At 35.1% G+C, this 72089-nt stretch overlaps 1 protein-coding gene across 1 annotated transcript; it reads right to left on the bottom strand.

Annotated features, from left to right (window-relative positions):
• Positions 1-39924: 39924 nt before the first annotated feature.
• Positions 39925-67730, bottom strand: LOC138711547 (uncharacterized). The gene is made up of 3 exons (XM_069842727.1): positions 67379-67730; positions 62607-62817; positions 39925-40246 (listed from the first exon to the last, which is right to left on the bottom strand). Exons 1-3 carry the CDS (start codon positions 67693-67695, stop codon positions 40067-40069), a joined length of 708 nt encoding a protein of 235 aa, XP_069698828.1. The 5' UTR covers positions 67696-67730; the 3' UTR covers positions 39925-40066.
• Positions 67731-72089: the final 4359 nt, after the last annotated feature.

Raw genomic sequence — 72089 nt, 5'->3', positions numbered from 1 at the left:
AATAAGTTGAATACACCATGTAGGCCTAAATCAACGAGTTCCACTTCTATTACGCACACGTCCAATATAACATCAATTGAACCACCAACCACATTCAAATTTGAAAATTGTACATTCAATAATTATTCCTTTTAAAATTATTCATTCGGAAATCCTGAATAAGTTGAATACACTATGTAGGCCTAAATCAACGAGTTCCACTTCTATTACGCACACGTCCAATATAACATCAACCACATTCAAATTTGAAAATTGTACCTTCAATAATTATTCCATTTAAAATTATTCATGTATATTTTTTATGTCATCGTCGTTAATTAAAACTTTTCTAACACTTGTGTATATTAGTTAGGTTATGTTCTAGCTTCTGCTGTATGATATTATGGATAGTCACGTATCAGAGATTGTTTAATATTAAGATTTATTAAAAATCATCTGTCAAGTGACGTTGATTACTGGGATTCGGATAATTGAAGTGGAATGTAACTTTTTTTAATAATAAAAATGAAACTGAATCAACAAAGCCTTCTTGACTAGTAACATTGCCATCGTCTATAGATCGAGGACTTCTCGACGAGAAGGCATTGCTCACTATTGCCATCTAGCATGCATCTAGCGTAATATTTGTAATGTTGATATGGTACAATAATACATTTGAAGACAGTTGTATTTTCGTAAGTCAATTAATATTTTATTGTATTGGAGTACTTCGTTACTTCTACTTTTTATATACTTTCTTCTAATCGTGTAATAGTCATTTAAATCCCACTCGAGTTTTGATTTTCTCTAGATAAATGAAAACGTCTAGTGTGATTACTGTTGATAAAATAACTGCATGTAGCTGAAACATTGCTCTATTTAACAGTGTTATTATGGGCTGTGTATCTGTGGTAGTTTCCATGAAAATAAATAGGAGGCGTTATTTTCGGAACTACCCTTGTACAATTGTGTGCGAAGTGCTATAACGCATTACATATAATGTTATATATTATGTTATTTCTAGATTTCACATTTCTTTATGTGTCTGCAACATAACTTCAGATTTTATAGATCTTTTATAATTACATTCGTAAAATTACAATTTGAGCAATTTATTGATAAATCTCCTTCTTTTATTTGGTTCTGTTTTTTATCATCTATGCCTGATTTAAAATTCAGAACAGTTTCAATCAACTGCTCTTTCTTTAATCAATTTTAATATTTTCTCCACATACTCTCTTCTTCATGACTATCTTTCTGTATTATCATCATTTTGAGTAGTGTGTGTTAACATTATGAAGGAACTGTATAAATACCTAACAGTGTAGACGTATGGATTACCAAATCGATATAAAATCAATTTTATCTGATATTTAGCGCTGTTGTAACTCTTATTTCTGCGATCTTATAGAAGTACTAAACTAAGTTCACATTTCTAACAAGGGAAGGGTTTCGGCTCGAACAGGAATTTCGTATCCAAAATTTGTATACAGGCCCAACTTTACATCTCTGTAAAGCTCCCAAAATCATTCGTTTGTGTAATGTGTGGTTTGTCTGTTAGAGCACTGCACAAGTTAAGGGGATGGGACAACTTACCCGTAAGCCTAGCCTAGCCTAGCCTAGAAGCTAGTGCGAGTGGTAAAATGTCTAAAGCCCATTTAAGAACATCTTTCTCCAACGTTCTCTCTGAAAATAATGCAGGTAATCAAAAGTATATACTGTTATTTGGGTCATTGAATGCGCACAAGGACGCAACCTTAATAAATGAATCATTCCAAGGCTAGGACGTGCAATGTATGATCATTCCACCTAAAAAAACTAAATATATCCAGCCTCTGAATATATATTTCCTTAGACAATACAAAATATATGCTCGGAGGATAACAGATTACATAAGGACTCTTGCTGGGAATTCATAACTTAACTTGGGAAATCGAGTGTTTATAATGAAAATGCACTCTGTTATTCATAACCAGTTGTCTGCTCCAGTATTCCGCCCTATGCTTCAGTATTCCTGGCAGTCAGCTGGCTACGTGAATCCTGAACGTCTTTGACTTCAAAAATGTAATTCAGGTAGCATTTGATTTTTCAGCACTGGAGTGTGGTTCAGAAGATTGTTTAGGTGTTGCTTCTGCGTGTTGTGCTTATGGCTCTGCTCCATGCTGTTTCATGCATTTTATAGAGAATCCTCATGTACATTTTTAAAGAAGTGTATTGACCAACACCAACCAAACGGAGAGTTACACAAATGAATGCTTTTATGGTCTTCATCACCATTGTGAGGTAAGCGTCTGTACAAATTTTTAACTAAAACTTCCTGTTCGAGCCGAAACCCTTCCCTTGTAAGAACAATGTTATATTATACAGGTGATTCACGAGGATTTACCGTCCCTTATGGAGCTTATTTCCGAAGACATTTTCGAGCAAAAAATGTCATATAACCATGCGTCATAATCTCAATATTTTCAGAGATACACTAACTTGAAGTAGTTACTAAAATACCTTTTCTTTATTTTTAAGTGTAAAAAATATGAAAAAAAAAACAGAGAATCAGCTATTAAAAAGTGTCATTTCTTTAATTAGCTAGTCTTCTAAGGTAAAATTCGTTGTTAATTCCTTTGTTCAGATTTTGTTTTTTCAATGTTTAACTAAAAATTACATCATTATTACGCACTTGTCATAAAATTGTTACAAATCATACGACTTTAGGAACTTGAATCAATACAGTTTAATTATGCATTCTAATGTACTGTCTTAAAAAACTTACAAGAGTAGCGAGATTTGTAACAATTGTTGTGATAATTGTGAAAGGAAATGTAATTTTGTAGTTGAAAATAAAAAAAAAAAAATGTGCACGAAGCAACTATGGACTTCACAACACATTTCTAACTTCAGAATATTAGTTAATTAAAGAAATAATACTCCTGAATAGTTCATTCTTTATCTGTAATATTCTTTTCGGAATATGTATTATATGACTTTCTTGAGTTAAATTGTATCGTAGGCTACCTGGTTTACATGTTTCGACCTATTATGGGTCATCCTCAGCTGACAGTTCTGAGGATGACCCATAATAGGTCGAAACTTGTAAACCAGGTACGATACAATTTAACACAAGAGAGTCATATAATACATATTCCGAAGTGATACAGTGTTAAAAGTTGTGTAAGGTAAACCCGGGCAAAGCGGGTAAGCTAAGAATAAACAATGCCACAGCATGGATAAATATATAATAGGATGCGAACCTTAACGAGTTTCCTGTAACACATACTAGAGGCGCTGTTGTAGAATTGATCTTGCTGCCATCTATTTCTGGGAGAGGCGTTATTACAAATAGCAGCGCACCAAGTAGCGAAAAAAGTAATTACACCATGCATTTAGCAGCGCACCTGGTGACGAAAATGTTAAACTATGCAGAAAGTATTCCCTCCCACCCTCATCGATATTCAAAACTAACCCAATTTAAAATAAAACATTTACAATTTTATTCTTCACAGCATATTCCACTGAAAATTCTTACCGGAGCCAGCAGGAAGATAAAAGAGACCATGTGCTTTACACTACCCGATTAAAATATAATCAGACAGACACAGAAAATAAAGCAAAAGGTTAGATAATTGGGATTGTATTCTTTGGGTATTTATCGTACAGCACAATGGAAAAGTCTGCAAGAACTACGTAGATAGTTCAATTTATTATATTACTATTACTTTACAATACATTCAACACTATTTTTACAACGTCCATAAACATCACTGTTCAACATACACTGCTTATACACACATGTATCACTTTATGTTCACTTATTATAGTAAGTTTCAGTCCGCCATCTTCTCTCCTCGACTCTCCCATACAATATCTCGAACGGATAAATAGAGAACTCTCAGTAATGTACCCAACATGTAGTTCTAATGTTCACTACCTACGACGTCGGGCGCTGATCACCTTATTTCAGAGCACCACATCTAGATGGTGCTGACCGCAGTTTCGCATCCTATTATATATTTATCCATGGCCACAGGCTATATTTTGTTGCTCCCGAAATAAAAACTACATGACTTTGGTTGTGACACATGTTGTCCAAATATCTACAAAACAGCAATTCGTTTCTCGTACCTACGGAGAGTGATATGATTTGAGAAAGATAATACAGTTAATTATTCGATTTGCAAAGCGAATAATTAACCCGGGAAAAGTGAATATCCCTATAACATTTTCACCTTTCTATTTAATTTCTATTCACTAATAACAAAAATAAATCATCACATAAACACGATGTTAATGAGTGTAATTGATGTACTGAATATTTCGTCAATCTCTGAAGATCCGACAACACAGATGTGGTTGATTCTCAGTGAGCATTAACTGTTTCTTCAGCCGCTGAAGAAGCTGGCACCGCAGAATTTGTTAAATCTGAGCCAGCTGTCGTTTCGCTGATTTCTGTGGGCGATCTGTAATTTGATCTGGAGCAAAATCTTCATCAACAAACACATTATGGTTGTATGGCCAGATAGCAGAACCACTGAGTGGAAGATTTTATTTCTTAAAGTGCTTTCTTCATGGCTTCTTCAGACCATTTGGCTTGCTCTGTCTTCCTCTTGAAAAATTAAAACATCTGAAAACACATTACGACCTTTTTAAGTAAAAATTAAGACCAGTGGTGCTGATTTATAATTTAATTAGTGTGACTTAATGCCTCCACTATGTAAAAGAATCTAACACGCATTATTACAATAGGCAAATATATACAAAAATACAGCTAACACTTATACAGTGGATAAGTTATCCACTTTGCCCTATTCACTTTGCTCGCAAACGCCACTTCGCTTTTCATTTAAGGTTATACAAACATAAACGTCAATAACCTTCTTCGTAAGTACGGCATTTTAGAACTAATTCTATCGGCTATATATTACTATCACATAACAAAGAGTTTCTGCAGTACTGTATGTTGTACATATGTTTCTCTTACCTTGAAATATTTTAAGAAAGCAGTTAATTTTCTTCGAACACACGCTGACTTCTTCTCTCACTAGCTAGAATGACGACAAGTCAGTTCCAGCAGCAAAATCTGGTAAGGATTCTTCCCCAACATAGCAGAAAGCGCTACCTATTGGCGTTTCTAAGAAATAGGCATTATTCTCTTTGCCCGGGTTATTCGTTTTGCCCGGGTCTCCCCTAATATTCTTTTACCCTAAAAACTCAAGAATAGTGGTATTTTACAAACAACTTCAAATTAGTGTAATTCTGAAAATACTGAGATTAGGAGAAATGTTTATATGACTTTTTTGCTCAAGATGTCTTCGGAAATAAGGTCCGTAAAGGACGGTAAATCCTAGTGAATCTCCCTTATAAACAGATATAGAATTCAGTTCATTTTTTTAAATCTTCGATTAAAATTGAACTCTTGGCTCTGTGTATGCAACCGGGCCTAAGAGCTTTAAAAATATAGACACGCTTCTCTTAAGGGGTTAGGTATAGCTTACAGCAGTAAAATACTGGAAATATTCAACATTTTTTTCTCCATTACTGTATCTTGTACAATAATGAAATTGGTATGTGTAAAACACTGTCCTGCTATATGAAAAAAATATTTTTACAATTTAAAAAATTATTATATATATTTTTTCAAAATTCAAAATGATGGCAGTTTACTGTGCAGTGATGAAGCGTTTCCCTCATAACTCATAAACTTGTTAACTTTATCATGTTCTCTCTCTTTTATTTTATTGCTGAAACTTATGTTTAAAATATGATACTCTTTCAACTACATTCCTTAATAAATATTCTGATATATGACTTCATGTTTTGAAGAATTTATCAGACAATCTAACAAAGATAAAGAAATCATCTTGCATCATATTGTAGATATGGCATTCATAAATACACATAAAAAATTTCATCACAGAATGTTGGATAGTTTTTGAGTTATATGAAAAGCTCCATCACTGCGCAGTGAATTGATTTTTGAAAAATAAAATGTAAATAATTTGTTTTTTTAAATCGTAAAAATATTTTTTTATGTAAGAGAAGACGAGTATTTTAAGATACTAATATTCATTATTGTACAGGATACAGTAATGGAGACAAAAAATTTTGAATATTTCCAAATTTTAGTGCTGTAAGCTGTACATAACACCTGAAAGCTTTCAGTTGATGTTCGGATATCGTATCGGCTATAGAATCGATGTGACACACAAATTACTTGTGAACATTTGTCACCAATAAGTACTGAAGGCCGTTCGTGTATTTCATATTGATTGACAAAATTACTTGTCAGACAGCTACTTAGTCTGAGTGGACAACATTATCTACGGGCAAGATACAGAAATCCGCAGTGTTATGTGTTATAGACTCTGATATGAAGCTCAGAGAATTTTTATTCCTCTTTTGATCGAACCATTCCAGGTCTGCTCTCTACTTCACTTTGCCATCTCTTTTCCCCTCGTTCTTCTTTCCTCTTTCTCCTCCGTCCTGAGGAGGAAATAGGGAATGCAAGGGCAAGGAGGCGTTGCGCTCGTTAAAGAAATGACCACGCCTGGCTGGCAGACGCCGGCTATGGGCCATAAAGTGAGACAGGAAGTCTCTCTCCAGATGACCTTCCTCGAATATCTGGCAGAGGTATGCCGACCTCTCTTGTGTTTAAGTAATATTTTATTTTGCGATTGTGTATTAGTTCCAGTCTAAGTTTATGTATTATTACTATTATTATTATTTGTGTTCGACTAGGTAATTCTCTCTCGGTTACATTTAATAGTTTATGTGGAGTTCCTCAAGGATCTACATTGGGACCTCTCTTATTTTTATTAATTATAAATTATATAAGTAAAACAATAAGTTCTAGCAGCCTTTTATTTGCGGATGATCTCAAAATATTTCGTAAAATTAATATTTTGGCTCATTGTCAAGTTCTTCAAAATGATATTAATTCAATTATTGCATTATCTTCTGTTGAAAATGGAACGAAAATTAATCAATCTAAAACTTTCGTCATTTTCTTCTCACGGAAAACTACTTCCCTAAAATTTAATTATTTTCTTAATAATGTTATAATTACTAGGAAAGATTTTATTAGAGATCTTGGTGTCTTACTTGATTCTAAATTATATTTCCATGATCATGTGCAATATATCGCCGTTGTTCCTGCAATAATTCCTATTTGCAAAATATAACATTTTTCAGTAGGAAGAAAAAACACATTTATTCTTCTATGGCAGTAGTGCATAGGAGACTGTGAATTCTTACATTTTCGAAAGAAAGAAATATAAATACATATAGGAGATTTTATTATTTGCTGTATCACGATTTAAGTTATTTAACAGAGCAAAAATCTGAAAATCGATGAATATTGGAATTATTGCCGGAACAACGACGATATTTATATCCATTCATTAAGAATGTTTGGTTGAATTAGATCTATAACTTATTCTTTTTCCACTCCTATGTGTCTAATAATTTTATACTATACGTTGGTTAGATCCAAGCTTGAATATGTATCTGTTGTATAGAACTCCATTACTTCCACTGAGTCGGCTAAATTGGAGAATATTCAAAGAAAATTTATTTCCTTGTTTTCTTTTAGATTTTTACCGAATTCCGATGTTTTTAAATATGAGATTAACTGAAAATATTTTAATTGCTGTAGTTTATTTGCCAGACGTCAAGATCTTGATTACTTATTTTTTTGTGAAGTCATTAAGGGTGATATTGATTGTGAATCCTAGTTAAGCAAAATCAGTCTCTGTATTCCTGCTAAGGGTTTAAGATTTCATCAGATATTTTATAATAGAAATTCTAAATCTCTCTCTACAGTCTGTAGATGTATAAAATATGAAAATTTGCATGGATCGGACTTGGATCCATTTAATGTGTAGTATACAGTTCTTGGAGATTTATGTCAGTTATTAATTTGTGTCTTTTGTGGAGATATGTATTGTAATATTATTCTCGTCATTTTGTATATTAGTTGTATTATATTCATTTATATGACTCCATCCTTTCATTTTCAATTACCTTTATTTTTAATTGTCATTATTTTAATAATTATTCCAATATATTTTTATTAATGTTCTGGTTATGAAATTGTCATGTGCTGAAATGTTATTGGCCCCTGACTGTTGTACAGCATATTAAATATTAGTAGGCCTAAATAAATAAAATAATAAAATAATAATAATAATAATAATTATTATTATTATTATTATTATTATTATTATTATTATTATTATTATTATTATTATTATTTAGTTTATAGGCCATAATATTTCAAAAAAAATTATTTGATGATGGAGTACCATAGCAGATGATCACAACTTGATCTCAGTTAAAGAAAGAATTAAGTGCTTGGGAATACACTAAGCGTCTAAGCGTGTATTTATACTCTGTCAGATCTGTTTGTGTTGTTTTCCACAAATAACAACATATAAAATCAAGATCAAGAGAACATAATACAGAGTGATTTATATAGAACTGACACATTTCTTTCATTAATTGTTTCAAAACGAATTGTGCTAGCGACAACTTATTATACCTAAAATGTAGAGGAATTTTGAGAGATTATTTACCTCTATAGCAAATGTTGAAAATGTCCTCCATCCTGCATAAGGCACAACTCAACACGTCGTTCCATGTTACTGGCCACTCGTTGGAGGACTCTGTTGTCAATAGCTTGAATCTCCTGTGTGATGTTGTGCTTCAGATCGTCCAATGTCTGGGGACATGTGGCGTAAACCCTGTCTTTTAAGTAACCCCATAGAAAGAAGTCCGGCGTTGTCAAATCCGGAGATCTCGGTGGCCACAGGTTCTTGGAAATTATTCGGTCGTCAAAGAAACTTTTCGCAGCTCTCTGACACATTGAGTAGGTGTACCCTGTCTCCTGCGACAAACGTCTTAATGATTTTTTTTGGGTGACTGCTCCAGTCGTGCTCTTACGTCAACAACAACCGTGGGAAGCCTAGATGAACGATGCTTGCCCTTTTCACTCACCAGAGATCCAGTTGTTTCCAATTTGTTTACCAATCCCAGTATTGTGTTTCTTTTGGGAGGATTGCGAACACCAAATTCTCTCTGGTATGCCCTTTGAGTAGCTGTAATTGAATTCGTAATCCAGTATTGCTTCACAAGGAAGAGTCGTTGATTTAATGTGTACTGCATTTTCACGTTGACACAAAATGTCGAAAACAGCTCCCAACAATAGGAATAAAACATAAACATCTGCTCATCTAGTGCTGCCAACAATAGGAATAAAACATAAACATCTGCGCATCTAGTGACAAGGAATCGAAAGTCCAGAACATTCTGCTTAATTTGGTGCTAAAATTGGGCCAGTGCTGCTAACAATAGGAATAAAACATAAACATCTGTGCAACTAGTGACAAGGAATCGAAACTCCAGAACATTCTGCTTCATTTGGTGCTAAAATTGGGTCAGTGCTGCCAACAATAGGAATAAAACATAAACATCTGCGCATCTAGTGACAAGGAATCGAAACTCCAGAACATTCTGCTAAATTTGGTGCTAAAATTGGGTCACTGAATGAATTTCCAACGGAATAATTAAAGAAAGAAATGTGTCAGTTCTATATAAATCACTCTGTAGTACACGTGTGCAGTTATTAAGTTGCTATTTTGAAGATTTTTAAGCAAAAAAATTTTAGGTTAGCACATGCTTATGTTTGCTTTGTCATGTCTGTTACCTGTCAGACCTGTTACTCCATATCATGTCTGTTACATCATTCAAAACAGTGCCTTAATTTTTTTCTAATTATCTATCATTAAAGAAACTATGGCTCAAATATCTTCGCCTTAAGGGCAGTCTACTAAGATAATTGTTACTAAAATAATGGTTTTCTGTTAGTTATTGAAGAAGTTACTATCTTAATATTAGGTAACAGATCTGATATTAAGATATTTAAAATATTTGTTCATTTTTGATCTGAAGTTAGTTCTGTCACTATTCTAGGACCTATGCACTGTTTAAAGAATACCTGATATAAAAAATAAAGGAATTCTATTTCTATAAAAGATCAACTGTCTTGTCCTATAACACACCTGATATTTAGCCGTGCCATTAAAGATTCATTGATACTTGTAGAGAATGCTGTAAAGCAGCGGTGACGAAAATGTAATCGTGCGCCGAGCCACTGTATAACCTGCAACGTGAATAGCAGCTATGGAGGGAGGCGGACACTCGAAGGGGAAGTGAAGCAACTGACTTATTAACGGATTTTCATTTTCCTTACGTCAAGTACTTAAATATAATTTTATACAGTACAAGGCTACAAACTAATGTTTAGTATGTGTAACGAAAAAAGAAATGAACAATAAATGAACAATATCACAACCTAAAATTAACTGTCTTCAGAATGTCTCTGCGACAAAGTTTCAAAATCAGGAATTATGTCACTTACTCCCAGTCGTAGTTGATCACGAAGGTATTTGTCTGTCAGTCGTGATCTAAATTTGGTTTTTACTATTTTAATTGTTGAAAATAATTTTTCACAAACATAAATTGTAGCGAACATGGTTTCAACAGAGCAAGCGAAAGAACGAAGCTTCGGATATTTATTTTTTGGCAAAGATTTGAAAGTTCAACATTTGTCAAGTCCTTATATCTAGCTTTCATTTGACATCACATAGTAAATCAGTGAGTTTGAATTGAAGAGCTAACCGCATTATTCGTACATCTGCTGAAAAAGGGTGGAGGTACAGAGATGATGATGATGATGATAATGATGATGATGATGATGATGATGATGATGATAACAATAAAACCTTTTAATGTTTCATCAGTAACATGTAGTATAATGCAGTTTTATGTTATACAACCGTTTTCCTCTTAATACTTGTGAACAAATCATACATTTAATATTCTCATCAAATTGACAGCATAAAAATGCGTCCTCCCATCCTACTTGGAACTTTCGTACATGACTTCGAGAGAGACATATGCCACTCGCAGGTCAGAGACATATACAAATGGAACGGAGTTTGACTCCAGTGAGTGAGAGGGTGGGGGTTGGAAGAGGTTAGAAGCAAGCGAAATGCACAGCTGTCACTGCGAGCCACAATGTCTCGCGAGTCACGTTCTCGCCACGGCTGCTGTAAAGCAAGGTGATTGTAGAGTGGCTGATTACTGTGGCAGAGACATGGCACTATATTAATACATGCAGAATATGCATTAAATAGTACTTTAATTTTGACGTTCTCAATTGTACATTTGTTATACAAATTTTACAAATGAATTACAAGGTTTGGAGGACATAGTACGTTTTTATCTTGAAGGACGTGTACAGAAACATGACAAGTAAACTTGTTTGTACATCTGAGCATCCCACATTATTGAGTTAGTGTATTACAAAGGGTGAGCGGTCTTCTGAGGCATAATTACTTAAGATATTTTAATTTGTCTTGTCACAGTAACACTTCATTATTCCAGTGAGAATCGAGATAAAAGCTCGTGAGACAGATTTAACAGACAAAATGAACACATGTGGGGTTAGAAGCACGTTATGTTCACTAGAGCAAAGGGTCCTCTAATACGACACAAGTGAAACTGGATGACTTTCGGAGTGCGATGCGTCCACTTGGATACACGTTCTACACGCAGTCACGGACTCTCAGGAATGAGGCCGTTATGCGTCGGTCGATATGAAACCGTATCAAAGTGGGCGACGCCGTCCAGAAGACGCTAATACTGATTTACACTATGTGTACACTCACGTTCAGATAGGGGACAGTCCACCTCTATGAAATACAGTCCCTTTCACAAACCAATGTAACTTCTGCAAGAGTAAGAAGTCGAAATTACTGTTAATAACTTACAACGAATAACAGAAAACTTAAAAAATATTAAACACGAAAACTAAAATGGTGAATTTTTATGTAAAATATTCATTTAAAACCAAAATACAGAGAAGAAAAATTTGTTTTTCACCTGTAACGTCTAGGGGAGAGTTGGGTAGTATCGGACATTGGGTAATATCGGACAGTGAGTTTCTTTCATCTACCACCAGATGATAGTCCTGAATGACATGGTTACGTTTCTGTGATGTCGTATGCAGAAACGTGACCATGTCATTCAGTTACTAATGTTAATGTTATGTTTTATTTAACGACGCTCGCAACTGCAGAGGTTATATCAGCGTCGCCGGATGTGCCTGAATTTTGTCCCGCAGGAGTTCTTTTACATGCCAGTAAATCTACTGACATGAGCCTGTCGCATTTAAGCACACTTAAATGCCATCGACCTGGCCCGGGATCGAACCCGCAACCTTGGGCATAGAAGGCCAGCGCTATACCAACTCGCCAACCAGGTCGACTTTCAGTTACTATTATCCGGTGGTAGATGAAAGAAACGCACTGTCCGATATTACCCGATGTCCGATAATACCCAACTCTCCCCTATTTTGTAGGTCAGCCATTTCAGTTGTCACGGATTTTACATTTTTGCTATTTTAAAATACTGTACAAGTATATTGAATTTTCTTTAAATTATTTAACTAGCTAGTGAGTACAAAGAAAATTATGAAACAAAAATGTTTGTAGCCACTACCGTAAGAGCCAGGCTCGTGTACGGTGTGGTCTTAGCCAATAATATAACATAATATTTACAAAGGCAGTTTACTAAATACAGTAATTAACTTAATTTAAACCAATAAATAACACACAAGAGCAAAAAGAAGAAGAAGAAAGAGAAAAAGAGAGAAAAAACACATTTAATACAAACTGACAATCAGAAAGAAGCCAGTGATATTCAATAAAAACATGAATATAGTCGAAGAAATAAAAGGTAAAAAAATACACACATTATTTTGTTAATATTATAATATGTCATGAATAATTTTATAAATTCCTTTTTTAAAAGTTTCAATTTTTAAATATTTCAAATTTGGAAAATGGTTTGTAATTTTATTATAAAGTCTCGGGCCGAAACTAGCACCATATTTTTAGAGCTTCACTTGTATGACATTTAGGCTCAATCAATGGGAAAGTAAACTTTTACCTTCGAGTACGATATTCATATCGATTAGATTTATGTTTTATTTGATGTCTGTGATAGTAAGATAATAAACTGTATTTATAATTTTTTTCAATAGTTAATACTTTAACATCTGTATAAATTAAATTTGTTGGGTAATCCATGTTTTTGGTTAGACAAATTTTTATTAATGTTCTGTGTAATAAAATTAATGAATTAATTACAAATGATGCTACTCCACCCCAGTTTATTATATCACATTGTATTAATGATTGTACTAAAGCTAAAAACATTATTCTCAATGCCTCCTTAGTGATAAAATTTCGAAGTGTTACGAATTTATGAATATTATGAAATTAATTTTTCAACTTTTATCATTGGAATCAATTTAGAATATCAGTATCATTTTACAAATATATGTATATATGTGTATATATACTGTATATATATATATATATATATATAAATGACACTCGGGAGGAAATGAAACGCAGAATAAATATGGGAAATGCGTGTTATTATTCCGTTGAGAAGCTCTTATCATCCAGTCTGCTGTCTAAAAATCTGAAAGTTAGAATTTATAAAACAGTTATATTACCGGTTCTTCTGTATGGTTGTGAAACTTGGACTCTCACTCTGAGAGAGGAACATAGGTTAAGGGTGTTTGAGAATAAGGTGCTTAGGAAAATATTTGGGGATAAGCGGGATGAAGTTACAGGAGAATGGAGAAAGTTACACAACACAGAACTGCACGCATTGTATTCTTCACCTGACATAATTAGGAACTTAAAATCCAGACGTTTGAGATGGGCAGGGCATGTAGGACGTATGGGTGAATCCAGAAATGCATATAGAGTGTTAGTTGGGAGACAGGAGAGAAAAAGACCTTTAGGGAGGCCGAGACGTAGATGGGAGGATAATATTAAAATGGATTTGAGGGAGGTGGGTCATGATGATAAAGACTGGATTAATCTTGCACAGGATAGGGACCGATGGCGGGCTTATGGGAGGGCGGCAATGAACCTTCGGGTTCCTTAAAGGCCATTTGTAAGTAAGTAAGTATCTTTTACAGAGAAACAGTTGTCGAATAACATATTATTATTGCAGAAAAAAAAATGTTTCGTCACGGACGTTACAAGATTTGTGAACCCACTTTACATCTTATTAAAAAAACGTGTAGCACTCAGGTCTCTGCCTCAAGCAAAAAGAGATTTATTTTAATAGTGTCAATGTGAAAGCTATGGAAATTTCATGGCATCCAGTTAGTTCACAAAAGCAATATCAGTAAATATTCTGTAGTTGTTTTTTCCAAGTCAGGGATGTTACATACATTTTATCATGGATATTACAGATGAGTTGATGTCCTACATTTTTTCAGTTTCGAAACAACTGCGACATTTCTAATTCAAAATATTCACTTGAACTGTAAGACTGAATATTGTTAGCCCAAACTATTCGAAAATAAATGGCAGAAAGAATATAGTACAGAGTAAAAAGTCCTTTGATCGTGGAACTCTGCAATTAACAGTGCACACTCTCAAAATATTTCTTCAACAATGGCTGCTTGGAAAACATACATTAATACATGAGCTGTCTTTCAGTAAGTGCTGCAAACTTCAGGGAAACAAAACAGTACCTATTACCCAGGCAAGTCCATGTAGATTCTATGTCATAAAACTTGTAAAATATTTTCCTTTTTGAAGATAAGATATTAGAACGGCTTTTCTCAAACTATGGTCCGCGGACCACCTGTGGTCCTCGAGGTCTGCCCTTGTGGTCCTTCAAAAAAGACAGAAGAAATAATAAAATCCGAACGAATTGCGTATCACACTATAGCTTAAAATCTCAGAGTTTTGAAATGACACATGGTAATCGAATTTCTCTTTTTCTCCCAGTACAGACCTTTTATTAAATGTATTACCCTACCCGTCTATCGACTTCCCATTCTACTTTCAGCAACAAAAGAGAGATTTAAAGCACTATATACGTGGAGTTTCTGGACATCTTTTCCCTGCACATTTGGCGCCGCGCCTGTAACCCAGTCAGAGACCACCCGAATTCATAACAGAGGACCAAAGTGCAGAATCTTAAATCAATTTTAAAATATAAGTATACTGGTATTAAAATATGCTACGAAAATGATAAATTTGCTTTCAAAGGGAACAAGATTAAGGTGGTCCGCGGAACTGTTCTGACTTCAAAAAGTGGTCCCCACTTCAAAAAAGTTTCAGAAACGCTGCATTACAATATTTAAATTTAGACCTTATCTATACCTTACACCAGACGTCTCCAAAAGCGTACTCGCGAGTAAGCCCCTGAACGGAACCGAAGCCAGTACGTAATGAGCGCGCTCCGCCTCACCCATCCCCACCTGTACTGTACTCAATGTTTATGCGCAAACGAAGAGCAGTGGCGGACTGCCATTATAACTGTGTTGGTCGGCGTGTTCCACCGTTTCACAATGCCTTCTAATCATGGACGTAGTACGTTCAAGGATGAATAGGAAAAGAATTTTTTTTTGTGTTAGTGGGGAGAATGTGAAATGCTTAATTTGTTTGAAAATTCTTAAGGGTGTGTTAAAATTCAACATGTGCCGACACTACTCGACTCTTCACAAAGAATATCATAGAAATACAGGCATTTTGGACATGTTAAAATAATTTATTTTCGGGCTATCTGTGTGACTGTTGGTTATACATAATAATCAGTATAATACAATACGTTTACACTCAGTTCCGCATGACAAACATATAGTTTTTCCTTTAATTTTAAGAGAAATGCGTAGGCCTACAAATAGTTTGATAAATATAAAACAAGAAAATACAAATATAAATCACAGACGTGTCTTCAGTCTTAAAAAAGAAAACTTTTTGCTAGCTATGTTTTAGCTTGGAATATTGGAAAATCAATGAAGCCCTTTACAGAAGAATCATTTGTAAAATCGTGCATACAGGACGTTATTAAAATGCTGTGTCCAGAACAAAGTCAAAGTTTAAGAAAATTAAAATGTATCCAATTACAGTTCAGGGAAGGAATTTCAAGATTGTAAATGTAATTGAATCTGAAGTCGAAACCACAATTAACCAGTTTGTAGCTTACTTGCATTGGACGAAAGCACAGATAGAATTGACAAAGCTCACCTAGCCATTTTCATCCGAGGAGTTAATGAACATTATACTGTGTCTGAATGTTTCTAGATGTAATTACAAAATAGAACTGGAGAAGATCTTTCCCAGGCCCTGAAAGGCACCATACAACAGAAGAGGTTGAATTTGCAATGGCTTGTGTCAATAGCAACAGACGGGGCTCCAGCTTCATAGTATGTCAAAATAATATACAAACGTATGACATTTCTTATTCTTTTGATGTTATTATTTGTAATCATAAGCGGACCGTTGCCGCGAACCCCCACTGATCGCTCCTATCTGTTGAGGTACGAGTCTCTTTCCCTTCTCTAGACTTACAGCACACTGTGTTCGGCGGGCAGCATCGAGAGCACGAATGACGATACGCTTTTTGGAGACCTCTGCCTTACACAATTAATAAACAAATGTTTCTGTAAAAGACCTTTTCATTAGAATTCCCTGCTTGCCCTAAATGGCTATGATGTGAATCTCTAAATGTTTCACATGAATCCAAGCAAGTCTCCTGCGATTTTTACCATTTAGTCTTCATTTTTTTTTATTATTTTAAAGCTAGACATTTTGTTCGCTTCTATAAGAATCACGGTATAGTATACTCCTGCAATAATGTTAGTTTGCACCAAAATACAAAATGTCACATATTCTCATTTTTCAAATAAAGTGCAGACTTCTCTCTTCAGAATGTCGAAATTCATTTCACGAGCTAGCAGTTGATCGATGGAATGTAATATATCGATACCAGACGCCTTCCTACAGCTCCTAAAGACGACGTCCCTCCCCCCACCTTTTATCGTTCTGCTGCTCCTCCTTGTCCTGATATCTACCCTTTCTCAATAACACAGCTATTATAGCAACTATTTTTTGAACTTCATCATAAAAATATTTCGTTCAATTACTATAGTGAAGTATTTCTGTAATGGAGGGTTTTTCTCTCTGACAATATTGTACTTCATATGTGTTGAAACCGTCTGGTCAGATTACATTATACGAATATTTAATAGAGTTTTCTGAACTCAATTTGGTTATGTAATTTTCTCTCGCATACATTTTTTTAAACATTAGGTTCAGTGTTATTCCCATTCAAGAACTTTAAAGGATCAATTATAACCTCTTAAGGTGAGTGACGGGTGAAATTTTGTTCATTTTCAGTAAAAACATCGCAGTTTTGTTTTCTTGTAAAAAATGAATCGGCAATATCTTATTTTGAGCAAATTTCAATGTTTTGCGGCGCTCAAAAGCATAAGAATTACGCAGTATATAAATGGCTGCACGCTTTAACTTCAATTCAATGCAAGTTTTACAAGCCGTTTTCTAACACTTCTTTTTCGTCACATATCATCAGGCTCGAAGTGTAAAGGCTCTTACAATTTTGATGCTAGGAAGATGAAATTTTTACTTCATGTTGTATGCACTATGGTTAACAAAATGGCGAATGGGTTTTATGATTATATCAATAATTAAAAAATATATATATTTATAGTGGCAATGGAAAATTTCTATTTTTAGGTATGCAGTTGTTATAAAAATTTTTCTCCCTTTTGTACTAAAGATATCGTCGTTGTTCCTGCAATAACTCCTATGTGACATACATATCGATTTTCAGATTTTTGCTCTATTAAATAACTTAAATAGTGATACAGCAAATAATAAAATCTCCTATATGTAATTACCAAAGCTCGGAACTTGGGGACTTGTGTCTTTGGACGTGGCTAAGCGACGGACTTCAATGTCAACAAACTCCCGCTTCCAGTACGGAGGTACTGTCAGGTCTGCTATAACAGTGGTTTCTGGCTGAAGCAACATATTGATAGTATTGTGGTAGGTTGAAACACGTAATTTTATAGCATATATGTAATAAAAATAAACATCAGCAATATATCAAATTTACTGTTCTGCTCTGTACATTATATTACAGTGTATGACTACTTACATTCGAAGATTTTCGAATCCATAACTTCTTCGTCAGTGAGTTAAACATGATTTGAAACGAGAAAAACCTATTTCCACGTCACATGAAATGACGGGAGCAAACTTAAAATAAATGTTTTAACTGTCACTGTTTTGTTCGACTTTCAGCAGTTGCTAGCTGATCTCTTATCTGAGAAAGATAAGTATATCCTAAATTTTTCTCGAAAATAGTTCTCAATTTGTGTGTCACTACTAGGGCAGATCCCTCTACGACTTGATCCATGGCTGTGGACAAATTTTCCACCAATTTAAGGGACTGCAATGTATTTCAATGAATGCCGTTTCCAGCCTTTAGTTTGTGTGTGGCACAACTTACAAAATATAAACTCTCCATTCGTAGAAAATAATGTATCTCCTCCGAATTTCTCCACGAAATTCTGTACCTAAAATTTAAAAAAATGTATTTTCAAACTTCTATAATACCCATTCGAATAACACGTATTTTCTAATTTCTCTAACAGACCGTTTATTTGTAATTCTCTGATTGTCATTGGCTTCCACATGAGACAGTTTCCTCGTGCGTAGATGTGACCACTTTCTTAGTACACACGACTGTCCTTGAGCACTTACAGCGTGAGCTTTGTATACGTTGTACCTGTAACCTTACTCATGCACACGACACACAATTCCCTAAGTTCCGAGCTTTGGTAATTATATTTCTTCGTTTCGAAAATGTAAGAATTCACAGTCGGCTGTCTATTTAAAGGGTGTAATTAATATTTTTTTATTTGAAGTGTAGTATCAGTGAAGAAGTGTGTTGTATCAGTGAAGTTTTATAGTTTATAGTGGCAGAGCAAAGTATTTCAAGAGTGAAATATTTTCGAAGTGTTAGTGAAATAAGGATAGTATCAGTGAAAAGTGTCGTAGTTCCAGTGCAGTGAGTGAGTTAACATCGAAATGATTGTAGTGCTGAAAGGTACTTGTGCATGTATGAACATATCATATTCGTGTGTTTTAGAGTTAAGATGCAAATTAGATTTACTTTACATGTTATTTTAAGTGATCGTGCTTCATTTAATTTAGGATACTCCTTGTTAATATTATTATGCTATTTTTGTTATTTATTATTATTTTATTTATCAGAGCTTCCTAAAATTAGAGGCTGCCATTAGACAAAGCATACAAAACAATACAAGAACAAAATAGAAGATGAGAGCTAAAAGAGTAAGAAAAAAGGCAAACAAATACACAAACAAACAATGGCAGTTTACAGAAGAAAAAAAAATTCAAGTAAAGAATCAATGAAAGGTAAGGAGGAAAAAGAAAAATGATAATGGTGCGTCAATTTTTTTCCATACACTGAATTAGAGTCCATATACGTGGTTCCGTAAAAGTTTGACTGACTCTCTAATTATGAGGATGGCCAGTTCATTCAGAAAAGATTTTTGCAGTCCTAGGGTCTTACAGAATTGAGAAGAGAAGTTGGGTATCGTTCCTCTTGCTCCAAACATCAATCCCGTAACACTGATATCGTGAAGTTGGTATTTATCTTTATAATACGGGATGGTTGGAACGTAGATTACTCGTTTCTCCTCATGTACGTCTTCGGGCTGTCCTTTGTACGTTTCAAACCTGATTGTGGGGTCGATTATCATACTCTGTGACAGGGATTCGCTAATGGCGATTATGTCAATTCGTCTGTTACTGCCATTGTCGGCAGTTCCGTGGACTTCTTCATAGACGGTGTATTTTAGTTTTCTAAGGGCATCGGCCAATTTAGTTCTAATTGCATGGTGCCTATGTATACGCAATGTTTAATAGTGTTATTATTATTTTATTACGGCTGCCATAGGATGAATAAATGTGTTTTTCCTTCCTACTGAAAAATTTTATATTTTGCACATAGGAGTTATTGTAGGAACAACGACGGTATAAGAAAGGTAATACTAGATATTTATTTTAAATATGTCACTGGTTTTAGAAAAATTCAAACTTTTATTAAAAAAAATTAGCGACACATTTCATTTTGAAATATTCAAATTTTTCATAATATATTTGTTAATAACTCACAGAAATGAAACTTCCCCACTTCATTATCTATCACACCGTGATTATGTGCAACATAAAATCAAGGACGTGGCTTGAAAAATGTAGAAAATAGAAATTTCACCCAATCACTCCACTTTATGGAGCAGGCCTATAGAATGTTCATGTGCTAAGAGCCTTGCAGCGTCGCGCCGAAGATCCAGGTTCAAACACTGTGAGCCAAAGAGCAGTTTGCGATGGGATAAGACGACAATGAGAGAGGTTTTCCTGAATAACTGTGTTTCTTCATGTAATTGCGAGAATATCATTCAAAAGCGGGCTCTCAAGCGTTGTCGTAGTAATTCAACATTAAAATGGGACACACTCACGGACAGGAGAACGCGAATTCGATTATGCGCAACGTTCAAAACATACAGAGGTGAGCCTGCCTGGAGAGAAATAAAAAAATAGGTTGCAGCCGCCAAATTACTCTTCATGGAACGACCACTCACATAAATTGAGGGAAAGAAGACAGAGGACGGACACTGGAAAGTTTTCTTTTCTCAATCGTACTATCAGGGACTGGAATGCTTTACCTGCAGACTTACTAAAGGCTTCACCAACAACCAAAAATGTATTTAAAAATAGCCTTAGGGACTTTACTAATAGACAGTAGTACATTATGTACACTATTTAAAGTGTGTAATTGATATTTTGTTATTTGAAGTGTAGTATCAGTGAAGTTTTATAGTTTATAGTGGCAGAGAAAAGTATTTCAAGAGTGAAATATTTTCGAAGTGTTAGTGAAATAAGGATAGTATCAGTGAAATGTGTCGTAGTTCCAGTGCAGTGAGTGAGTCGACACCGAAATGAATTAGTGCTGAATGGTACTTGTGCAGGTATGAACATATCATACTCGTGTGTTTTAGGGTTAAGATACAAATTAGATTTACTTTATATGTTGTTTTAAGTGATCGTGCTTCATTTCATTTAGGATACTCCTTGTTAATATTATTATGCTATTGTTATTATTTATTATTATTAGTGTTATTTTATTATTAATTGTCATTACTGAGTGTAATTAGTTACCACTGCCACCGGTTATTTACCCATTTGCAGTGTGAATAAATATTTACACACAGGGTGCGAATTAACGGAGGGGATGGGGGATTTCCCCCCTGTTGGAAAGTTATCCCCCTCTCATTAATTCATATTAACATCCTTGCCAGTGATAACATCTATCCTCCCCTCACGAAATATATATATATATTTTTTGTTTTAATATGAATATACTTTATAAAGTATACATTAAAAAAATAAAATAATATTGATATATTATCATTACCGGCAAGCTGACAACAATCAATAACTTAGGAATTACACATCTGTTTATGGATATAATTATTATTATTATTATTATTATTATTATTATTATTATTATTATTATTATTATTATTATTATTATTATTATCAAGATGCAAGACAAGCAACTCAGAGCGACCAGGCGTTGAGCCGTATCGAATGAGGATAATAAAAACTTTATGTATGGCATTCTCTATCTAGGATTCTATGACCCCCTTATCAGATATCTTAATTCGCACCCTCCATACACATACATTTCGACGTAGAAGCAGTGGAAGTTTGTTTTATTGGAACATATTCTTTAGAGATCAACTCCATCAAGTTACTACGACGAGCGATTCAAGTGGTAAGTTACCTAAGAAAATCTTATACAGGGACATCATTTTATTTTTACCAACATTTTTAATATTAACTTGGCTATACCTCAGGATCAACGCCGTTGTCTACCCCCTTCCACGACTGGACTTCGATGGTACTGGCGTAGTATACAAAGAAATCACTTTATTAGGTATAGGAGGGAAGAAAAGTAGTTCATCCATTTACGTAAACTACGAAATATCGAGCTTTTGAGTTTGATCATTTTCATTAGGTTTTTGTTTAATCAAAATACAGTACTGTATTAACAATAAGTCTTTTTACTCACAAACTGAGCTATCCATTCGGACGTATTCATTATGAAGTGTATATTATACTGTCTACAGCACATTAACGTACAATATAGAGAATGAAGTTAAATTGAAAAATAATCGTAATATGGATATTTAAACACATTTTTGAAAATGGTGCCCGTTCATTTCGATACAGGCTTCTGTTGTAATGTGCATATTATCGCACTATAGACTATTGTACCTAATCCCAATTATCAATTTCGTCCTTCGTAACTAATAACTCATGTTGAAATAATTCTGTACCTACTCTATAAAAGAGACCTTACGTACTGTAAATTCAATCTTCACTTCTGCCCGACCAGAAAAGATAAAGCTACTCAGATATGCTACCTACTATCCGTCCAAGTGGTTAAGTCGTAGGGTCGTAGAAAGGGAGGAAATCACGTGACAATTAATTACTTAACTAGGCCCTTTCATTTAAGTTATTTTAAACAGTTGTATAATATTACGTGGACATCGAATTCCTTACAGAAATTAATGTTCTCAAATAGAGCTAAGACGACAGCCCAGCCACTAGCTGGCGAATAAAAGCTGGTGGGGTAAATCGGGATACGACTTAGGCAGTACCTGTGCGACGACAGTACTTGTGCGAAAATGATTCAATATTGAAAACTCTTTCGTCACTGGAAAACGCGAACATATTTTTGGGACGTACTGTTTACTGTGACCGTAAGGCTACTATGACTGTATATGCGGTCTTGGATCTGTGTGGCAGACGGTTGAACTACATTAGTAGAAGGGTGGGAGTGAAGTACATTCAAAAACTCAGGTACAATAAAAATTGAAGTAAAAATAAAATGATGTCCCTGTAGTTGATACCTACGCCTGAAGTGAATGTCTTTGGTGTAAATTGTATGAAGTTGACTAAATAAGAATAGATATGCAAACGATGAAGTTGGAAATATTTTTGCTTCCCGTATTTCTGTAAGACAGAGATATAGCTTGCATTCACAGGAGTTCAGTGATGGGAACGTATTGTCATAAGACTGTGCACCATTATGAAGTGCATGTAGACAATAAAAGATTCAGAATGGCAATAATGCTTTTCCGATGTCAGCACATGATGGAGGATGACTTCTCTCACGTCCCGCCCATTTTATTCGCGGAATCCATTTAATAACGTGCTCGATTCCCGTCTATCCCGTGCATTCAACATTGCGGTAGTCACGGAACTATGATGATGATCGAGTACTCAACAAACGAGAATTTAATCGTGTATAAAATCACTTTGTGAACCGAATGAGTCCGATCATAAATGCTATCTCCGTGTATTCTTTCCTGTACTTAAATTCTGTGCGTTGTATTTAATTTTCTTTAATAAGTGAAAGGTGTGCGGAATTCTGAACTTCGGAAATAAAAATAACCGTAATTAAATATAACTCTTAATGTCTTATCCTCTACAATTCCTACCACTAACAACGGATTGTAATAATGTGTGTGAAACAACTATCAGTAAATCACGCTTGCCTCGGTATGTAAATTACTTGTTTGTAAGCAGAATTCAGATGACACATGTACAGTACCGACTTCCTGATATTTAGGCTTCGAGACTTCGGACCCGATAGAGCAGTTCAGTGGGAAATCCGCATAACGGCGTACTGAGTATAGTGGTAAAGCGTACAGTGGGTGGGGGTACTGTAGAATGAATGCCAACAAATACGCAAAGGAAAACGCTCTGGATTTGAAGGTTCTGATGAATAATTTGGTTTTCATATAAACCTATTTTCAAACTGTGTCTGAAGCTATAACACGGTTAGAAAAGTCAGAGCAAGAGATACCGGAAGCCCTCAAATTAGTTGAGGAAATGACACAGAGAATTAATGAGACACCAAGTACACCGGTTACTGAACGTGTAAAACAGAAGTGGAAATCAATTTTATGTAAAAATAACGGATATGGAGCATTGTGTAATATAAACAGCAAATTAGTGGACATAGAGTCACCCGAGAACATAGGACTGTCCCTTAGAGACTGCAATGATGTTAGGTTTTTTCGTTTTGCTCCTATAAAATCCTGTGACGTAGAGCGCATCTTTTCACAGTACAAACTGTGTTTGGTAGATAACTGAAAAAGATTTACGTTTGAGACACTGCAAATGTATCTTGTAGTACATTGCAATTCGGTACTGTAACTGCACTTCCTAAACACGATCAATAGAATAAATGAAGATATTAAAATTGCTACATGTTTATTTCCACCATTAAAACTGTATATAATTAAACACAAATGCTTATAAAAGACAGTAGAATAAATGCTTTTCAAATTTTTTGACATTGCCATTGTGTAATATGTGTGCGTTTCCCTATACTACCGTACTCTATTCTAAATATCAACGTTGTTGCCTCAATATATCTCTACCTTTCACTACCTGCAGCGAGTCAACAACCTATAGTACAAGCACAGTAATCTTATTGTGTCGGGTCCGAAGTCTCGAAGCCTAAGATATTGGACACATCCTTACAAGGAGATCTCAATCAGCCCATAGATATTTCAGTTAATGGCATGTAAAATATTTAAACTCTATGAAATCTTAATCAGCTGAAAGTCCAGATAGAATTTTAATCAGAACACTGAAGTTGAGAGATTGTTCTTTAGTAATCATATTCAGAATAAAAATAACGTTAAAGTATGCGAATTCGAAATGAGGCAGTAGAAAAAGTGGACAGATTCAAATATTTGAGGTGTACTATAAGCAGTAACGTGAGATACTGCCAGGAAGTCAAAAGGACGATAGCTATGGCAGAAGACGCTTTTAATAGAAAAAGGACCATCCCCAGTGGACCTCTGGAAAAAGATCTAAGGAAGAGACTAATAAAGTGCTTCGTGTGGAGTGTGCCATACATAACATAACATGACATAACCTAACCTGGCGTAACGTAAAATAGGAAATGTAACAAAGTAACAATAGGCCTACGTAACATAATATTACATACCGTAAGACGGAGTGAATACTGACTATGTTTTAATGTTACTATCAATAAATTTCCAAATATTTATCTTCTATGCAACATTTAAATTTAACAATAACTGATAATAGCCAGAGGATACAAAATATAAATTAGTAATAGTAATAATAATAATAATAATAATAATAATAATAATAATAATAATAATAATAATAATAATAATAATGTTTAATGCCAGAAAAATATAATACAAAGAAATTGTAAATTTACAAAATTGTAACAATCCTCTGAACGAGAGTGTTCTCGGGCTCGGGTGGGCTTTGATACATAATAAATTTAGCCTACATGCATAAATTATAATGAAATTACATCTAACATTTAATAATTACTCAACTGCGAAATCAACTGCGTTTGTTGACGCAACAAGACTTGAGAAGTCTTGAAGGAATTGTGTTGGAAGACATTCAGGAATCTTTGCCACATTGTGATAAAACCCTCAAGGCTTTGCAGAATGAGATCATTATACATCTCACGACCGATTGACAAGAAGAAGTTTATGTTCTTCACAAACAAGACAGCAGCTCTGCCTGTGGACGATGAGTTCCAGAAACTCTGCGTTCTGTGGTAGTTGAGAGCACGGATAACCTGAAGATAGAGGAATATCTGGAGAAACAGGGAATCCGCTCCATGGAAGATCATAGACCCAAGAAGGCGACACTCCACAAGCGTAAGAAACCGAACCAGCGCAAGAAGCAGCTCAAGAAACCGCCAGACAACGAGCACTTGGCTGACACCCTGGAAACATACGATGGCAAGTGAAGATCGGAGAACCAACGACAGGGATAACTACTGGTCCGTGGGTCAGCACCACAGGGAAGAACTGGACGCAGCAAAAGCCCTAACACGTCTGTCAACCCTTCATCATTGAACACACAAGCCAGAACTTCTTGCAACGAATTCCATCACCAAGAAGGCAATGCTAGACGCAAAGGCGTGCTACACGTTGTACCATATTCAAGTCTTCAACTGTTAGTGAAGACTTACTCTTCTATGTCGCTGATGGACAGAAAGCAATTTGTGATTCCACATGTTCTACGATGTTAATAATTATTTCAAGTGCCTAAATTCCATTAAGAAAGCTGTGATCTCAAAAAGTCAAGCTTCAGCTGTTTTTTGTAGCGTGTGAAGGTTGAACTGCTTGATGGATACCTAATATGGCTGCAGTTATTTATATTTAACTATGTACTTACCCTTTCTAACCCAAATTAAATTTACAAGCAATCCATGTTGAAACAAATAGCTGTATTAGGACCAATTCAGTGACCAAGTTACGGGAGTGGCAACATTTGAAACAAAACTATATTGATGAAAATGTATTGAAATAGAAGTTATCCAGCAAAATTTACCTTCATATGTAACACACAAGCATATAAATGCTATAAAATTAATTATTGCCATATGGTATCTATAGGTAAGAAAGGGTTAATGCATGCTTGGACTGTGAATATGAACATTTGGTATATATGTTATTTATTTTAAGATTCGGAAACTTTTTACATGAAATGGTTTAACATACTATAACTGATTACCTCTAAAAATATTTGCACGTATATCCCTCCCAAACAATATTCTACCATTGTTTTGTCAAACATTCGATTTGAAAAGAAAGTATCTTTACACAGCATATGAATAGAACACAATGCATTAAATTGTGTGACAGACGTTTTAAGAGGGATTTGTGTGCTTTTGGTGCGAGATTGTGCATATTACTATGTTATAGCGTAAATAAAGTTGTGTTGACGTTTGTTGTTTTCCACCACTTTACAAATAATAATAATAATAATAATAATAATAATAATAATTACTCATAACAAATTGCTTACATACATTTTTAAATTCCTAACTGTTGGAGGTAAATAGATGTGCGTATTTATTTAACTGACAACGCTTAAAAAAATAAATAAATTTATAATATGTCTGGAGTCACCTCTCATTTTGACGTGGCTTCTCGAACACAGCATGTTTTTCATATCCAAGAAAGCGGCATATTTAAGGTGATTTCGGACATATTTTATAAATGTGTTCATTGTATGAAAACGTGAACTGCTGACTTTAATATGATCAAATTGTACTAATAGATTATTAGTCCTCCTATTAACAGATAGTACAAATTTTGATGTAAAATTTAAGATGTGATTTTGTAAGAAAAATTCTGATTTCCAAATTTAAAATCGCAAACTTCCAAATGAAACCAAATCTCTGTAATCAAATACTATTATTCAATAACAATTCAAACAACTCATTCGCGTCACATTGTTGCGTGAATGGTTTCGATTATCAATTGACAATTTTTTTGAAAAACAACCATTGTCCAAAAACATACATTTTCAGAAGAAACAAGAAACTATCTGGCAAGGGTGTTGATGACAATTGAAATATGAAATTCGTAATTCCGTTTCTTTAGGTATTGCAGAAACTTGGAAAAACTAAAGTACATTTACAACTTAAATTTTCTCATAGAATTACATGTGTAAATGTAGGTACAGTAACTGAGAACAATGTTTGTTTTAAGGAAAGATACTCTGTGCTTCTCCTTTAATCTTCTGTTTCTTTAGTGTATCCTGTTTCTTCTCCCTTTCGTTGCTTACGTTTCTTCCATGGGGTTATTTCGGCACCTAAAGATGACTCCATAACTAATACAACAATTCACGTGTCAAAATATTTTTCTCTGAGGTGGCTTTTGCCGCGTACATAAGAAGCAATACTGCCAATCTACTACAGTTTAAATTGTATGGATAAATGTTTCAAGTTCATAGGAATGAGATATTTGTAAATGCTACGATCGTCCTGGATAATGGCTGTTTATTCACAAGAAAAAGTTTTTGTGCTATGTTAGTTTTAATAAATCCATTGAAAATTACAACTCTTATAAAATTGGACTGTGGTGTATTTTCCAACTAACAACTACAGTCGAGCCGTTCTTATTTCTGGCAGCAAATCACACGACAGCTTCTGGTCAGCTGACACGCTGCTTCACTGGCAGTGGTTGTCGTCAAGGTTATGCAGACGACATACCGCTTCCCGCTCACGGTGGATGTTACTGCGTTGTCAAGTCTACCAATGTACTCTTAACGAAGTTCCAGCACATGTCTAGTCTTAAACATCGAACGAAAAATTATTTCCCACGATAAATAATTAGTAATATATGAATACATAATATTATATATTATTGTTATTGTTGATCCTAGCATCCCAGGACACAGAGGACTTACCATGTTGTGCTATAATTGGTTTTTCCGACCATTTGAAGTAACGATTTTCGTAAATACAGAAACAATATTAGAAATTACTAAAATGGGAGAAAGCTGTAAAATATAATAAATAAACATTTTTTATGTGAATGAATAACTAAAACCACACAACCTGTACAATAAGTAAAATATGTTAGTATTAAAAATTTTGTCATGATAAGTCATTGCTACATAAAAAAAATTACACGAAGAACCTTGCCTACCGGTATTGTTCAATTTAGAGGTGCTACGCCTAGATCGCTACAATCATTGTTGGTACCTGCCGCCACCATAGTTCTCAGTTTATTTTCTTCTTTGCCGGATTGTCCGTACTTCTCTGTCGTTATTTCAGAAACCGTGAACTTGTTCACATCACACGCATCAGCTGTTCATCGCACCAATTGCATTAAAGGCAATAAACTACTCTTATTTTACGTTCATTTTCGAAATAATCTCTAACGCTAAGAATCATTTCTCTGCTTTGCGAATTGATGGCCTTCCGACTCCTCCGCGGCATTGTAATGCTCAAAACTCAGCGATAACACAGCACTAACAACAATACCGACTGATTGTTCGCCAACCAGCTATTAGAAGTGCGTCCGTTCACTATTGGCTTGACAGAGATTTAGCAACACCGCTATTGCCTACCTTCTTCGCGCCAAAAGTCGAGAAGGCGTGGCCACGCCGGAAATAAAAACGGCTCGACTGTAATTCAGTAGATAGTTGCCACAATACGTTCACACATGCTTAATATCTTAAATTTGTATTTTCGGACTATGGTTCTTTTCAAAGAACCTTCAATTGCAATGTTCCCTAGAGGCTACTAGACCTCATGGAATACGAAACATTCATTGAGTGGGTAAAGAGAAGTTACCGACTTGTTAATTTTAAGTACGAGGAGTATGATGACAGAAATGAATATATATCAAATTTTATTTAAAATCCAAACCACAGATGCAATCCTATATACATAATATGTGGAGAAAATCGTCTATGGCCGTTCGTAATCATGAATGAATATGAATATTCCTATCAGAAGGCTTTGAGGACTTTTTCCAAAATTATATAAATGTGCGCTTTTTCATTATTCAATTTTATTACAAAATCATTTTCTTTATATCTATTTTTAAGAAGGGGAACAAGATTAATTGTAGTAACTTTCGAGGAATATCACTTTTGTTGACGTACAAAATTTTGTCGAATATCCTTTTGAGAAGATTAACTCAATATGTAGATCAAATTTTGGGGGTTCATCAGTGTGGTTTCAGGCGTAACACATCGACTATTGATCAATTTTTTTTGTATTCGACAGATATTGCAGAAAAAATTGGAGTATAAGGGTACAGTACATCAGTTATTCATAGATTTAAAAAAGGCGTATGACTGGGTTAAGACAGAAGTTTTATATAATATTCTTATTGAATTTGGTATTCCCAAGAAACTAGTTCGATTAACTAAAATGTGTCTTAGTGAAACTTACAGCAGAGTCTGTGTAGGGCAGTTACTACCTGATGCTTTTCCAATTCACTGCGGGCTAAGGCAGGGAGATGAACTGTCACCTTTACTTTTTAACTTCGCTCTAGAATATGCCATTAGGAAAGTTCAGGATAATACAGAGGGTTTGGAATTGAACGGGTTACATCATCTTCTTGTCTATGCGGATGACGAGAATATGTTAGGAGAAAATCCACAAACGATTAGGGGAAACGCGGAAATTCTAGTTGAAGCAAGTAAAGCGATAGGTTTGGAAGTAAATCCCGAAGAGACAAAGTATATGATTATGTCTCGTGATCAGAATATTGTACGAAATGGAACTATAACAGTTGGAGATTTATCCTTCGAAGAGGTGGAAAAATTCAAATATCTTGGAGCAACAATAACAAATATAAAAGACACTCGGGAGGAAATTAAACGCAGAATAAATATGAAAATGCCTGTTATTATTCGGTTGAGAAGCTTTTGTCATATAGTCTGCTGTCAAAAAAAAATTAGAATTTATAAGAGAGTTATATTACCGGTTGTTCTGTATGGCTGTGAAACTTGGACTCTTACTTTGAGAGAGAAACAGGGAATGAGGGTTTTTGAGAATAAGGTTCTTCGGAAAATATTTGGGGCTAAGAGGGATGAAATAACAGGAGAATGGAGAAAGTTACACAACACAGAACTGCACGCATTATTTCCTTCACCTGACTTAATTAGGAACATTAAATCTAGACGTTTGAGATGGGCAGGGCAGGGCATGTAGCACGTATGGACGAATCGAGAAATGCATATAGAGTGTTATTTGGGAGGCCAGAGGGAAAAAGACCTTTGGGGAGGCCGAGAAGTAGATGGGAGGATAATATTAAAATGGATTTGCGGGAGGTGGGATATGATGATAGAGACTGGATTAATCTTGCTCAGGATAGGGACCAATGGCGGGCTTATGTGAGGGCGGCAATGAACCTCCGGGTTCCTTAAAAGCCAGTAAGTAAGTAAGTAAGTAAGTAAGCAAGTAAGTAATAATTGTTATTGTTCTTTTTCAGTTAATAGAGCTGTTGATTTCATTATAATATGTTTAATATTGCCGTAAAAAATAGTGTACAGCATACCAACTGAAATGAAGCTAATATAAAGCAGAGTGTGGAACTCATAAACATTATCCATATGATCCGAAAACATTCGTCATCCACCATCAGCTACATGTTATATCCGTTATCGGTACACAATCCCAGTTTGTATATGTATGTGGAAAATACTGTAATCCTGAAGTATTGCAATTCCTACGAAATTGATTTTTCCAATCACGCTAATTGGATTAACTTATGGAATCTGTGTGTCATTGGAAATACTATCCATATATGGTGTAATAAAACGAATTACACATCGATAATGTGAAAAACGTTTTGAAATACCGATTTCTAAATGTAGGTAACCAGAAAAATGTTGTAACTTAATAGAAATTAAATCACTGAGAAAGTATCAAAGAGAATTTACAAAAATTTGAATTAAATGCCTTTAATAAAAATTATTATACCATATTCAGGAATCATGTACAGGGATATCATTTTATTTTTACTTCAATTTTTATTGTACCTGAGTTTTTTAATGTACTTCACTACCACACCTTCTACTAAGGAAGTTCCAACTCCACACAGAACCAAGACCGCAGATAGTAAGCAGTACTGAGTTACTGAGTATAGTACGTTCCAGAAATATGTTCGCGTTTTCCAGTGACGAAAGAGCTTTCAATATTGAATCATATTTTCGCACAGGTACTGTCCGTTTGCCTACGTCGCATCCCGATTTCCCCCACCTGCTTCTGCTCGCCCCTCTGTAAAAGCTGGGCAGTCTTAGCTCTTTTCTAAAAACATTAATTTCTCTTAGGTATTGGACGTTTACGTAATATTATACAGCTGTTTAATTTAACTTAAATAAAAGGGCCTCGTTAAGTAATTAACTGTCACGTGATTTCCTCCCTTTCTACAATCCTGCGGCATAACCACTTGGACGGACAGTAGATAGCATGTCTGAGTAATTTTATATTTTCGGGTCGGGCAGAAGTGAAGATTGAATTCACAGTACGTAGAGTAGGTACAGAATTATTTCAACATGAGTTACTAGTACGAAGGACGAAACTGGCAATTGGAATTAGATGCAATAGTCTATAGTGCGATAATATGCACAAAAGAACTGAAGCCTGTATCGAAAAGAACGGCCACCATTTTCGAAATTGTGTTTAAATATTCATATTATGATTATTTTTCAATTTAACTTCTTTCTCTATATTGTACGCTAATGTGCTGTAGACAGTATAATATACAGTGCATAATGAATACGTTCGCATGGATAACTCACTTCGTGAGTAAAATCACTTATTCTTAATACAGTACTGTACTTTGATTAAAGACAAACCTAATGAAAATTATCAAACTAAAAATCGCGATATTTCCTAGTTTACGTAAATGGATGAACTACGTTTCTTCCTTCCTATACCTAGTAGAGTGATTTGTGTTTTACGCCAGTATCATCGAACTCCAGTCTTGGAGGGGGGAGCAAGCGGTGTCCGGTTCTCTAAAGGTATAGACAGGTTAATATTAAAAATGTTAGTAAAAATAAAATGATGTCCCTGTACAAATGAAAGTGTAATAATGTCAAAATTATGAACAGGTCCCGATCCCGCTTTGGCCGATTAACATTTTTGGAATATTCCGACTTTTTCTCCCAATTCTAATGTGATTTCGGAAAATCCCATAAGGAATCCTGAAACTTTCATCGCCAAATACAACCAAGTTACACAAATTTCACAGACATGCATAATAAATCTCCATAAATCTGAATTCGGAATAAGGAAAGAAAAAAATCAACCTGTTAAGATGGGCACATCGTTACGATTTTGTATGTTTCCGGATCATATGAATAATGTTTATGATCCATGTTGAATCTTTCGTACACTACTTTTTAACACTTGAATATAAATACTTTATAAAATGGCGATCTTACTCGTGTTAATTATGTAAGCATGTGTGGCTTACAGCTGTTTCGGTGTAGCTTGACACCATCCTCAGAGCCTACTAGATCTTGGCGTTATGTTAACTTCGCTGCCTGTTGTGTGGGTGCGTTCGTGTGATGAAGAGTTGTGTCAAATAGTGTGTGTGTTCTGAAATTGATCTGTGTGTTGAAAATTTGATTAGGGTGTGTTTTAGTGTGTCTGTATATTTGATATTGTTCTAGTGTGTTGAGTTTTTGGTTCTTGTGTTGTATGTGTAGGATTTCCATGTCTGTACTTATGTTATTGTATGTGTGGTTAGCATTAGTTATGGAAATCTACATATGTCGAACACATAATTAATATAGCATTATAAAAATGATATTTACTTATTGTTTTAGTGCGTTGAGTTTTTGGTTTTTAGGTTCTATGTGTAGGATTTCCATGTCTGTATTTATGTTATTGTAAGTGTGGTTAGCATTAATTATGGAAATCTACATATGCCGAACACATAACTAATAATTATATGTAATTATAATAATAATAATGTGTAATCGTAATTTTTGGGGTCAATCATTTAAGGGGATATGTATGACTTTTAAAACTTCCACAATTTTCGGCCAAAATTTATGAAATTTAAGCTATATAAACAGATTTATAATAATATCATCTGTATAAAATTTGGTGCAATTAGGTCTAATAGTTTTGAAATTATATTTTTAAGTATATTTTATATTGACGTTACTAAAAAGCTCCTTCCATCAAAGTTTTCAAAATGTTTAGTTCATATTTGCTCAAAATCTTGAAAATAGTTATTGGAATGAAAGTGAATTAGCTTTTTGAGCTTAGTAATAGTATAAGTTAAAGTGCAATCAAAGATAAAATATTATTTCTAAATTAAAGAAACACGTAGTCTAATAAAAGTAAATATCCAGAAACAAGCAACAAATAAAACATCAACAATACATTTGAATTAAGAAATAAAAGAATCTAGATACAATCTACTGACCCAAATGTAAATTAATTTACCTTCGATGTCAAATCCGAAATGAATTTATTTCTCTCTTCTCCTGAATAATGCCTATACTTTTTTTTCATGTTGCGTCTCATAATGCCGTTTTATGTTGCTTATTTTGCAAATGATATTTTTTTACACAACAAACACTGGACTTCATCACCATGTTCGAAGCATAAATATTGTATCTTCCACTCTTCCTCGAAAGCTTTAAGCGCTTCCGTTCCGTCATGATGCGCTGTGTTCTAAGATCTGTACATCCTTTAGCAATGTTTACAGGTAAAAGAGCTCTGCGCGCGCAGCGGGCATAAAAGAGCTCTCGCTCCAAATTACTAGTCACCATCGCAAGACTGCACTACATTACTGATTCTTGTAACCTTGGTTATTTAACGATACTTTTTCAATTACTGGCTTATTTAGCGTCAATTGAATTGGTGTTAACGAGATGGTATTTGACAAAATGTGACTCTCCAATCACAATGTTGAATAATTGTCTCTGTGCATAATATATTTTGGACATTTTCACTTGTGGACATTTCTGTATATTAGGCTTATGCATTTTGATTTTCGGCCATTTCTACTTATAGGATATTTTGACTAATGGCTTTATTTTATTGGACGTTTTAGTAGTGGACATTTTTGTAGTGTACTTTCTGTATATTGGACTTTGTGCTGTGGACGAATTGACCTAGAATGTTTCAGTAACTTGAAAAACCTTCAAATTCGTTCTCAAACTATAGACAACATGGTAAAATATAAAACTCATACAACATCGCATACAGAATAAATAGCACTCTACAAAAACATCTCAACACAGAAACAACACAAATAAACAAATACAACCACACAGGCGTCTGCAAACTCAAATGTAACACCTGCAACAACTTCTACATAGGACAGACAGGCAGATCGTTTCAAACACGTTACAAAGAACACATCACAGCCATAACAAAATTACAAAACACCTCCACATATGGAGAACACATCACAAATGCTAACCACCCCCACAGAGACATCAACGCAGACATGGAAATACTACACATCCAACCAAAAAGCCAGGAACTAAACACACTAGAACAATACGAAATATACAGACACACGAAAACACACCCCAACGAAATTCTCAACACACAACTCAACTTCAAAACACACACACTCTTTGACTGTACACTATACCACACGAACACACCCTCACAGGAAACAGAACAAATGGCGCCAAGACCAACAACGATCAGTTCTGAAGATGACCCATAAATAGATCGAAACATGTAACCGAGGTACAATGAAATTTAAAACAGGAAAGCCTTACCATACATATTCCGAAACTCATACTTGCATTTAGGGGAGAGTCGGGTAGTATCGGTCATCAGGTAATATCGGACAGTGCGTTTCCTTCATCTACCACCATATGGTAGTACCTGAATGACATGGTTACGTTTCTCTATGCGACATCACAGAAACGTAACCATGTCAATCAGGTACTATCATCGTGTGGTAGATGAAAGAAACTCACTGTCTTATATTACCCGATGTCCGATACTACCCGACTCTCCCCTAAGGGAAGCATAGGCTTGTATGTTGTGTAAAGTTTATGTAATTTGAGAAATAAAACAGATATAAAAATGATCTTTATCTTTAGCTCTTCTCTCATCCCTAAACAAAGAACTTTTTCTTTACTTTGTGTTTAATACAAAGACAACCATTAAGAAAGCTACAGAGTTCATTGCTACTCGCTCTCCTAATCTGCTTCTTCCCCTATGATAACCGTTTCATAACAATCCACGTTACCCTCATTTTGTGTCGAAAGCGCGCAATCTGCCTTCTTCTGTTCCCGCAATCAAAAGTCGTCATCTTCCTCATCCCGCAATCAAGCTCTCTCTCGCAGCTGTAGGTTAAAACTAAGTCAATTTGGTTTCAGAATTGAATAAACCTCTCCCCTCCCTTTAAACTTGGGGGGTAGGAAACGATCAAGAAAATTCTACGACAGAAATACTCGTCTAAAATGAAGACATGGTAATATTAAAGATTTCCTTCTTGTTAGAGGCTGAACTGAATTAACTTTTGTCTTTTCTTGATTCCTTTGTTCCCAGTTTACATGTGATGTAAAGATGAAAGAAGTGTATGTTTGAGGAAGAAAGAAAATGCTATTGGCTTACAATTCTTATAAAACAGGTTTAGTAGTTAAGTGATGACCTAAATCTAATATTAATGAGTATTTACTTGACAACTCTGTAAGTTAAGTGTTTGTAAACAGACTAGGAAGCTCATCAGTGCATTACCCGAAGCTCAACGTTAACTGCTTGCAACTAGTATTTGTTTAAGTAATGTAGGGCCGTATTCATAGACATTTTAGCGCGGGCTTCCGGTGGATGATCAGCGTTTTTCGTATTCATAATCCAGTGTTAGCGATAGGATATGATTTGAAGTTGCACTAATACTAATTTTTAAGTTTTTTATTAACATGTTTACCAATAGACAGGTTTTTATAAACTAAAGTTACTACCGTAAAAGTGCCTATCGTGGCTGTGTGGTCAGATATTCAGTCTGTCACGGAGGCGAATGTACTAAGGGTAAAAAAGTAATGGCAACAGTTCGATATTTCTTACATGGCTTTATTCACAGGGGTACAACATTTACGTACCTTCTATGTAGCCGCCCCCTTATTTATTACCTTTTGCCAAATGTTTGGAAGGCGTCGTACACCATCAGCGCATCCATCTTTGTTGATGTTCCGCATTGACCGCCCTAAAGCACGGATAAGTTCGTCTCTGGTATTGAACCGGGTACCTCGCAGCGGTTTTTTCACTTTGGTGAAAAGATTGTAATCGCATGGATCATATCGGGTGAGTCACAGTCTTAAGCAAGTTGCAGAGGAAGTCGGTTCGCTTTGTGCAAGTCAGGAGATAGTAACGTGTAGTAGAGGCGTTGACCTGTGTTAAACCGGTGAATAAGTGTGCGTAACAGTGAAATGGAGGATAGCACAGTGAAACAAGACATAATGGAAATGAAGGAGAGCATGGCAGAGCTAAGGAAGAGGATGGATGAAATTCAACTGGAAAACGAAATTCTGAAAAGCAAATGGGATCAATTTGAAGAGGAAAAGAGGAGAAAAAAACTTGTTATTTTTCGGTATAGAAGAAAAAGATAGAGAACAGAGTATCGATACATATGAGAAGATATTAGGAGTGTGTTGGGAGTGTTTTGGTATGGACGTGAGCGATGGACAAGTACAGGAAGCATTTAGAATAGGAAAAAAGCAAATACAAAATTCGGAACATGCTAGGCCAATATTAGTAAAATTTAAGAGTTTGGTTACGAAGGAGAGGATGACGTGAATATGTTAGGAGAAAATACACAAACGATTAGGGAAAACACGGAAATTTTACTTGAAGCAAGTAGAGCGATCGGTTTGGAAGTAAATCCCGAAAAGACAAAGTATATGATTATGTCTCGTGACCAGAATATTGTACGAAATGGAAATATAAAAATTGGAGATTTATCCTTCGAAGTGGTGGAAAAATTCAAATATCTTGGAGCAACAGTAACAAATATAAATGACACTCGGGAGGAAATTACACGCAGAATAAATATGGGAAATGCGTGTTATTATTCGGCTGAGAAGCTCTTATCATCCAGTCTGCTGTCGAAAAATCTGAAAGTTAGAATTTATAAAACAGTTATATTACCGGTTGTTCTTTATGGTTGTGAAACTTGGACTCTCACTCTGAGAGAGGAACATAGGTTCAGGGTGTTTGAGAATAAGGTGCTAAGGAAAATATTTGGGGCTAAGAGGGATGAAGTTACAGGAGAATGGAGAAAGTTACACAACACAGAACTGCACGCATTGTATTCTTCACCTGACATAATTAGGAACATTAAATCCAGACGTTTGAGACGGGCAGGACATGTAGCACGTATAGGCGAATCCAGAAATGCATATAGAGTGTTAGTTGGGAGACCGGAGGGAAAAAGACCTTTAGGGAGGCCGAGACGTAGATGGAAGGATAATATTAAAATGGATTTGAGGGAGGTGGGGTATGATGATAGAGACTGGATTAATCTTGCACAGGATAGGGACCGCTGGCGGGCTTATGTGAGGGCGGCAATGAACCTTCGGGTTCCTTAAAAGCCATTTGTAAGTAAGTAAGTAAGGAGAGGATTACAAAGAATAGGAGGATGCTAGGGAACACAACGATCAGAATAGATGACGACTGGAGCTACGAAGTGAGACGTAGAAGAAGAGTTCTAATCCCGTTTCTTAAAGCAGCGCGTAATAATGGACAATTCGCGAATCTCATCAAGGACAAAATTAAGAAAAACAATTTGGTTTTTAGTGTAGAGGAGTGCTTAGTAACATTAAAGGAACCGATCGTAGGCTCAGAAGAAAAGGAAAGGAACAGAAAAATTTTGAAACAATAAATCAAGAACATCGTAGCTAAAGGCGAGGTTAGTGACACAAGTATGGTGAGTGTACGCGAGAAAAATGCAAACGTGTCAAACTCAGTGACGATTTCCGGAAAGCAGTTAGTGACGTCAACTGATGAAGAAACAGGAGTGACGCGAACTGGCATTCCACAAGCTCAGCAGAACAAGACCTCAATGCAAGCGAATGGAAATAGTGGGCATGAGATGGGAGCAATTCCGAAGCGGGTGAAGGAACTAAGATCTAAATCGAGGCTGACGAGAAGTAGAGTAACGCAAGTAGGAGATAGTTCAGGGAGCAGTGATGAAGGAAGAAGGGAAAACAAGGTGAAAAAACAGTATGACTTAAGGAAATGGTGTGGAGGGGAAATAAATCGTGGGAAAAGAAAACTAAAATCTAAAAAGTAGCAATGTGGAAAAGTGAGTAGTGAAAAGTGCAAATAATTAGAGATGTAGAGTGAGGGGAAACGTGTCATACAGGAGGGGGTTACAGTACTTTTGGTATAATGATGAGTTAGGAGTAAAACAGGGGAAGAATTGATGACAGACAAAAAAAGACTAGTGGAAGAATTGCAATAAGAAATTTTAACAAAGTAATGTCCTAATTGACTTGTACGAGAGGCGTGTAAAACGGGGAGACGGCACTGTATGCTAATATTGTGAAGTGCCGCCTCGCCGAAAGGTGTATTGCTTAAATACAAATATATACATTCATTCATTCATATCGGGTGAGTACGGTGGATGTTCCAGAAGTCCGCGTTTTCCGTCTGCCTTGGAGGTACAGCGTGGTGCAGTATTACCCCATCAATGTCATACGCCACGATGAACATCACCTTCACAGCACTTTGTGTAGAGCGCACTTTCTTCGGACGAGAAGAACATGGATGCTTCCAGTCATTTGATTGACGTTTCAAGTTTGGTTGGTTCGTATGAGCGAGCTCAGGTTTCGTCCAAGAAAGTCGTCATCTTTCCTTTGGTACCGGTCGAACAAGGCCTGCGCGACTGAATAGCGGTGCCGTTGTTAAACCTCGGTAACCCAGAATGTCTTGCAGAATGTGGAGCACAGTTTTGCGAAATACTCACACTTCCGGTGCTAACTCACGAGCAGTCCATCGCCGATCAGCATCCAACAGGGAAGCAAGGAGTTGAACTGTGTTGTCCTCCACGCGGGGTCGTCCTGTACGGAGGTTGTCCTGAACGGCATCCCTGCCTTCCCGGAACGCTTTAACCCATCGTGCAACTGTGCGATATGGCATCGACACATGCTTCTCGCAGTCCCTGAAAACATTCTTGTGCACTACGACCTCGTGTCACTTCAATTTTGATCCAGGAACGTTGCTCTAGTTTTGTAAACGTGGTCTTAGGGCACTCGCACTATCCCTACGAAAGTAAACGTTCTACAGACTGCAGTAAATTGACAGAGTACTGTCGCCGCTTGCTGCACTAACTCATCTAATAGTCCTTGTTCATGTCCACACATCTGGCAGCTCTCGAACGCACCATCGTCACGTGACAGCAGTGTTGCCATTACTTTTTTTTCCAACCTATGTACTAACACGGAAATTCATCTCCGATTAAAACTTATCTTCCCTCTCCATATCTAATTGTGATACAACCACGTCACATGTTAAGGTCACAGTACAGGTCTTGTCTACTGTACTGCACGAAGCGTGTAATAGAAAATGCTGCTGAACTAGCTTTGGGAAGAACTCTAAGTGTACTTAATAGATCAACAGAAAAACACTAGTAAAACTGTCAACGGAATTTATTTTCAATACATTTTAAACATTTTCGGTATAATGCTAAAATAAGAATTTCGGATAAAATGAAAAGTTGTATTGCAGTGCAGAACCAAGAAATTATCACGCATCTGTTACTCATGGTATACACGAAATAGGGCTTCTATCTTGTGCAACCAAATTCATTTTTGGCCACTTTCTTCTTTGGCTCTTCCTGAGGGGCAGGTGCTCGTAGCATAATAACAAGCATAGTGGGTGCATTTATCAGATAAGAACACACCAAGATCACGCCCTTATTCCATGTTTCTTTGAGTCGATGACTAATTTCATTCAATTTGGGTACCTGGAAGAAATTTGAATTCTCACTATTAGCACATCCATTGCCACTACGACCATAATCACAACTGCACAGTGGCGTAATTATTCCCATGACCATGACAGTATAGTAGAAGCTCTGAAGTTCGACATCCTATAGTTCGAGTGCTGACGTAGGAGAATTAGACACGCACCTATACGGGCACTAAGAAATGGGCTTGCCATTTCAATGGGAAATGGTTTTGTGTCTTGTAGTAGTAGTAGTAGTAGTAGTAGTAGTAGTAGTAGTAGTAGTAGTAGTAGTAGTAGTAGTAGTAGTAGTAGTAGTAGTAATAATAATAATAATAATAATAATTTATTTAACCTGGCAGAGTTAAGGCCATACGGCCTTCTCTAACACTCAACCAGGAGTAAAACTGCGTTACAAACAACACTACAAATTTACAAAGTACACTACAATTTTACACACAAAACTGAATAAGATATTAATAAAATATAAACAACAAGTAAGTAGAAATCAGACATAATATATAGCATACAGAAAGAAAGGAGAAAGCATAATAAAATGTGAACAGCAGGTCAAAATAAATGAGACATACAAAGTGTAAAAATAAGAAAAATTATTGATAATATTAATGATAATAATAATAATAATAATAATAATAATAATGATTTATTTAACCTGGCAGAGTTAAGGCCATACGGCCTTCTCTAACACTCAACCAGGAGTAAAACTGCGTTACAAAAAACACTACAAATTTACAAAGTACACTACAATTTTACACACAGAACTGAATAAGATAATATTAATAAAATATAAACAACAAGTAAGTAGAAATCAGACATAATATATAGCATACAGAAAGAAAGGAGAAAGCATAATAAAATGTGAACAGCAGGTCAAAATAAATGAGACATACAAAGCGTAAGAAATAAGACAATTATTGATAATAATAATAATAATAATAATAATAATAATAATAATGATTTATTTAACATGGCAGAGTTAACGGCCTTCTCTAACACTCAACCAGGAGTAAAACTGCGTTACAAAAAACACTACAAATTTACAAAGTACACCACAATTTGACACACAAAACTGAATAAGATAATATTAATAAAATATAAACAACAAGTAAGTAGAAATCAGACATAATATATAGCATACAGAAAGAAAGGAGAAAGCATAATAAAATGTGAACAGCAGGTCAAAATAAATGAGACATACAAAGTGTAAGAAATAAGACAATTATTGATGATAATAATAATAATAATAATAATAATAATAATAATAATAATAATAATAATAATAATGATGATTTATTTAACATGGCAGAGTTAACGGCCTTCTCTAACACTCAACCAGGAGTAAAACTGCGTTACAAAAAACACTACAAATTTACAAAGTACACCACAATTTGACACACAAAACTGAATAAGATAATATTAATAAAATATAAACAACAAGTAAGTAGAAATCAGACAAAATATATAGCATACAGAAAGAAAGGAGAAAGCATAATAAAATGTGAACAGCAGGTCAAAATAAATGAGACATACAAAGTGTAAGAAATAAGACAATTATTGATAATAATAATAATAATAATAATAATAATAATAATAATAATAATAGTAATAATAATAATAATTTATTTAACATGGCAGAGTTAACGGCCTTCTCTAACACTCAACCAGGAGTAAAACTGCGTTACAAAAAACACTACAAATTTACAAAGTACACCACAATTTGACACACAAAACTGAATAAGATAATATTAATAAAATATAAACAAGTAAGTAGAAATCAGACATAATATATAGCATACAGAAAGAAAGGAGAAAGCATAATAAAATGTGAACAGCAGGTCAAAATAAATGAGACATACAAAGTATAAGAAATAAGACAATTATTGATAATAATAATAATAATGATAATAATAATAAATAAGAATAATAAATAAGAATAGTAGTAGTAATAATAATAATAATAGTAATAGTAGTAATAAAATAGTGCAGTACAAAGCATACAATGAATACAATATTTTTAAGTATACACAGTAAGGACAATTATGATTATATATATATCTCAACTTATCACATTGTAGATATACCATAATCGGAAAATATGAAAACAAAAATATAAAATAAGTTAAATATCACTAGAACAGAAAAAAAATGTGAATACGTGGTAACATGCAATACAACACTTGTCATAATAGTAAGTTAGTTTGGCAACTCATCATAAGATAATTTTCTAACTTGCATTTGAAAAATTTCAAAGTGATACTTTTATTAAAAGAAAGCAGACTATTTAATTGCTTAGGATATCCATATTTAATTACTAACTTTAAATTAATGAACTCTTCTTTTTCTACTTGAGAATTGTGCCGTTTGTGAGACGGAACTGTCGAAACCCACTGTGGTACTAGAAGCGCATACACAAGTCTCGGGGCGGGCAGGAAATGCAAGTACAGTACTGTATTCGTTGATGGATAACCAGTAAGAATTTGTATTCATTTCACCTGCCACACCCACTACCTTTATTGGACTGGACTTTCAATTCTGTTTTGTCGAACTTGGGAGAGTCCACTGTATATTATTTGATGTGAACGTCATCTACCTTGAAATATTGAAAATAATTTTTTACTTTAACTTATGAATTATCAACGAACACATACATTCACATTTGCTCATTATATCAAGATATGTTATACTGTATTTAGATTTTGATCCCAATAACACAATTTCAGTAAACTGTTATTAAATTAATTTTCATCACTTAATAAACTAGCTAATTCAATTTTTTAATTTTTTTTCTTTGTATATATATATATATATATATATATATATATATATATATAATTTGAACTGGTAATGGTAATTACGGGAAAACGGCTGAACGGATTTTAATGAGTGACCCCTCATTTTCATGCCTGGCATCCAAAGTTTTTCGGAAAAGTAGTAGTTTTCAGTGAAATGTCAATTTTCCTACATAATTTTCCTATTTTCCAAAATCCACCTGTTGTCGGTTTTGAGAACTAATTTTATTCAATTACGGCCGACTTGATTGAATTTCAGAACAAAACACACACTGCTATAAACAATAGGCTATTACACGAAGGCCATGACCTGCAGGATTGCCGACATATTTAGAGTTTAATTCAATTTGTTATTAAAAACTGATTCTGCAGTGCATAATTTTCTGAGTACAGCTGTGTTTTGGATATTCAAATCTACGAAACTTGAGGTGGTTTGATGACATTATTACCATTAGAAATTAAATATTATTATAGTTAATATCATGATGCATCTATTTTTCATTAATTGTACATAATATTGATGCTATATTGATGACATGAAAGTGAAACGTTTTGAGGTTATGTAAGTAAATGTAGAGAATATCTTAATTTAGATCTTCATTTCTATAATTTACTGAGTGACTGCTATATATAACTACAAAACTTAAGTAAGATAATAATATTGTTATTAAAAATCAAATATTTTTACACTTTTTAAACCAGTGGGATTGGGACTTTTTCATATAATTAATGACGGTGTAGTGTAGATATTGATATGTGTCATTGTCTTCAGTATTGGCTCGAGAGAGCGCAAAAATTACAGTTCCTAAGGAAAGATCGAAAGGTGTTACTTACTGATAAAATAAGAGGCCTAGAAAATTTTGTAGTCTGCAGATCATTTCAGCAAGATCTCTTAGTAGGATAAAATGATTTTACGCTCTACATTTCAAGTTCTACATGCAGCAGCTATACGAAAATGCTATTGTTCGAAAGGTTAGCAAACCTGACATTTTTTTTTAACTTTTGCCTACAATCCACAATGACCTGATATAGCTACTGCTTTCGTCCTGACATTGATACTTGCGTTTTCGCGTTGAAACTCAAAAACTGAAGTAGGATAGGTTCAAGAAAAAGTATTTGGCCTAAAAAATTCATTCAGAGGGAGTATGTTTTATTATAATGGAAGCAAATAATTATCAAAAAGACAATTATTCTTCATTGAAGATAAAACTGAAAAATTTTTATTTGAACGTCTAACGAACTTAGTTTGCAGCAGCATTTGCTGCACAAGCCACTAGTATTGTATATTCCATGTTCGTACATAGAGGCCTAATCATGTCCTGCATTATTGACACGGTTATTAAAAAAAAAAGTTTCCATCAATTATAGCCTACAGAATACAACACACACTCTTCCGTCATCATTCCAGTAGCACATAACGCACAGAATGCGTACTTCCGCATTGTCTACCTGACTTCGTGTTCAGTCAACAGCATGTCTCCTCTAGCAACGTCACAATAAGTAATACTATCACTCTCACTTCGCCGATCTTCACTTGTCATCGTAGTTTTCATATTATTTTGATGTACCGTAATACATGCTGTATGATTTCATATGATGAAGGATATGTACAGGGACATCATTTTATTTTTACTTCAATTTTTATTGTACCTGAGTTTTTTAATGTACTTCACTCCCACCCCTTCTACTAAGGAAGTTCCAACTCCGCACAAAACCAAGACCGCAGATAGTAAGCAGTACTGAGTTACTGAGTATAGTACGTTCCAGAAATATGTTCGCGTTTTCCAGTGACGAAAGAGCTTTCAATATTGAATCATATTTTCGCACAGGTACTGTCCGTTTGCCTACGTCGCATCCCGATTTCCCCCACCTGCTTCTGCTCGCCCATCTGTAATAGCTGGGCTGTCTTAGCTCTTTCCTGAAAACATTAAATTCTCTTAGAAATTGGACGTTTACGTAATATTATACAGCTGTTTAATTTAACTTAAATAAAAGGGCCTCGTTAAGTAATTAACTGTCACGTGATTTCCTCCCTTTCTACAATCCTGCGGCAAAACCACTTGGACGGACAGTAGATAGCATATCTGAGTAATTTTATCTTTTCGGATCGGGCAGAAGTGAAGATTGAATTTACAGTACGTAGAGTAGGTACAGAATTATTTCAACATGAGTTACTAGTACGAAGGACGAAACTGGCAATTGGAATTAGATGCAATAATCTATAGTGCGATAATATGCACAAAAGAACTGAAGCCTGTATCGAAATGAACGGCCACCATTTTCAAAATTGTGTTTAAATATTCATATTATGATTATTTTTCAATTTAACTTCTTTCTCTATATTGTACGCTAATGTACTGTAGACAGTATAATATACACTGCATAATGAATACGTTCGCATGGATAACTCACTTCGTGAGTAAAAACACTTATTCTTAATACAGTACTGTACTTTGATTAAGGAAAAACCTAATGAAAATTATCAAACTCAAAATCGCGATATTTCCTAGTTTACGTAAATGGATGAACTACTTTTCTTCCTTCCTATACCTAGTAGAGTGATTTGTGTTTTACGCCAGTATCATCGAACTCCAGTCTTGGAGGGGGGAGCATGCGGTGTTTCCGGTTCTCTAAAGGTGTAGACAGGTTAAAATTAAAAATGTTAGTAAAAATAAAATGATGTCCCTGTACAAGCAGTAATGGTGTAGTACTCGTAAAATAAATCGGCAATATAAAGAATTACGCTCCTTGGCTTTTCCTCGAAAGTAGAAAGAGCTCTCGAATGTTGTTGTGCAGACTATGGAAAAAACGAGAGTTTTTCTCCTAACGCGTCTGGAAGCATGCAGCCGGTAATCGCGATGTTTGACCTGGATTGTCATCTGCTCGCTAACACATATTCGCTTGAATTTCTAGATCAATATCCTCGATTACGTAGATTATTCGCAATGAAGCGACATCACTGCTCTCTGGTGATGGGTGATATCGAAAAATTGGGGCACCACAGCGTGATTGCCTACAATAACCCATCCTACATAAAATGATCGGATGGGTTACTGTGGTACATACTGCGTTCAATGTCGATTCCCAACTGAACTATATAGCAAAAGTTAAATGTGGTTTCATCAGTCAAGGACATCCTACTTAAATCGTGAATGTTTTCATTGCGTTTAACCTATTGCAAAAGTTTGCCCTTGTAACAAAGAAATCTCTTTCACGTATTGCAAAAATATTTGTAGGATAAAATTTGTAAAGTGGAGAAATTAAAACCCATTTAAATATGATCATATGAAGTGTGGACAGAGCAGAGATAAAACATAAAATCATACAGACAATATTTCTAATTCTGTGGCCGGAAGGATAAAGGTCTTAAATAAAAATTTTATACTTTTCAGGAGAGCAGTAGAAAGATTGAAATTGGTGCCAATTATAGAGTTCTTTTAATTAAGAGGTTTTTCCTGGATATTATTTGTTTATACTCGAATTTCTTATTGATTATTTCCAAAAATAATCCCACTTAAGCCCTTTTAAGACTAGAATCCAAACTGAGAAGAAGGGATTACATAAGACCTTTTTCATGTCAAAATAAATGAGATATGTAAATTATTAGGAATGCAAAACAGGCCTTAAACAATAATAGGACTGTTTACCTAGGGCTTAAAGTTTAAAAGGAAAGGGTATCAGTATATGAAAAAATAGCTAAAATACAAGTTAGACCTTTTTAATAGGGAAGCGTGGAAAGTAAACATGTGATGGTTTGTAAGGAATAAAGTATTAAATATTCTTAAGTCCTTTATTCTGTGTGTGCTCGATTCAGAAAGTACTTAGGACATTTGGTGACGCTCTATAAATCCAGTCAGGAGTCTTATTTGACTTTAACCGTTTTACCAGATTTTAGAGAATTGTTTCCGCTTTCAGAATATATAAAACTAGTGGCTTGTGCAGCAATTGCTGCAAACTAAGTCCGTAAAAAGTTCAAATAAAAATTGTTCAGATTATTTTCAATGAAGAATACCAGACATTTTGATAGTTATCTGCTTCCATAATAGTGAAACATACTCCCTCTGAATGGATTGTTTAGGCCAAATACTTTTTCTTGAACCTATCAAGCTTCAGTTTTTGAGTTTCAACGCGAAAACGTAAGTATCAATGTCAGGACGATAGCAGTAGCTATTTCAGGTCATTGTGGATTGTAGGCAAACGTTAAAAAAAGTGTCAGGTTTGCTAAGCTTTCGAACAATAGCATTTTCGTATAGCTGCTGCATGTAGAACTTGAAATGTAGAGCGTAAAATCATTTTATCCTACTAAGAGATCTTGCTGAAATGATGTGGAGACTGCAAAATTTTCTAGGCCTCCTATTTTATCAGTAAGTAATACCTTTTGATCTTTCCTTAGGAACTGTAATTTTTGCGCTCTCTCGAGCCAATACTGAAGACAATGTCACATATCAATATCTACACTACACCGCCATTAAGTATATGAGAAAGACTCAACCCCACTGGGTTAATAAGTATAAAAATAATTGATTTTTAATAACAGTATTATTATCTTACTTAAGTTTTGTAGTTTTATATATAGCAGCCACTCAGTAAATTATAGAAATGAAGTTCTAAATTAAGATATTCTCTACATTTACTTATATAACCTCAAAACGTTTCACTTTCATGTCATCAATATAGCATCAATATTATGTACAATTAATGAAAAAATAGATGCATCATGATATTAACTATAATAATATTTAATTTCTAATGGTAATAATGTCATCAAACCATCTCAAATTTCGTAGATTTGAATATCCGGTACACAGCTATAATCAGAAAATTATACACTGCAGAATCAGTTTTTAAAAACATATTGAATTGAGCTCTAGATAAGTCGGCAATCCTGCAGGTCATGGCCTTCGTGTAATAGCCTATTGTTTATTGTAGTGTGTGTTTTGTTCTGAAATTCAATCAAGTCGGCCGTGATTGAATAAAATTAGTTCTCAAAACTGACAACAGATGGAATTTGGAAAATAGGAAAATTATGTAGGAAAATTGACATTTCACTGAAAACTACTACTTTTCCGAAAAACTTTAGGTACCAAGCTTCAAAATGAGAGGTGATTTATTAAAATCCGTTCAGCCGTTTTCACGTAATTTCCATTACCAGTTCAAATTATATATATAGATTCTCGTTTTCACAAAAAATTGACTAAAAGCCTTTTTCCTCCCGGCCACAGAATTAAAACTGAAGAATACTACAGAAATGACATACATTTTCGATATATTTAACAAATGCAAGCATATATTGATAGCTGGTCTGTGGAGAAATTTCGGGGCTTGTATCGCGTTGTTTTGGTCTTGGTGGCTGACGTTTCGACCGCTGTGTTGTGGTCATCCTCAGAGCAGTTGGATAAGGAAATAGTATGAGAGCTTATGTATATATAGGAGTCTCAATGGGGGAGACTCCTATAAGCTTATATGAGCAGTTTAGAGCAGAATTGGTGTAAGTCAAAATTTGATAATGAGGGTTAAAGTAAACATTCTGTAAAATACAGCGCAAAGTAGCAAATAATATTTTATTGATTTAAACTATTAGTAGTCAATAGATAGCACGAAGGTCACATCAATTGCTACTTTGCGCTGTATTTTACAGAATTTTTACTTTAAACCTCTTTACCGAATTTTGACTTACACCATTTCGACTCTGAACGACTCAAACATACTTTATAACAGGCATGTAAATTGATGCAAACAGGAGCAAACGCGCGCTTTAGAGCCCAGGAGAGCCTGAGAGCTTTACAGCGGAAAGGAAAGAGATAGACGAAAGAGCTTGTATATGCCGCTTGGTCGAGCTATATTCAGGGATGGCCAGCACTTATTCAATAGATAAAGGGAAGAGAACTCATTAAAACTGTATCATGTTAATTTTTAGATTTCCTGAGAAGTATAAGTGTATTATAAGAATGTAAGTTTTAATTTTAATGCTCATTCTTCACAAGTTTGATTTTTTTATTCAAAAGAAATATTTTCTCAACTTTCCGTATAGAAAAGTGAAATTTTCAGGTATAGGCCCATTTATTTAGTAGCCTTACAGAATGTTTTCGTAAATCTAATACGTATTGCTGAAGATACTGTATTGAAAATTTTGAAAATATTCGCATGGAAATTGTTTGTAATGAAATGAATTAACAAAGCAACTACTGTTACATCATAAGCAAAAGATACGTGCCCATGTGTTGTAAAAATGTCAGCTCTATAGCTTCAGCAGATTTCGAGAAAATAATTTAATATTCTGATGATAGGAATTTGCTCATAAATATCACATTAAAAGCATAATGCTATAAGAGTTTTGTTATGTAATATTAGTTACACTTAAAACAGATACAGTACCTAGGTAACTTTGCTTTGTACTGTAATATTGTTTTGATTAGTTTATTGATTACTTTTGTAAGGCTAAAGATACCATCAATATCAATTCCAACTTATCATATCATACTCAATCTCTTTCTTTGGAATATCACTTTATTTATGAATGATGTGTTTCATCCACTTAATACAGTATAATATTATACTACTATGGAATTTAAGTGAATATTCATTCTTAACTCTCTATTATGTTATTATGATTTAAAACAGAAGTGCAATATTAAGCAATCAGTGTTAGTACTTTTGTTTTACAGACAATGTGGATAATATTAAACAGAAAGAAGCCATATAAAAATAACGACATAAAATTTTACGTCCCGTTTGAAGTTTGTGCACCACTGTTTTCTTAATCCAACAGGTTGCATATTCATATACACAACCCTTCCTCTTTCCATATTTAGCGCTTGCTGTCCGCGCACGACGTCAAGGTGAGAAAAATGCGCTTGCTTTGACATCACTGCTGTACAAGGTCGCATAATATTTCCTTATCCAACTGCTCTGAGGTTGACCACAACACAGAGTTCTAAACGTCAGCCACCAACACCAAGACAACGCGGTACAAGCCCCAACGTTTCTCCATAGACCATGTACACCAGCCGCAGAAGCCTACGCGAACACATATATAGATAGAACTTCTTACTAGAAAGAATATTTTCTACACAAATTTTGGAAAATATGTCTTGGCAAAAGCAGGTAAGTAGGAATTTGGTAGCATTAGACAGACGACATAAAAATGGAAGCATTTTGCCTATTTTTAAGTTTGTCGATGATGATGGCGATGATAATGATGATGCCCTAAAGTCATAATCATTAATATCTTAATGTCTGTATGCTTTTTCCCTATTTTTATGAATTCTGTGTAGAGTGGATCACAGTGCTCCATTGGAGTTAAATCGCTCGCTTGAACTCGGTCGAGTGTCGCACCCTCGAGTGAGATAAGATCGGTCGTGATACGCTCGTAATAAATAGAAGCACAGTACATGGTCATCTCACCGACATGTCTTATCTTGTATGGAAGGCGACAGATAAGATACACATATGTTTTGCTCACACGGTAAAAATAAGGTTTTATTTTCTGCGTTTATGAGAAACGTTAATGGAACAGTCAATGGAACGTACCAAAACAGGAACATGAAGTTATAAATAAAATAGTATGAAAAACTTCGATATACAGTTATTATTGCTAATTAATAATTATTCAATATTTCATTTACCACATATATATTATGATATGGTAGGTCCATACATAGTGTTCCGCCTATATACTGCGACAATGTAGAAACGTTTTACAAAATATTATTAATACAGCAGTAGATTAAAAACAATATTAGTACAGAGATAACGTCAGAGAAAATATAATAAAACGAATAATCATGCTGCACAACTGTTACAGACGCAAAGATTAATACACTAATTATTAGAGATTATTATTATTATTATTATTATTATTATTATTATTATTATTACTATTATTATTATTACTAGAAAACTTGACACGGTTCTTGCAATATCGTGATTGTATTCTCCGTACATTTATATCCAATAACATCTATCAGATATGGCAAAAACAAAATCGCTCCTGTGTGGGGAAAAAAAAACATTAACCTACAACATTTATATTACATTTTAAACCAAGTTTTGTAGTTGTACTATGGAGAGGTTAGTTAAACACTGCAAAATTTTGAAATGATAAAAATCTATGATGTTACTACAAAGTTCATCACTGTAACAAGAACGAATATCTAACGCTCGCCTTATACCGTTCGAGGATTTATCGCTCGTGACAATTTTACCCATGATGCATGTGGGCTACCTATCGGATTAAGCTATGAACTACTTGGCGCTCGAGCGAAAACGCCTGATGCAGACCTCTGGAATGGATGGTAACGTCTGCAATTTTCCAAGTACTATTTAACAGTCTTATAAGTCGATTTCGAATAAAAATTTTGGCAGAAAATTTGTTATAAATGCACCCTTTCAATGTACAAAATTTGAAGGTCCAATCCAACGTTCCAGTGTTGAACGTTCCCATTCCAGATGAATGGAAATATTAAAGATTTGAAAAATACTTCTCTCACACAGTGAGTAATAAGTAAACGTCAATTCATGGTAGAGAACAAAGAACTGAAAATAGAATGTGCAGTGATAATGTCAATATTTACTGAGATGTTGAAGCTTCCATTATGTGGGTAAAAGATGTAGATGTAAGATAGAAGGTACTTAAAAGTCCAAGAACGTGTCGAATGGAAGGTAAAGCTGCAACGCGGGATTGTCTTAAAATATAGAAGTTCGCAAGATAAAGGAGTTAAAGATATAATGTTCAGCAGATTAGAACAGTGTAACATATACAGGGTGATTCACGATGATTTACCGTCACTTACGGAGCTTAATTTACGAAGATATTCTGAGCAAAAAATGTCAAATAAGCATGTGCCCTAATCTCAATATTTTCAAAATTTACACTAATTTTAAGTTGTTAGTAAAATGCCTTTTTTCTTTAGTTTTAAGGGTAAAAGAATATTACAAATTAATAGAGAATGAACTATTCAGAAGTATCATTTCTTTAATTCGCTAGCGTTCTGAAGCTAAAAATGTGTTCTTAATTGCTTTGTACAGATTTTGTTTTTCAATTTTTAACTAAAAATTATATTATTCTTACGCACTTATCACAAAAATTGTTATAAATCATACCATATTAAGAACTTGATTCTTTACAATTTAATTATGCATCCTGATGTGCTGTCTTGAAGAATTTGCAAGAGTGACGTAATTTGTAACAATTGTTTTGACAAATGCGTAAAGCCTCGTTCACACTTTTCAAGTAAATTGAATTCAAGTCACTTGAAAAGACGAACTTGAAAAGTGTGAACTATGTTTCAAGTTGTCTTGAAATCAATTAACGGCTTGAACTCAAGTTTCAAGTGAAGTTGGATACCTTTCTACTTTTTACTTGACTTGAAAGGACACTTGAAAAGTGTGAACGTCACTTGATAACTTGAATTTCAAGGAGAAAATCTAGGGGAATTTAAATTAACAGCTGTTTTGAGAGCGTTAAAAAAACAGCTGATTGTTTTTCTGATCTACTGTGAATGTAAAAATAATAGGAAACAGTAGTAAGTGTAATAATGACCAAATATTTGAGTTGCTGAAGTTGTATAAAATTCACGAAGGCCTGCGGAATATAGAAACTGCAAAGTTTCGTAACAGAAATGCAAAGGAAGTTGCCAAGGAAGGAAGAATTCATTGAAGAACGGAACAGCAGAGATTTTAACGTAGTCACAGATGAGATAGCCTATGAAAGACAATAAGAAAAACAAACTGTAGATAGAGAAGAAGTGACGAAGATGAGAGGGATTAAAAAGAGAAGACCGTTGCTTGAAGGGATGACGTTTATCGCCGAAACTGGCATGGTTCAATGTGATTGATAGATTTTTTGGGAACTGTAACAGCTTCAAGATAATCATTTTCAATTATGGTAGATCAGACTTGCTTATATTTTATTATATTTACTTAAGAATTATTAAATCTGCTTTAAGATTTCACTTATTCTATTTATAATAGTAAGTGGTCGTGTATTTATCTAACAAATTCAATTCCTAACCCATACTGAACAACGCGTCTTCCATTTCTTCAATATATTTATCATTTCCCTGACGGAGGCTTGCTACTACAGAAATTCCTAATTGCACAACTTCCATCGACGCCATTTTATCCTACTTGAAAATAAAATAACTTGAATATGTCTGAACTCCGACTTTGAATTTAGTTACTTGAAATCACGTGACTTGAATTCAAGTTACTTGAAAAGTGTGAACGAGGCTTAAGGAAAAGGTAATTTTATAATTTAAAAACATTTGTACGAAGCAACTATGGAATTCACAACACATTTTCAGCTTCAGAAACTATATATTATTTATTATTATGATGTCCCGAAATACATATGATATTTCCGTGCAGATATTCTGTGTCATCATATGATGAAAGATGAGTGGAACGGAGAAAAATAATCACTTAGTGATTTAAAAGACGGCGTTTATTCCGTCGGATCCCGGCCACTTAGCCACTCTTAACGAGTGCACCTCTGCACATGTGTGGACATTGTGCCACTGTCGTACGTCTATGACGCAGTGCGAGAGGGTAGGCCACTAGAGGGAACCCAAGAGGTGGAATTTAAATTGAGAGGATTCGATCCCACATCGGGATGGGAATGTGCCTTAGTGGATAGAGCGTCAGCACATAGAGCTAAAATCCCGGGTTCAAATCCTGGTGTCGGAGAGAATTTTTCTCCGTTCCACTCATCTTTCATCTTAAGAATACTAGTTAAATAAATAATACTCCTGAATAGTTCATTCTTTATCTGTAATATTCTTTTATCCTTAAACCTTAACAATAATGGTATTTTACAAACAACTTCAAATTATGTAACTCTGAAAATATTGAGATTTCGACACATGTTTTGCTGACAATGTCTTCGGAAATAAGCTCCATAAGTGACGGTAAATCCCCTTGAAGCACTCTGTGTAATGTAAATGTAACTATATACAGGGTGTTTCCGGGCTAGTGTTACAAACTTTCAGGGATGATGGAGAAGGGCACATGTATCAATTTGAGATAAGGAACCCTGGTCCGGAAATGACACAGTCGAAAGTTACAAGCAAAAATATTTGTGTGGAAATGAAATAATTTTATTCCTCTGTACACCTTATTTATGTATATTTATCTGTACATCTTACACATACTGTATTCATCTGCCGTTGTTTACGTTGTCTACTTACAGTATTCCATTCAGTGCGCTGTCTGAGGGATGGGGATTGGAAACTACACTAAAGCAATGCAGATAGCGTAATGTGTAATTGACATGGTCGGTCCTGATATGCACGTCTGTGTACAAGTTGCAGTGTCCAGTCGATCAGTCCTAGTGAAATGGAGAAGTACACGAGAGCGGAACATGCAGACCTGATTTTCGAATACGGATGAGCCAATGGGAACAGTAGACAAGCTCACAAGTTGTATCGGGATAAGTACCCACGTAGGAGACATCCGGCCCATACAATCATTCCACGACAGTTCCAAAGGTTAAGGGAAGGAGGGACGTGGTGCCAAATTACAATTCCATATCCACACAAACATTTTTGCTTATAACTTTCAACTCAGTCATTTCCGGACCAGGGTTCCTATCTGAAATTGATACATGTGCCCTTCGCCATCATCTCTGAAAGTTTCTAATACCAGCCCGGAAACAACCTGTATGAAGTATATGTTTATACAGGGACATCATTTTATTTTTACTAACATTTTTAATATTAACCTGTCTATACCTTTAGAGAACCGGAAACACCGCTTGCTCCCCCCTCCAAGACTGGAGTTCGATGATACTGGCGTAAAACACAAATCACTCTACTAGGTATAGGAAGGAAGAAAAGTAGTTCATCCATTTACGTAAACTAGGAAATATCTCGATTTTGAGTTTGATAATTTTCATTAGGTTTTTCTTCAATCAAAGTACAGTACTATATTAAGAATAAGTGTTTTTACTCACGAAGTGAGTTATCCATGCGAACGTATTCATTATGCAGTGTATATTATACTGTCTACAGCACATTAGCGTACAATATTGAGAAAGAAGTTAAATTGAAAAATAATCATAATATGAATATTTAAACACAATTTTGAAAATGGTAGCCGTTCATTTCGATACAGGCTTCAGTTCTTTTGTGCATATTATCGCACTATAGACTATTGCATCTAATTCGAATTGCCAGTTTCGTCCTTCGTACTAGTAACTCATGTTGAAATAATTCTGTACCTACTCTACGTACTGTAAATTCAATTTCACTTCTGCTCGACCCGAAAATATAAAATTACTCAGACATGCTATCTACTGTCCGTCCAAGTGGTTATGCCGCAGGATTGTAGAAAGAGAGGAAATCACATGACAGTTAATTACTTAACGAGGCCCTTTTATTTTAGTTAAACAGCTGTATAATATTACGTAAACTTCCAATTCCTAAGAGAAATTAATGTTTTCAGAAAAGAGGTAAGACAGCCTAGCTATTACAGAGGGGCGAGCAGAAGCAGGTGGGGGAAATCGGGATGCGACGTGGGCAAACGGACAGTACCTGTGCGAAAATATGATTCAATATTGAAAGCTCTTTCGTCACTGGAAAATGCGAACATATTTCTGGAACGTACTATACTCAGTAACTCAGTACTGCTTACTATCTGCGGTCTTGGTTCTGTGTGGAGTTGGAACTTCCTTAGTAGAAGGGGTGGGAGTGAAGTACATTCAAAAACTCAGATAAAATAAAAATTGAAGTAAAAATAAAATGATGTCCCTGTACATTAGGGGGTCGATCTGGTTGGCAAGTTGGTATAGCGCTGGGCTACTATGCCCGAGGTTGCGGGTTCGATCCCGGGCCAGGTCGATGGCATTTAAGTGTGCTTAAATGCGACAGGCCCATGTCAGTAGATTTACTGGCATTTAAAGAACTCCTGCGGGACAAAATTCCGGCACATCCGGCGACGCTGATATAAACTCTGCAGTTGCGAGCGTCGTTAAATAAAACATGACATTATCATTACATTCAGAGTGTACCATAATTGCGTGCCCTGAACATGTACATTGCAATCTAACTTAAAAATAACAAATTCCATAAGAACAAACAGTCTGTAAGGCTTTGTTATGGACAGAGAGAAGGTGTCAATGGAAAGATTTAGTCCATACCTCTTAAAATGTGTATTAACTCTGTTTGTATACCACTTTTATTGTAAATTTCCTCACAACCAAATCACAAGTGAATTCGGGTGATCTTACCCGCCACGGAAAAGATACATTCCTCCCATAATAGGACACACTTCGTATAAATGTACAGAATAAAGATAGTTTTCCGAATATATGTCCTGTATCATCAAACATGTTCTTAATCTGCGAGATTATTTTATTTTATTTTCCGAGTACCGATCATCATGGGCGCTTGTACTCCTGTGATGAGTTCATCATTATTGCTCTTCTGTTTCATTACGTATACCAGCCCCTTTACGGAAGGAATCCTCAGACCGAGGAAAACTGCCTAACTATAGTCGCATCGCGTATCGGGAGATGATTTTAATACGATATTAGGTTCTATTTATCGGGAGCGTTAAGGAAAATGTAACCTCAAGGGAAATTCTTTCTTCCGCCAGAGAGGCATAAAATTTCTCCATGGTAATCAAGTTAGCGGACTTCTTCGATCTAGAAATTTTCTGCATATGGCATTTTAATACCTTTAAAAAAGGCTAAGCAGAATCCAAAAAAACAAAATTTCGTTTCGTAACTTTGTGATAAAGTGTACTACACGGTAAAAGGTATAAGAAACAAAATAATAATACATGGATTTCATCAATTTCAAAAGGTTTTCATTACATTTCTGTCAAATTAACGACCCGCTCTTAGATAAAGGCGTCAACTTCCAGGATTACTATTGCAAGTTTCTAAATAAAACGTTTTATTTTTTTATGCTCGACCATGCCGAAATGTAATAATTATACACCTGGTAGTAGCCCTTTAATGCACCTCATTGAAGTACACCTATTCATTAAAGTTCAGGTGTTCAGCCAATGACACGTCACCTTTGTACCGTTATAAAATCGCGAGTATCGATTATTCTCGGATATGCAATCGAAAGACAATTAGCGAAAAGTCACGGAGGCTGGAAATCCAATACTGTCGCAGAAGATTATGTTCTGTTACTATAGTAATTAGCGTTAATTGTAAATAATATTCAAATAAATTCAATTTGTCATCTAGTTTTTCAAATCAATTTCCAGGTTATATCAGACTAATGTTCATCTTATTCTGTATCAAAGTCAATGGCACTCGGCCTAGGAAAACATCAATACTTTCGCGTCTGCGCACATCTCACAATTCAGGTCAGTTCGCACATAACTATAACATGACCTAATTTTGAATAATATCAAGTTAGAAATAAGGTCGATCATAAAAAGTCGTATGAAACTTGCCTATAATGGTAATTAAGACGCTCGTATGAAAATTATGAAACTCGCTTGCGCTCGTTTCGTAAACAAATATACTTGCGTCTTAATTACTACCATTATAGTCTCGTTGCATAATGTACTATTTTTTTCACTCTTTCACTCACAATAAACTACAATGTCTATATAAGTTCCATTTACGATATTACTGTTTTTTTTTGCATTAGTTAGTATACTACGTACTTGCACAAGGAAAAGAAGTGAACTCTACAGAAACTGCATAGCGACTAACCCATACACCCCTTTCTTTCCTCATCAGTATCAAATGGACTTGCCTGGTTACTGCGCATAATGTTATGACTGGCCAAGCTATCTAAACACAACAGTTATACCGTACATTATAAATAATTTTGTTACTATATCTTAGTGATGAGAACGAAAAATAAAATGTAGAACATGAGGGAATGTACTGTGTTTGAGAACTATACAGGGTGGACCGCTCGAATGTACCTAATTTCAATTGTATGTGACTGGTGAACGGTTGAAGATAGAACCTTCAACCGTTCACCAGTCACTTAACAAGTTTCGAATACTGTCGGTAGATGGTGCGCAGACACCGTTTCTTTTCGTAGATTGTATCGATTGTCAAAATGGCGACACCGCAGATGAACGCTCAAACTGTGTTGTGGTATGCGGAGTTTATAGCAATTGTTAACGTTCGAAGGGAGTATCGGCGAGTGTTTAACCATGATGCTCAAACTGCTAAAAGCATTAAGAGGTGGCACGATACATTTTTAGCTACAGGATCGGTGTTCAAGAAGCGTGGTGGTGGTCGTAGAACATCCGATGAAAAGGTTGCAAATGTTCAAGCCGCGTATGAGCGATGCCCGCGGAAGTCATTTAGAAGAGCTTCGCGGGAACTTCAAGTACCAAAATCAACATTGCAACGAACTGTCCACAAACGTCTCAAACTGTAAGCATACAAAGTGTAGTTAATGCAACGTCTGGAGCCGGATGACAAACCCAAACTAGTGAAATTCGCCAATACGATGCTAGACCTTCTCGGCGCTGATCCCGATTTTATGTCCTAGATTTTCTTCTCGGACGAAGCCACGTTCATGTGTCAGGTAAAGTGAACCGGCATAATGTGCTGATCTGGGGACCGCAGAATCCTCACGCTATTTCAGAGAACGTTCGTGATAGTCCCAAGTTAAACGTGTGGTGCGGTTTGTCACAGCAGCAGGTCACTGGACCGTTTTTCTCCGCCGAGAAAACTGTGTGAGGTACCACATATCTTGGTATGCTGGAGCAGTTCTTCTTTCCACAAATTGAACACCTGCAGCCTAACATTCCTTTCCAGCAAGATGGCGCTCCTCCACACTGGTTCAATGACGTTCGTAAGACTTTTGATAACGTGTTCCCTGCCGTTGGATTCGTAGGGTAAGACCAACGAGCACAGAATACATAGATTAGACACTAGCATCTTAATACCATTGGACGGAGTGAAGCCGGTTTGATGGACCTGACGCCATCTTGTTGCTACCAAAACATTGCAAAATAGCTATTACGTTATAGAAGATCTTATGATAATAAGAATTCCCTATGTTCCTAATTTCCTGGAGGACTCACACTTTCATGTTTGTTTCGTAATACAGAATCGCTAGGCACGTATTTTTAGCAAAAATTACAAAACTATCATCGATAAATCACATATATACAGGTTATTTAAATTGACAGCTCTTCAAATTTCAATATGGTATTTAAAAGGTAATCTGGAAGGTTAAACAAACAATAATGATAAAAAAAGGAAGATAACAGTTTGACCTTATTTTGCTACTAGTCCAATAAAAATGCTACCCTATGATAATTACTTTTATAGGTTGATCCATTTGCTTCGATTTAATAATGCAACTTGCTTCTTAACGCAAATTATCATTCTCTTCCTTTTGCGAGTATTTCGTATAGATGTCCCGATTTTGTTTAGAGAAGAAGTGGAATGCTCTTAACCATATAATATTTGATAGGCTCTTCGTTTAATAGTATATAATTAGATTATAATGGCGAACAAAAGTGAAGTTTTATTACCAAGTGGGTCAAGTTAGTTCACGACCGAGTTAATGAAGCTACTAAGTCTGCAAAGCATAAGTCTGATTTCGTGATTATAAAAATTAATTACAATAATATTAAAACACTATTTCTTTTTCATCAAACGAATACGTGCATTCGGTTGAAGAGAAACCTCGGTACACCCATTTTCTATAGCACGCGACATAAACTTCCAACTTGGGTTGTTAGGTTAGCTTCGCTCGTAAATGCTAAGTTTACAAAGCGTGTCTGATTTAGTGATTATAAAAATTAATTACAATAATATCAATACACTAATCCTTTCTCTTAATCTAACAAATACGTGAACAATACGAATCTAACCGACTAACCTAGGCTAAATCATTCATTATCTATCGGTAATAAGTACATTTCACACATGCATATTAACCTGTGAAAAGTTATTCCAGTAATTTTTTTTGAAAACCTGTTTGTGCAGCCATACGCAGTACATGTAGGCATATTGAAATTACTTCATTTATTAATTAAAATAACGATGCAACATCACAATCAACTGTCCATGTGCTAACTGGGAGGCCAATGTTTTGGTAGCATCATAATGGCGACGGTCTACAAAAGCGGCTTCATCTCCAAGCTGTTCATGTCTACTCTATGCATTCTGTGCTCGTTGGGTAAGACCGATCTCTTGGCCCCCGAGATCTCCGGATTTAACAGCGCTCGATTTCTTTCCCTGAGGCTACGTCAAAGATACAGTGTACGCCACCCCAATCAGAGACCTTCGTGATCTTCGGGAGCGCATCATAGAGGCTATTGAGAGCATTCCAGAAGACATGCTCCAACGTGCTTCGCAGTAAATCGTTCATTGCATCGATATCGTCACAATGACAGCTGCAGCTCACGCAGAGATATGGTGATGTGCATATCGAAACTTGTTGAGTTTTCCTTTCATATAAACGTTACTGTAGGTTTCCCTCTTCAAAAGTTTACCAGTCACATACAATTGAAATTAGGTACATTCGTGCGGTCCACTCTGTAATTCATTCCATAATGTCTGACAGAAGATTTTTTATTGGGTTATTTTACGACGCTGTATCAACATCTAGGTTATTTAGCGTCTGAATGATATGAAGGTGATAATGCCGGTGAAATGAGTCCGGGGTCCAGCACCGAAAATTACCCAGCATTTGCTCGTATTGGGTTGAGGGAAAACCCCGGAAAAACCTCAACCAGGTAAATTGCCCCGACCGGGATTCGAACCCGGCCCACTTGGTTTCGCAGCCAGACGCGCTGACCGTTACTCCACAGGTGTGGACCTGACAGAAGATGTAAGCATTGCCAGCAGAGGAGAGAAGTACAGGGACATTATTTTACTTTTACTTCAACTTTTATTGTACCTGAGTTTTTCAATGTGCTTCACTCCCACCCCTTCTACTAATGAAGTTCAACCGTCCTCCACACAGATCCAAGACCGCATATACTAAACAGCACTGAGTTAGTGAGTATAGTACGTTCCAGAAATATGTTCGCGTTTTCCAGTGACGAAAGAGATTTCAATATATATTGAATCATATTTTCGTACAGGTACTGTCCATTTACCTACGTCGCATCCTGATTTCCCCCACCTGCTTCTGCTCGCACCTCTGTAAAAGCTGGGCTGCCTTAGCTCTTTTATGAAAACATTAATTTCTGTTAGGAATTGGACGTTTGCGTAATATTATACAGCTGTTTAAAATAACTTAAATAAAATGGCCTCGTTAAGTAATTAACTGTCACGTGATTTCCCCTCTTTCTACGATCCTGCGCCATAACCACTTGGACGGACAGTAGATTTTTTTTAGATTTTTAGATTTAGATTTATTTATTTAACCTGGTAGAGATAAGGCCGTCAGGCCTTCTCTGCCCCTCTACCAGGGGATTACAACTATAACATGAACAATAAGATTACAATTAATATTAAATTTACAATTACAATTACAATTACAATAAAAATTAAAGTACGACAAGAATACCTGATTAATGAAAGCTAGACATTTTATCATAGAAGTTAAGAACAAAGAATATTTTTGTATTTACAAAATTACAAATTAAACCTACAATAACAAAATTCTATAGTGATGAAATTACCGGATATTGAGATATTTTGTGGTAGATTAAAAGAACTATTTACAAGAAACCATGTCTGAACGAGTCTCAATTACTGACCAAGTGCCTAGTAAGTTTGCGTTTGAATTCAATTTTATTTCGATAGCATGTCAGAGTAATTTTATCTGTGCGAGTCGGGCAGAAGTGAAGATTGAATTTACAGTACGTAAGGTACTCTTTTATAGAGTAGGAAAAAGAATTATTTCAACATGAGTTACTATTACGAAGGACGAAACTGGCAATCGGAATTAGATGCAGTAGTTTATAGTGCGATAATATGCACAAGAGAACTGAAGCCTGTATCGAAATGAACGGCCACCATTTTAAAAAATGTGTTTAAAAATTCATATTATGATTTTTTTATAATTTAACTTCTTTCTCTATATTGTACACTAACGTGCTGTAGACAATATAATATACACTGCATAATGAATACGTTCGCATGGATAACTCAGTTCGTGAGTGAAAACACTTATTCTTAATACTGTACTGTATTTTGATTAAACAAAAACCTAATGAAAATTATCGAACTCAAAATCGCGACATTTCCTAGTTTACGTAAATGGATGAACTGCTTTTCTTCCGTCCTATACATAGTAAAGCGATTTGTTTGTGTTTTACACCAGTATCATCGAACTAGTCGTGGAAGGGGGTAGTAAACGGTGTTTCCGCTTCTCTAAAGGTATAGCCAGGTTAATATTAAAAATGTTAATAAAAGTAAAATGATGTGCCTCTATAATTGCTATTCAACCAATGGCAGAGGTGTCATTCCACGCTTATGTTGAAGGTGGGCGGTCTGAAGCGTTCTTCCTCCGCCCAACTTGAAGACAAGATTTGAATGAGACTTCTGTCATTGGTTGAATAGCAATTAAACTCCTCTCCTCCGCTGTCGAAAATGTTTACTTCTCCTGTCAGACATTATGGGACGAAGTATAGACTTCTTGCTTGCATAGAATCTGCGAAATTATAGATAATACTCACCTCTGGTTCGTCAATAATTTCCTTGTTGAAAAAGAGAAGAACGTGATTATATATCTTGTTATAGAGACAACTGGTCTGTTCAGAACCTTGCCATACACCATTGTCGACAGTGACGTATAGCACTCCTCCTGCTATGCCAATTTTCGTTGCCAACCACAGACCACTTAGTACTTTCTGCTGAAGAGTTTTGGGAGGCATCTTCGGAAGACATCTGTCAATTAAGTGTAGTAAAATTTAAGAAAATAATTTTAATTATTTCGAAAAAATGATTCCACTATTCTAAAATGTTATTTAAGTTACAAATTAAAAGCAGCATTTTATTTTGTGAGGAGAGAGGTTTACAAAACGACGTCACACACCGAGTACAGCAACCATATTAATTACTTACTTACTTACTTACTTACTTACTTACTTACTTACTTACTTACTGGCTTTTAAGGAAACTGGAGGTTCATTGCCGCCCTCACATAAGCCCGCCATTGGTCCCTATCCTGAGCAAAATTAATCCATTCTCTATCTTCATATCCCACTTCCCTTAAATCCATTTTAATATTATTCTCCCATCTACGTCTCGGCCTCCCTAAAGGTCTTTTTCCCTCCGGTCTCCCAACTAACACTCTATATGCATTTCTGGATTCGCCCATAAGTGCTACATGCCCTGCCCATCTCAAACGTCTGGATTTAATGTTCCTAATTATGTTAGGTGAAGAATACAATGCGTGCAGTTCTGTGTTGTGTAACTTTCTCCATTCTCCTGTAACTTCATTCCTCTTAGCCCCAAATATTTTCCTAAGCACCTTAGTCTCAAACACCCTTCAGTCTCATTCCGAGGCTTACAGCAACCATATTAACAAAATAAAATTACTTTCAACATGTATATCGTACACTACATTTTAAACCGTCGCAATTGTTCACTATTTATAAATATATTAAACAATCTAACCTCGTACAGACAAACACCTTTTCCTAAAAGTACTTCCTTTGGCGCAACAAAAATATTTTAAAAATAATTATTATAGGATACAATACGAAAATTACTGTTAAATAAACTGTTTCAACAATATAATAATCCCTTGCTGGAGTTCCAACGGGCTGGAAGCAAATTACTGTGCTGTTGGAAACTCCTAAATAAATTAATTTTTACTTGCAAATTACTTTTAAGGAACCCACAGGTACATTGTCACCCTCACATAACCCCGCCATCAGTCCCTATCCTATGCTAGATTGATCCAGTCTCTATCATCGTATCCCACTTCCCTCAATACCATTTTAATATTATCCTATTTACGTCTCGGCCTCCCAAAGGTCTTTTCCCTCCGGTCTCCCAACTAATATTCTATATTCATACTTGGATTCGCCCATACGTTCTGCATGTCCTGCCCATCTCAAACTTCGGGATTTAATGTTCCTAATTATGTCAGGTGAAGAATGCAATGCGTGCAGTTCTGTGTTGTGCAACTTTCTCCATTCTCCTGTAACTTCATCCCTCTTAGCCACAAATATTTTCCTAAGAACCTTATTCTCAAACACCTTTAACCTCTGTTTCTCGCTCAAATTGAGGGTTCAAGTTTCACAACCATAGGCTAGAGAACAACAGGTAATACAAATTTTTATAAATACTAACATTCAGATATTTTGACAGCAGACTAGATGACAAAAGCTTCTCAACGGAATAATAACAGGCATTTCCCTTATTAATTCTGCATTTAATGTCCTCCCGAGTGTCATTTACATTTGCTACTATTCCTCCAAGACATTTGAATTTTGCACCTCTTCGAAGGATAAATCCCAGATTTTTATATTTCCATTTCGTACAATATTCTGATCACGAGACATAATCTTATCTTTACATAACGATCATTATCTCCCTCAAAATATGTACATCATCACCGTAGGCCCTGTATGTGGTGTTTCAGAATAATTTAAGACATTTTTAAAGTCATTTATATATTACTAATTATAAAAATTAACAAAATCATTGAGAATTTTTTAGGGAATATTTATAAATACATCAATACAATCATTAAAATTAGCATAGCATCCAAGTTAAAAATTACTTAATTAGAGGGAAAACAAATTCAGAGAATTATAGCAGTGAACTTATAAATTTTGAGAAAAGTTTATAAATACATCAGTATAATTAGAAATCTTAGCAAAATGAATAATTTAAAACAAATCGGTTAATCAAGGAAAAATTTTAGTTACCAGTGTCTTCTTTTTTCGCAGTTGAAACTAATTTGTACATATTCTGTATCATTTATTGTTTATTTGATTATATTGTATTCAGATCTCCTTCTTGTTGTTAATTCAATGCTATTTATTGAATGTAGGCCTATTGTTTATCGGCTATTTGTACTGTATTTCTTTAGAAAATACGGGAATCTATTTCTTTTTTTTTGCATTTCCTTGTGAGTTAATTACTTCAACGATTTTTTTAATTGGCTATTTAACGACACTGTATCAAATACTAGGTTATTTAGCGTCGATGATATTGGTGCTAGCAAAATGGTATTTGGCGAGATAAGGCCGAGGATTCGCCATAGATTACCTAATATTCGCCTTACTTTTAGAGAAAACCTCGTAAAAACCAACAAGTAACCAGTCCAAGTGGGAATCGAACCTACGTCCGAGCATAATCCTACATTGGTTGGCAAACGCCTCGTTCAACTGAGCTACGCATGTGGCATTCAACTACTCTATTTTCTCTATGTAATTAGTAAAATGACATTTATAAATTACACCTTCAACGTTATAGCAGTCAAGTATATATAGTCACGAAGCTTGAGTTGTTGAGGGTACTGGAAACAATAGACTGTGCCGGCACTATTTCGCATAGACTGTAATGAGGCGATAGTAGCGCTCCTAGTGATTAGCAAATATCTATGGATGCATATTCGCTACGTATTGAGTTTCGTGACTGCATATACTAGACTGTGGTTCTAGTGCACATACAGTATATTATTTTATGCTCGACCATGCCGAAATGTAGTAATTATACACCTGGTAGCAGACCTTTAATGCATGTCATTAAAGTACACCTACTCATTAAAGGTCAGGTCTTTCAGCCAGTGACGACTCAGGTTACAACTGTTCAGCCAATGACAGGTCAGATTTCTACCATTATAAAACTGCAAGTATCGATTATTCTCGGATATGCAATCGAAACAGAATTAGCGAAAAGTCACGGAGGCTGGAAATCCAATACTGTCGCAGGAGGTTATGTTCTGTTACTATAATGATTAGCGTTAATTGTAAATAATATTCAAATAAATTCAATTTGTCATCTCGTTTTTCAATGTCTAATTTAATTTCAATGTTATCTCTGTAGGTTCTTATGGCCTAGCAAGGTCAATGTGGACATCTGTTCCTCGGAAAAAATCAATACTTTCGCGTCTGCGAACATCTCGCAACATACGGGACATTGCTAAAAAATTAATAATAATATGAAGTAAGAAATATGGTCGAGCATAAAAAGTCGTATGAAACTCGCCTATAACGGTAATTAAGAAGCTCGTATGAAAATTATGAAACTCGCTTGCGCTCGTTCCATAAATATCCATACTCGATTATTAATTACCTTCATTATAGGCTCGTTGCATAATGTACAAATATTTAATTATGATATTATTATACATACTAGGTTCAAAAAGTTCCCGGAATTTGCTAGCATCATAGAAACAACGTACCTTAAACACTATTCTACAGCATTCCCTTCAAAATAGTTGCCTTCCGCAACAACACACTTTTGCCAACGCGTGTAGAGTTCCTGGAAGCAGGCCTGGAAGCCATTTTGTGAAACCCGTCTTAGTGCTCTCGTCGCGTTTGCGATAACCTCTTCAGCATTGAATCTCCGTCCTTTCAGATGACTTTTCAGACGGGGAAACAGAAAGTAATCAGGTGGTGAGAGATCAGGAGAGTATAGTGGGTGATCCAAAGCAGTTATGTTGTGCCTGGCAAGAAAATTCTTTACAATAATTGCGCGATGAGCAGATGCATTGTCATGCATAAGGAACCAGTTGTTTTCTACCCACTTTTCTGGACGTTTCCTTCTCACTGCGTCCCAGAGGCGACGGAGGGTTTCTACGTACAATTCTTTCGTTACAGTACGACCTTCTGGAATGAACTCATGGTGCATGAGACCCTGAGAGTCGAAGAAAACTTCCAAAATAACTTTGCTTTAAGTGTGCTTAAATGCGACAGGCTCATGTCAGTAGATTTACTGGCATGTGAAAGAACTCCTGCGGGACAAAATTCCGGCACATCCGGCGATGCTGATATAACCTCTGCAGTTGCGAGCGTCGTTAAATAAAACATAACATTTAAAATAACTTTGCCTTTGGAAGTGTCCCTAGGAAATTTTTGCTTCCGAGGAGATGTTTTCGATTTCCACTCAGATGACTGTCGTTTAGGGACTTGGTCGTACAAGTATCACCAGTTTCATTTTGTTTAAGAAATCACCATCTTCATCAGCCATACTGATCATGTCCCCAGCAAAACACAGAACTTGATGTTTGTACTTTGCTCTGTGGACATAATTACAAAATGCGACGAACAAACAAAACACTATGATAAACAATTGCCTACAACTCAAAACCAATAATTGCCATTATCAACAAACTTTAAGGAAATGACATCATGAATGTTACCAACAAAACAAATGTATAATATCCCTTGTTATATATTAATACGAAAAATGGTAGTAAAATTCCGGGAACTTTTTGAACCTAGTAGTAGTTCAAATCTTTGTCAAACTGACAATCTTTATAGCATACTTGCAAGGCTGCGGTGGACAGATCCTCTTCATTTCTCGAGGCTTGCATATGTAAACTGGCATTACTTTTGGACGTTTGTAGCCTGGAGTAGTGGTCTGCACACAAGGGTCCTTAAACCCATCCTTTGAAACTACCAATTTTGTAGGTTGGCTTTTCTTACATAGTTGATCTGCCAGATTTATAGTTTTTAGTTTAGCTCTTCCACATGAAGGATCCGAAGAATTTGACGCGTACTGCATAACTGTAAAATTTGTATTTCTGTATTTTGTTTGAACTTGCTTACAGGCACTGAATACATTTTTCAATATCGGAAACATATCCAATATCAATTTAGATAATTCAAATTTGTGACACGCCGAGATGAAATTTGTTCGTTGCTAAGATAAGTAAAACCCATAGTTGAGGATACATTGTCGCACCAAAAATTGAACGAAACAATGAAAAGCTATAAATTTAATATTTTCCTGAAAAAATGCCATTCTCCTCAGTTCTATTACCACTTCGAACCATTATAGGCCTAATTTTATTTTATCACTAGCCGTACCCGTGCGCTCCGCTGCACCCGTTAGAAATAAATATAAAGTAATTACATAAGTAAAATAGGACATTTGATCCAGGGAATATTCGTGTTTGATAGAAGGATAAATCGTTTAATATGTTACTTAATTTAAATTATGTTTAACTAATTAAAATGGAATCATTTTGGTCCAGAGAGCACTCATTTGCTGCAATGACAATTCCTTTAACATGTTTCTTAATTTTTATTACATGCATCCATAGTTCAATGACCATTGACATCATTTACATTTATTGTGTATACTTTATTTTACTTGGTATATGTTTCCATTGAATTATGGTAATAACTTAATTTTAACTCTTGTTTTCTACGTATTCAGTAAATGGCGCTTGGGCCACTATGGTTCTGAACCCTTCAAATAACTTAAATAACTTAAATTAAATTAAATTATATTATATTATATTATATTATATTATATTATATTATATTATATTATATTATATTATATTATATTATATTATATATTATATTATATTATATTATATATTATATTATATTATATTATATTATATTATATTATATTATATTATATTATATTATATTATATTATATTATATTATATTTTATTATATTATATTATATTATATTATATTATATTACATAAAAAGTGTGTTGATAACGGATGTACTCGAATTAGAAAGTTTTTAAATTGTTGTGGTAGCTCTTGAATCTCAGGAGGAACAAATTTTATTTTACAACGGCAACATAATCTGCTTGGCTCATTACCCAAATTTTTTGCATTGCATTTAATGCATATGAAATTTATGTATTTTAACTCGATTCAATTGAGCATAGTTAAAATTTGGATTATAAAATAATGAAATGCTAAGCTAACATATTATTACTGCATACTAAATCAATACACTCTCGTTGTTCGTTAATTCTCTGAGATAAACATTATTTTAAGAAATACAGGAAACGAATGCACAGAATAGCCTATCAAGTTTTCTGTGCATAAGAAGCTATTTTAAACTTGCCTGTCCTCAATTCACTTAGAAGTTACTGTAATAACATTATAGCATTATGTCCATACAGAGAAACTACACTTGCCAATGGTGAAATAATAATTCATTATACAAATCGGTTAATTTAGCTTCCGATATTGCTTCATACAAACACAGAAACATTTTCTGTAGGCTATGATTCATAGCTTTCGATTGTTGTTGAACAAGGCCCCTTATAGACGAAGTCATTTGTTTATTTCATTACACGGCATTAGATGGCAGTTATTTTAATTTTAAAACTCATTTATCCCATTAAATATCAGTCCTATCAAAATGTTTCAAAGAATAAAACTTATCGCAAGTGATTTTTTAAGAAATATTTGTTATGTAACATTTTTCATAAAAATCATTAATAAGCGAGATATTTCTATTTATTTAATTCAGGTCCCCTTATAACCCCCCTTTTTTGAATGCCATATAGCCTATAATCTAAGTTACAACGAACTTAATTTATATTCCAATTTTCATCGAAATCCGTTCAGCCATTATCGCGTGAAAAGGTAACAAACATACAGACAGACAGACAGACATACAAACAAAAATTTCAAAAAAGCGATTTTCGGTTTTAGGGTGGTTAATTATATATTTTAGGACCAATTATTTTTGGAAAATCGAATATTATCAGAAAAATTTCGACTACAGATTTATTATTAATATAGATTGGCGTTAAAATTGAAATTTGTTACATTTCATGTAAATAATGTGTTATTCCTATGTCAAGACGTTTTCAAATATCTCCAACTTCTCTAAAATACGATTTGGGTGCATAAAATAAAAGTAGAGTATTGTAATAAGAAATTAAACGAATATACAGGGCTCCTACAAAAGTCTTTTAAGGTATCGAACACATTTAGTTTAGATTCTACGAATCTGAGGTGCATGAATATGGCACCAATGGGAAGGGAAACTCAATACCCGGCCCAGGAACAATTTTCCCCTTGAAATTAAGTCTGGTTCACAGGGAGCTTTACCTGAAAGCCACATTTGAATAAAATATACGTCACTGTAGGTACGTTAACAGAAAACCACAATTCAAGTCACACAGAATTTTTTGCACTCAAAGTTGGGTTTCTGGCGCTTTGTCAGCCTACTTGAGTTGTGTGAATATAAAGGGAGAAATTTGGACGTTGTCGGGTGTAGTTCCTGAGTAGCTCAGTCGGTAGAGCATTCGTGCGCTAAGCGAAGAGTCCCGGGATACCCGGCCCCGGAACAATTTTTACCTTGAAATTATTCAAGAAACTAAAAAATTTTAGTTGTGGCAACATTGTTTTTCTACTTGGTAACACTGCCTCATAACAGCGCATATAAACAAATTTGTTCATTGTTGAGGTGAAATGGATGCTATAGAGGGCAGAAGAGCTTAATTCACATGAGAATCAATCGGTTATTAATGTGCAACGGCATTACCGAACAAAGTTTGGTGCAGATCCAACCAGTGGGCCTACATTCGGAAGACAACTGATTTTAAGCGGTTGTGATTTCGTCCATACCGTCTACAGTTGCGCAAAGCCCTAAAACCAGAGAACAAATTACTAGAAGAAATTTCTGCATAAGTATGCATATTTTAATTGAAAACGGTGATGAATGTATTCGTTCCGTGGTGTTTTCTGACTAAGCCACTTTCATCTTTCTGGTAAGGTGTGCAGACATAACCTCATAATCTGGTGGTTGGAAAATCCGCGTACCTACGTGGAACTTGAATATAGGCTTGATATGTGCCGTGTTACCAAGGGAGATACACTGAATAGCTTTAAGGTAAGGAACTAAACTTTTTGAGTTTATCTTTACATTGGTACTATTTTTATGGACCTCAGATTCATAGAAAGTAAATTACATGTGTTCGAAACCTGGAAGGACTTTCGTAGGAGTCCTGTATAATAGGCTACCGTTTATTATAAAATAATTGGCACTGTGTGACAACGCTAAAATTGAATTCCAATTTAATCCCCATCATAATTCGACACATTTTCAGGCTGTTTACCGTTCCCAAAAAGTTCGTGGCAGAAGAAATATCATACAATAGACAACTTTAAGATGTATAGGTCTTATGCGGAGACTAAGCAGAAGGTAGTAAAATAGGGAAGAGTAGAGGATGCTGGGTTTGCAGTGAATGAACTGCCCTTAGGCGGAAACCTATAAATTAATAGTTCTCATAAGAGGAGTCTACGAAATGTTAGCTGCAGATTGTAATACGATGTTGAACGAAAATTATTTTCAGTCTTCATGAGTTCACAGAAATATTTTTACATTAGTAATATGTAATAATTGTTACTTTTTGAGAATTCGCCTTAGAACTTATTAGATCAACTGAAATTGACTCGCAAATGGTTTTCTATTACATGTTCCATAACCCAAATTTAGAGTAAATTTATGAATTTACCTTGAAACCATCCTAATATTGCATAATGTTTTAAGTACTTAAATTTAATAAGGAACAATTTCACCACCCATATTTGATGTAAGTTTTCATTAAATCTTGATTTAAGTAAGACTTAGCCAATATTGAACTTCACTGCACATTAAAGGAGTGGTCAGCGTCCTAAGTAATAATTGGTTTTCAGGACCTGATCTTGTCCACTTAGTTAGGCCTAATTTAAGTCTATGAAAAATATTAAATATTATGTTTTATTTAACGACGCTCGGAATTGCAGAGGTTATATCAGCGTCGCCGGATGTGCCGGAATTTTGTCCCGCAGGAGTTCTTTTACATGCCAGTAAATCTACTGACATGAGCCTTTCGCACTTAAGCACACTTAAATTCCATCGACCTGGCCCGGGATCGAACCCGCAACCTTGGGCATAGAAGGCCAGCGCTATACCAACTCGCCAACCAGGTCGACTCTATGAAAAATGGTGGCGAGACTGGGACTGAATTATGTCTTCAATAGCGAAGAAATGGCTAATTATGACAAATTAGATAAAATAGATCTTGCATGGACGGAGATTTTACATTAACACAAATGTTTTATAAACATCGAGAATTCAAGATATAAACATACTTGGTATTTATTTATTACCAAAAAGCCTGTGACAATGCTAATAAGACACAACTATGGCAAGTCTGCCAACAATATTAATAGGTCTATATGCAATTAAAAGTATAGTGGCGTCCCTCCGTTGGAAACTTCTA

Source organism: Periplaneta americana, chromosome 13 (assembly GCF_040183065.1).
Source record: "Periplaneta americana isolate PAMFEO1 chromosome 13, P.americana_PAMFEO1_priV1, whole genome shotgun sequence".
Classification (NCBI taxonomy): Eukaryota; Metazoa; Arthropoda; class Insecta; order Blattodea; family Blattidae; genus Periplaneta; species Periplaneta americana.
This window is presented reverse-complemented; position numbering and strand designations above follow the sequence as displayed.

Excerpts from the sequence above, each read along its gene's own strand:
- LOC138711547 (XM_069842727.1), bottom strand. The coding sequence starts at position 67,695 with ATGTTTCCGATATTGAAAAATGTATTCAGTGCCTGTAAGCAAGTTCAA. Across the intron at positions 62,818-67,378 it reads TGTCCACCGCAGCCTTGCAA|ATGTCTTCCGAAGATGCCTC; the intron begins GTATGCTATAAA and ends CTTAATTGACAG. Across the intron at positions 40,247-62,606 it reads AAATTATTGACGAACCAGAG|GTACCCAAATTGAATGAAAT; the intron begins GTGAGTATTATC and ends AATTTCTTCCAG.